At 41.1% G+C, this 72,089-nt stretch overlaps 4 protein-coding genes and 1 pseudogene across 4 annotated transcripts in view; 2 read left to right on the plus strand and 3 right to left on the minus strand.

Moving 5' to 3' along the window:
• The first annotated feature begins 8,371 nt into the window (after positions 1 to 8,371).
• Positions 8,372 to 19,168, plus strand: LOC134039979 (glutamate receptor ionotropic, kainate 4-like; annotated as a pseudogene).
• On the minus strand, positions 19,054 to 21,788 carry cenatac (centrosomal AT-AC splicing factor). The gene is made up of 11 exons (XM_062485642.1): positions 21,464 to 21,788; positions 21,220 to 21,386; positions 21,024 to 21,122; positions 20,876 to 20,942; positions 20,742 to 20,804; positions 20,493 to 20,560; positions 20,180 to 20,285; positions 20,065 to 20,095; positions 19,882 to 19,980; positions 19,476 to 19,608; positions 19,054 to 19,296 (listed from the first exon to the last, which is right to left on the minus strand). The coding sequence occupies exons 1-11, from the start codon at positions 21,578 to 21,580 to the stop codon at positions 19,191 to 19,193; spliced, it is 1,056 nt and encodes a 351-aa protein (XP_062341626.1). The 5' UTR covers positions 21,581 to 21,788; the 3' UTR covers positions 19,054 to 19,190.
• A 24-nt stretch (positions 21,789 to 21,812) lies between these two features.
• On the minus strand, positions 21,813 to 24,019 carry foxr1 (forkhead box R1). The gene is made up of 6 exons (XM_062485643.1): positions 23,755 to 24,019; positions 23,576 to 23,671; positions 23,226 to 23,467; positions 22,647 to 22,918; positions 22,300 to 22,532; positions 21,813 to 22,179 (listed from the first exon to the last, which is right to left on the minus strand). Exons 1-6 carry the CDS (start codon positions 23,873 to 23,875, stop codon positions 22,151 to 22,153), a joined length of 993 nt encoding a protein of 330 aa, XP_062341627.1. The 5' UTR covers positions 23,876 to 24,019; the 3' UTR covers positions 21,813 to 22,150.
• A 20,290-nt stretch (positions 24,020 to 44,309) lies between these two features.
• ncf1 (neutrophil cytosolic factor 1) lies at positions 44,310 to 48,807 on the minus strand. Its single transcript, XM_062486145.1, has 11 exons — positions 48,557 to 48,807; positions 48,381 to 48,461; positions 48,141 to 48,216; positions 47,295 to 47,460; positions 47,107 to 47,165; positions 46,835 to 46,957; positions 46,581 to 46,688; positions 46,255 to 46,372; positions 45,932 to 46,042; positions 45,655 to 45,821; positions 44,310 to 45,290 (listed from the first exon to the last, which is right to left on the minus strand). Exons 1-11 carry the CDS (start codon positions 48,623 to 48,625, stop codon positions 45,130 to 45,132), a joined length of 1,239 nt encoding a protein of 412 aa, XP_062342129.1. The 5' UTR covers positions 48,626 to 48,807; the 3' UTR covers positions 44,310 to 45,129.
• A 23,266-nt stretch (positions 48,808 to 72,073) lies between these two features.
• LOC134039980 (uncharacterized) overlaps positions 72,074 to 72,089 on the plus strand; it is a 12,720-nt gene continuing 12,704 nt past the window's right edge. Inside the window, 1 exon segment of the mRNA XM_062486202.1 lies at positions 72,074 to 72,089. This exon segment is cut by the window's right edge and continues 16 nt beyond it. The gene's annotated coding sequence lies outside the window, so the exon portion shown is untranslated.

The raw sequence follows: 72,089 nt of genomic DNA on the forward strand, positions 1-72,089 counted from the left end.
TTACAATTAAACAATTTAACAACATGAACCTCAAAAGTGCAAGGGTGTACCTGTGGGAAAAAAGCAAGCAACAAAAATATATTGCACTTCAAGTACAATAGATTTTAGTCAGTTACAACTAACCAACAAGAGCAACAAGACTCTCAATAAGAGTCATTGTGATCCTGAAACATCAGGTCCAGCCAATCATTCCTAAGTGCCGTTGTACTCCCGGAACAAGTGCGACTTGAGCCTATTTTTTAAGGTGGGGAGACAGTCAGTGTCCCTGATGGAGGTGGGGAGTTGATTCCACCATTGGGGGGCCAGACAGGAGAAGTGTTTGTGTTGGGACTGGGCGCTCTTGAGCGGTGGGACAACCAGACGGTTGTCAGAAGAAGAACGTAGGTGGCGGGTGGGGGTGTAAGGCTGGAGGAGAGACTTGATGTAGTCGGGTGCAGTCCCGTTTAATCTGAATTATTAAAATTGGTTTGAATGAATGATTCAATTACTCACTCAAATACTTCACTTGTTTCATGGATGAATCTAGCCTGGTCCTAACCAGACTCTCGTACATTGCATTTGTACAGAGAGTCTGGCCTCGCTCCGTTGACAAGCGTTGACTTCCTTGTAGGCGGGTACTCTGTTGAAGTTTAAAACTATTGGATCTGCCCAGAGCCACTCTGATCTGCCATAACCAATCGCTAGCGTTCGCCTTAGCCAATTCCTTCACCACTACTGTAACAGAGCTAGCTGCCGTAGCTGGAAAATCAAACTCTTCCCGAACCCTGTGGGGAGGAGGGCCACAACATCATGGCCACCAACAAAACTCAGCAAAACTTGTTCTTGCTCCGGCTTTAGCTGTTGGATATTCGGCAGCGTTGCCACAACGGACCGTATGGCTTTGCTTGCATATTTCTCCGCCACCATTACGGAACTACAACACAAACTAGCGCACAACATCAACGTCATCGTTCTCAGCCACTCCCTCTGTTCACTGATTCGCCGGTAGAAAATCAACCTGAAAAATCTGACTTACGTACCTCATGGCCAGACTTAGTACAGAAGCAAAATGAAAATTTAGCGGAAGTACGTAGGAGGGCAGAGCCAGGCTAGGATGAATCAGCATTTTTGAACGAATCTCCTGAATGAACGATTCAATGACAAATACTTTTTTAATAGTCATTATAATACAGGAAGTGCCCTCAGTTCGAAGAAGATATCAAAATAAGTCATTGAACAAAGTGCAAGATAAAGAGTGTGTGTGTGTGTGTGGTACGTACAACCCCAATTCCGGAAAAGTTGGGAGGTTTTTTAAATTACAATAAAATGAAAACTAAAAGACTTTCAAATCACATGAGCCAGTATTGTATTCACAATAGAACATAGATAACATAACCAATGTTTAAACAGAGAATGTTTACACTTTCATCCACTAAATGAGCTCATTTCAAATTTGATGCTTGCTACAGGTCTCAAAAAAGTTGGGACAGGGGCAACAAATGGCTGAAAAAGCAACACATTTGGAAAATATTCAGCTGGGAGAACATCTAGCAACTATTGAGTTAATTGATATCAGGTATGTAACATGATAAGCTATAAAAGGGATGTCTTAGAGAGGCAGAGTCTCTCAGAAGTAAAGATGGGCAGAGGCCTTCCAATCTGTGAAAGAGTGTGAAAGAGTAAAAAGATTGTGGAAACAATCTTAGTCAACGTCAAATTGCAAAGGCTTTGCAAATCTCATCATCCACAGTGCACAACATCAAAGGTACAAGGCCGAAGACCTTTATTGGATGCCCGTGGTCTTCGGGCCCTGAGACGACACTGCATCACTCATTGGCATGATTGTGTCAATGACATAACTAAATGGTCCCAGGAATACTTCCAGAAACCACTGTCGGTAAACACAATCCACCGTCAGATGCCAACTAAAGCTCTATCATGCAAAAAGGAAGCCATATGTGAACATGGTCCAGAAGTGCCGTTGTGTCCTGTGGACCAAGGCTCATTTAATATGGACTATTTCAAAGTGGAACAGAGTTATATGGTCCAACGAGTCCAAATTTGACATTCTTGTTGGAAATCACGGACGCCGTGTCCTCCGGGCAAAAGAGGAGGGAGACCTTCCATTGTGTTATCAGCATTCAGTTCAAAAGCCAGCATCTCTGATGGTAAGGGGGTGCATACGGTATGGGCAGCTTGCATGTTTTGGAAGGCATTATGAATGCTTAAAGGTATATAAAATGTTTTAGAGCAACATATGCTCTCCTCCGGACAACGTCTATTTCAGGGAAGGCCTTGTGTATTTCAGCAGGCCAATGCAAAACCACATACTGCAGCTATTACAACAGCATGGCTTTGTCGTAGAAGAGTCCGGGTGCTGAATTGGCCTGCCTGCAGTCCAGATCTTTCACCTATAGAGAACATTTGGCGCATCATTAAACAAAAAATATGTCAAAGACGACCACAAACACTTCAGCAGCTGGAAACCTATATAAGGCAAGAATGGGACCAAATTCCAACACCAAAACTCCAGATACTCATAACCTCCATGCCCAGACATTTTACATTACATTTACATTAAGTCATTTAGCAGACGCTCTTATCCAGAGCGACTTACAGTAAGTACAGGGACATTCCCCCCGAGGCAAGTAGGGTGAAGTGCCTTGCCCAAGGACACAACGTCATTTTGCACGGCCGGGAATCGAGCCAACAACCTTCTGATTACTAGCCTGACTCCCTAAACGCTCAGCCATCTGACTCCCTAGACGTCTTCAAACTGTTTTGAAAAGAACAGGAGATGTTACACCATGGTAAACATGCCCCCGTCACAACTATTTTGAGATCTGTAGTAGTCATTTTGTGCATACAATTGTAGAATTTCTCAGTTTAAACATTTGTTATGTTATCTATGTTCTATTGTGAATACAATATTGGCTCATGTGATTTGTAGTCTTTTAATTTTCATTTTATTCACATTTTAAAAACGTCCCAACTTTTCCGGAATTGGGGTTGTAAGTGAGTAGGTGGTTGTAGTGACCTTTGAAAAAAACTATGCACACAAATTAGTAATGTACAGTAAATAAAATCAAATAGTACACTATCATAGCTTAAAAAAGCATGACATGATACAACAACAGAATCCAGAGGCTGATCATTTAAAACAACAACAGGCTAGAGAGAAAAGTAATCAGGTTATGACTTCATGTATGTCATCTCATTTTAAGATATTAACATAGTATTCTTTAGAAGTGGCATCTTCTGGATTTCTTTTCAGCAAAGTCTTTGATCAAATCAGTAAAATCCACTTTACGTAGAAGGTCACTTTCAATTGACATTAGAGTGAGATGATTTAAATTCCGCTGTACACTTGTGGATCTTTGTCCATTTTTTTTACCAGTTTCAGTTTGGAGAAACTGCGCTCCCCACTTGCTTTTGTGACTGGTAATGTCAGGTGAAGTCTGAGAGCAACATCCACGTTTGGGAAGATGGTCTGTATTTTTCTTTTTTTAATGCACAAAAGAAGTTCCCTTGCAGATGATGGCTCAACATGGCAGATGAAGTCTTTGAACTGGATAATTTCTTCACAAAATTCCTTTTCCAGGTCAGTGTGGTATCTCGTCTGTAGATCTGCTGCATTTTTACACAGATGTTCTGCAGAGAGGGTAGATATGTTGTTCAGGAAACCAAAAGTGCTGTTGAGGTCATTATAGGACTGAAAACGGCGATCAAGTTCAGCCAGCAGCCTATCCATCACAACTAGAAACAATCTAGATGAGAAACGTTCTCTTCCTGACAAGTGAACCTCAGGTGTTGCAGACTTACCTACATCTTGCGTTTTATTTGTCTTTGTGTGTCTTGTTTGTATGTTGCTGAAACGGTGGGAGACATCGCTTTTGCTTGTGCTTCAAACACATCAAATTCATCTCTCAAACCAACAATATATTCCCGCAGTGACCTCACCAATCAACAGCATTGCACAGGTCCAGATCCACAACTTGAAGTGCAATACGTCCCATGAAAGCGTTGGAGAACATGATTCCACATAGTGCAAAGAAAAGCAGTCTCAAGCTTGTTAATTTTTTTATGCAGTGACCATGCATCATTTTGTGTTGTCGGGTTCTGTTTGCTGTCTTCTGTCATTTTCATCAGTGACTTGAATATTGGCATAATTTCTGCACAGTGGTGGCCTGTGTATGTGCAGCCCACCTGGTGTTAGAGAGAGATTTTAGTGTCTCAATGCGGTGGTTTTCATTAGACTGCAACCCTGCTAAAAATAAATGAAGAACATTACATGTTTTGGCAGTATAACAGGATCTAATTAGACCATTGCATGTTTATGATGTCCCTGTGTGTTTGTTTATACTTTTGACTGGGAACAACAACGCAATCTTGTCAGCCGACTATAAAATGTTGTTATGTCGGACTACTAGACAACAAACGCTCTAACAACACATTTACATTTATTCATTTAGCAGACGCTTTTATCCAAAGCGACTTCCAAGAGAGAGCTTTACAAAGTGCATAGGTCACTGATCATAACAACAAGATAGCCACAAAAACATTGCGAGTAGCCAAAACATGAAGCACACATTGTGAACAACCAAAGTAAGTGCCAAAGGGAAGAACCATAAGAGCATGTAGTTAAACAAGTTACAATTAAACAACATGAACCGCTATAAGTGCAAGTGTACTTGTGGAAAAAAACAAACAAGCAACAATAATAAAAACAATATATCACAGCGAGTACAAATTTTTTAAATCAGTTACCACTAACCACAAGAGCAACAAGTCTCTAAGCAAGAGTCATTGTGATCCTTGAGGAAACTAACATCGGGTCAAGCGAACCATTCCTAAGTACCGTTGTACTCCCGGAACAAGTGCGTCTTGAGCCTTTTCTTGAAAGTGGAGAGACAGTCAGTGTCTCTGATGGAGGTGGGGAGTTGATTTCACCACTGGGGGGCCAGACAGGAGAAGAGCTTGTGTTGGGACCGGGCGGTCTTGAGCGGTGGGACCACCAGGCGGTTGTCTGAAGAAGACCGTAGGTGACGGGTGGGGGTGTAAGGCTGCAGGAGAGACTTGATGTAGACGGGTGCAGTCCCGTTCACTGCTCGGAAGGTCAGTACCAGGGTCTTGAATCTGACACGGAAATAAATGACAGATTTATGAAAGCACGTTCATTTTAAGACCATGCCGTTGCTCCGTGCAACAAGCACCATCTAGCGATCATATGTCAGTAACAACGTCCCTGTCTGTAGACTCATGGGTCAATTTGACCCCTAACGGCGCTATAAGTAGCTTCTAGTGTTAACAAATAAAAACTGCAGATATCTGCTAAACAAACAGAGCAACACCGCATATACAGTTAGGTCCATAAGTATTTGGACATTGACACAATTTTTATCATTTTGGCTCTGTATACCACCACAATGGATTTGAAATGAAACAATCAAAATGTGCTTTAAGTGCAGACTTTCAGCTTTAATTTCAGGGTATTTACATCCAAATCAGGTGAACGGTGTAGGAATTACAACACATTTTATATGTGGCCCCCCCCTTTTTAAGGGACCAAAAATAATTGGACAAACTAACATAATCATAAATCTAATTTTCACTTTTAATACTTGGTTGCAAATCCTTTGCAGTCAATGACAGCCTGAAGTCTGGAACCCATAGACATCACCAGACGCTGGGTTTCGTCCCTGGTGATGCTCTGCCAGGCCTCTACTGCAACTGTCTTCAGTTCCTGCTTGTTCTTGGGGCATTTTCCCTTCAGTTTTGTCTTTAGCAAGTGAAATGCATGCTCAATTGGATTTAGGTCAGGTGATTGACTTGGCCATTGCAGAACATTCCACTTCTTTGCCTTAAAAAACTCTTTGGTTGCTTTCGCAGTATGCTTCGGGTCATTGTCCATCTGCACTGTGAAGCGCCGTCCTATGAGTTCTGAAGCATTTGGCTGAATCTGAGCAGATAATATTGCCCGAAACACTTCAGAATTCATCCTACTGCTTTTGTCAGCAGTCACATCATCGATAAATACAAGGGAACCAGTTCCATTGGCAGCCATACATGCCCACGCCATAACACTACCTCCACCATGCTTCACTGATGAGGTGGCATGCTTTGGATCATGAGCAGTTCTTTCCCTTCTCCATACTCTTCTCTTCCCATCATTCAGGTACAAGTTGATCTTGGTCTCATCTGTCCATAGGATGTTGTTCCAGAACTGTACAGGGTCTTTTAGATGTTTTTTGGCAAACTCTAATCTGGTCTTCCTGTTTTTGAGACTCACCAATGGTTTACATCTTGTGGTGAACCCTCTGTATTTACTCTGGTGAAGTCTTCTCTTAATTTTTGACTTTGACACAGATACGCCTACCTCCTGGAGAGTGTTCTTGATCTGGCCAACTGTTGTGAAGGGGTTTTTCTTCACCAGGGAAATAATTCTTCTGTCATCCACCACAGTTGTTTTCCGTGGTCTTCCGGGTCTTTTGGTGTTGCTGAGCTCACCAGTGCGTTCTTTCTTTTTAAGAATGTACCAAACAGTTGATTTGGCCACACCTAATGTTTTTGCTATCTCTCTGATAGGTTTGTTTTGATTTTTCAGCCTAACGATGGCTTGCTTCACTGATGGTGACAGCTCTTTGGACTTCATATTGAGAGTTGACAGCAACAGATTCCAAACACAAATACCATACTTGAAATGAACTCTAGACCTTTTATCTGCTCCTTGTCAATGAAATAACAAACTCCCATGAGGGAATAACATACACCTGGCCATGGAACAGCTGAGCAGCCAATTGTCCAATTACTTTTGGTCCCTTAAAAAGGGGGGGGCCACATATAAAATGTGTTGTAATTCCTACACCGTTCACCTGATTTGGATGTAAATACCCTGAAATTAAAGCTGAAAGTCTGCACTTAAAGCACATTTTGATTGTTTCATTTCAAATCCATTGTGGTGGTATACAGAGCCAAAATGATGAAAATTGTGTCAATGTCCAAATATTTATGGACCTAACTGTATATATATTTTTTTAGGGGGGGGGGGGGGGGTGACACCACAGATGTAGCCAGCAAACAGGGCAATATCGCATATGTAGCCAGTTGTGTTTTCTTCGATAACACCACCCTGGGCCAGGGCCGTAGTGGGGCCACCTTTCAGCCCGGGAGTTTCAGGCCCAAGACCGGCCCTTTTTTTTTGTATACCAAACAGTGCCGGATGCATGCTGCTTTGACTGGGGGCCAGTGAACATTTCTGGGGGGTATCATGATTACAGAAAGGGATCGTATTATTTTTTATATTGATACCATTTTTGAGACTGCTTAACGATCCAAGTGTTAATCAGGCACGGAGCCAGACGTTGTAAACATTAGGAGCTTTGCCCCAACCTAGGGCGTATGGGTTTGATGTGATGCAAGATAAGGACTTTTTTTGGGATGCCCGGCGCCAACGGCTCCTGGACAGGCATGGTGGGCGAGCTCATCACCAGGGTGAGTACTTCGTGAGTGTTGCACAGCCACATTGGAGGATAAGGTTGAAATTACTCTGGCAACTTTGCACAGTATAGCTGTGTGGGATAAGCTATTGGTCCACTTTGCAACAGAACTCATTTTATTGTCCATGTATGGAACTCATTCAAGGTATAAATACACATATATTCTCAAAGGATATAAATATACACATGGAAAGGGTGGAGATGAGCGTGTCTGGGGAGTGTAGCGTGATGTCGGTGATGCATGGGTGAGCAGAGGGGTCAAAGGTGGAGGAGGTGGAAGTGAAATCTGAGCACCTTAGGAGGCCAAAGAAGGCCAAGAGGAACATGGCTTCTAGGGTGGAATCGGTGGAAGGGGAGGAGTAGCCAGTGCGAAGTGTGTGGATACAGGCGGCTAGCAGGTCAGCAGTGAGGGGGAGCCTTGCGGAAGGAGAGCAGGGATCTAAGCGCTTAAGGCCTTTCATAAGGAGGGAGGTCTGACTGTGGGAGATGGCTGTGCAGGGGGAACCAGAGAACAACTTGCGAGAGAAGTTGATACTGCTGAGGTACACGTGGATAGTGGAAGTGTGGATGGAGAGGTGCGTGTGGGCGTAGGAAATGAAGCTGGTGATGGAAAGGAGGTCGAATGAGGGGAAGGTGAGGTGGTGAGCAGTGTGGAAGGACTTGAAGCATGTCCAGTCTGTCCAGTAGGTGGAGAGTGTACGGGGGTCCTTGGAGGATGGCATCTTGGGTGTGGAGGTGAATGTTGCAGAGCCAAGCCTGATGCGGAGTGGGGGCCTTCTGCCAGTGGAGATGAAGGGGGGCCGATAGTGAGGAAGTCTTCCAGGAGATGAACGAGGAAGGGGACTTTGGACTCATTGAGGAGGATCCAGCGGAGTGCTTCAAGGAGACAGTCGAAAATGCACGGGCTGCAAGCAGTACGAGTCCTGCCAGTAAACCCCAAAGAAAACCCAGAAGGCAGGGCAGATGGGAAGGGCCTTGAAGGCGGTCACGAGGCCTGCCGGTCAGTGGAGTTGAGGGAGCAGGATGAGTGAGAGTGGGTCCCGCCGCAGAAGGAGCACACGTGGAGGCTCCGGCAGGAAGACACGGAGCAACCTCCATCATTGAAATCGTTGCAGATCATCCTCTACTTCCGCAGCAAGATGGGGCAGGGACAGACCAGAGCAAGCAGGGGCAGGGCAGGGGGGTGTAGGTAAGAGGAAGATCGTAAGGCCGGAGACGTGTTTGCCCCCGGCTTGGGAAACTCACTCAAGTCTGGTTAGATGTTCAGGGAGATAATTGACTCGTTAATATCTGACTCCAATTTTTTAAATGTGCACAAGTGCGTTACCTGTAACCTTGAGCGCTAAACAGTTAATTACATGAAACTCTGGCGTAGGTAAAAATCGTCTGCTTGATCAGAGCATCGACCCTAAAGTATGCGTGTTCACTAGTGATGTGTCGTTCGTGAACGATTCGTTCATTTTGAACGAATGCTTACAATGACTCGGGAGTAACGAGTCCTCTCGTTGATTCGTTCATTTTCTCGTGGCCGCACATTGGGACTGTTGCATAGGCTCGTCCAAGTAAACAGAAATGATTCGTTCATTTCCCGACTCGGTCTTCGGGTACGAGTCTTTGGATCATTTTTCACGTGACCTGCATTGGCTCTGTACTGGTAGCTAGACGAAACAAACGATTCGTTCATTTACCGACTTGGTCTTTCTACGAGTCTTTGGATAACTTTTCACGTGACCTGCATAGGCTCTGTACTGGTAGCTAGAGGAAACAAACGATTTGTTCATTTCCGACTCGGTCGTTCTACGCGTCTTTGGATCATTTTTCACGTGACCTGCATAGGCTCTGTACTGGTAGCTAGAGGAAACAAACGATTCGTTCATTTCCCGACTCGGTCTTTCTACGAGTCTTTGGATCCTTTTTTCACGTGACCCGCATTGTATTTTTTAGTAGAGGAAACATTTTCCTCATTCCCTTTCGCGTGGCCGCTGTTTTAGTAAGACGTGAATGATATTCGCTCAAGTCATCATACTGACTGGTTTTGTTATTTTCACTTTACATTTACACTTACAGTTTAGTGCAGTGTAATTGTTTGCCGTGATAATTAAATGCTAGTGTGATAATAAATGACCAAATCATACAAACTGTCATGATACATTATTTTAATGCAGGAATTTCTTAAAAAATAGTATCTGCTGGTGCACATGTCATGCACTAACCGACATGAGAATATGATACGTGTTTGCAGTGGATAGCTCCAGATCTTCCAGATGTTGGAAAGGGTGAATCTACACGACCGGGAGTTAGACCGTTTCTCACCCGTTTTCAGCTCAGGTTTTGCATAGGCGGGGAAAAACCCAACGTATCTACACCACAGCCACCTATCTACGTCAGATCACAGACGGTTGCATTCTGTCACTCAGCTGGTACGATGCAAAGACAAAGTAATTAACACATAAAACACTCAAGAGACTGCAGGTTGGTCTGTTCTGATATCTGCAATTTATTTAGCTAGTTGTTGCTTTTGTTGCTAAATTCAATCATTTCGAGGAGACAGAGCTTCAGCTCCTTCAGGCGACACGCCCCCCCCAGTATCAAGCAGAGAACACTGCTGATTTTCTCACGATTTCAAAGCCTAATTTAACATACTTGTCTGTGTTCTTTTTCATTCGAATTTGGATGGGTAGTTAACACATTCTTCTGTGGTGTGATGAACTTAAACTCATTTTCAGTTCTGCTTTACAGACACTTTAAATCAGTTATAGAAAGTTATATCCCCCTTCTGATCTATGCATGTGAATACCCATCTGTGTAGCAAAGAGACAAGAACAGACCATGAATGCAGACAGTGTTTAACTTTGCCTTAAAACTGGGGATGCTCAATTGAAAATAATATTAAATTAAATTCAGTCCCTCCACCTTTGCTATGTCACTGCTCATTTTGGCTTGGGCATACAGCATATGCCTGTGGATCACATAGACTACACCACTGAGTGAAAGGTCATACAAATAATCTCCATGTCTTGTTGAAGAATGAACACATTTTCACCCCTATACAGTCTTGGTACTCAAGAATTACAATTGACACATATGAAACTATCCTCCCTTTTTTTTGGAACTACTCAATATTATCCGACTGCATTAGCAGCTTTGAAAAACATGCTTTCACGTGTCCAGTTTCTCCAGTTCAGAGATAACCTAGGAGTTATTTTTTAGACTATTCCAACTAGGCCTTTTTTGTGGTTTTCAGGCTCGACGACCAGGGTACTTCTCCTTCCTGGACCCATTCTCTCCTGGTGTGTGGCTCTTTATGCTGCTGGCATACTTAATTGTCAGCTGTGTGCTGTTCTTAGTAACCAGGTGAGTGCATGGCCCTATACTGACACCTGTTTGTAATATCTGGAAACTACTGTGGCTATTTTTATGACAATGTATTTCAGCGGGAGTCTGTTGGCTGAGCGGTGAGGGAATCGGGCTAGTAATCCGAAGGTTGCCAGTTCGATTCCCGGTCATGCCAACTGACGTTGTGTCCTTGGGCAAGGCACTTCACCCTACTTGCCTCGGGGGAATGTCCCTGTACTTACTGTAAGTCGCTCTGGATAAGAGCGTCTGCTAAATAACTAAGTGTAAAGCTGTGATGCTAGGGACATGGGTATTGTAGTTTTCCTACACTACTGCTAACCGATATGTATTTGGTCATTATTGGTATGGTAATCCTAGTTCTAATTCTACCCTTTTCATTATGATCCTTCCTCCTAGATTGACTCTGTATGAGTGGTGCAATACTGAGGCTTGCCTGCGGGGGCGCTGTAAGTTGGTGTTGAACCAGTACACCTTGGGGAACAGCCTGTGGTTTCCTGTGGGGGGCTTCATGCAACAAGGCTCAGCCATTGCCCCCCATGCCCTGTCCACACGGTGTCTCAGCACTGTCTGGTGAGCACACATACATGCATCCATCATCACATATAAAGCATTGTTACTTTGTCCACAGTCATTAAGTTGATGTGAAACAATTATACAGGCCATAGACTCTATATAAATATGGACGGTATGACATCTAGCCAAAAGTGAAGCCAAAACATATTGATTGCCCCTGGTGGCTGGCTGCAGTATGGGTCATAAGTCCCACCCCCTTCTAACCAAACATGGTTTCTGTCAATTTAGGTAGTTCTTATCAGGCGGATGTCTGTTCAAGTGCTCATTTTTCTGATCAGTTTGTTTTTATTTAGTTATTTGACGATATAAAATGTGGGTGAGATGTCATGCTTGACAGCTGTGATTGACAGCTGCTCTGAGTGAAGTAGTCTCGGAGGTACCTGCAGACCAGTGGCGATTTCTTTAAGACTGCAAGGGAAGCTCAGCTTCCCCTAACATTTAAAAAAATTCATGGTCAAATATGTACTATTGTGTTAACATTTTAAATGCGTTAGAACATGTTCATATCGAAGACGAGTTCGTTCAGAATCAGCTACATATATTAGCAGGTCGACTGACTGATTTCCATCTCATACATTCCCGTAGCGCCACAGTGCATTTCCCTGTTGAAGCTCAGCTTCCATGGACTTCAATGGGGCTGCGTTGAACAGTTTTTTTCAGTGCTTCGAAACTATACGGTCATTGGATAAATGCTGCGATTATGTCCCGCCCTGGACGCTCAGCGTCTCTGGGGGTGAATGGAGGAGTGGGCTGGCCTGGACTGGGCTTCCGCGTGATGATTGGAGGGTCTGTCGAAAGACTGCATCTCCTTTTGATTGACAGCGATTTTGTACTATAAAAAGTCGCCGAAGCTATTCAAGCTCAGTCCCATCACGGATTTTGCAACTGTAGTTGAAAGATAAACTGCTGCAACCTATTTCTTGGTATTTGCTTGGCAAAATTGCTAGCCAATTTTCATCATACATTTAATACAATTATACATCACATTCCTTGTTTCAGTTTAACCTAATTCCCATTTTTCCTTCGGGTTTAAATATTTTTTGGTTAGATCGTTCGTTCATTCATTCATACAGTAGGCTAGGCTAGTGTCGTAGGGGTGAACTAGCCAGTGAACTGAAAATGTATATGATGTAGGCCGAAAATGAGCTTCCCCTGTTTGAAAGACCAGCAGCCGCCACTGCTGCAGACTGTGTGTTGCATTGCAAACTACCAGTTGCTAACATATTCAATGCATGTGCTAACCATAAACTGTGGCCATAGAGTTAATATTACTAGAGGAAGCAACTTTTGTCTTCCAAGATGGCATCCCCATTCATTTCTATGAAAAGTGCTCAGTGGCGCAGTGAGGCAAGCGAGAGCGCAAAACCGGACCGCGCCATCTTTCCACTTCCGACTCTTCCAGTCTAGCGGTAAACAGTGGCTCACTTTTTTCGTAGCTCCGAGACTCGTTCATGCTTGCAACTAGCTGTACACGTCATACTTTGCGACAACCAGTCGCGAGCATAGACTTATATGGTCGCCAGCGTGTGAGCTAAGGCAGTGCAGTGGTTGCCTGGCTCTGCCCTCCTACGTACTTCCGCTCAATTTTGATTTTGCTTCTGTACTAGGTCTGGCCATTGGGTACGTAAGTCAGATTTTTCAGGTTGATTTTCAACCGGCCAATCAGCGAACAGAGGGAGTGGCTGAGAACGATGATGTTGATGTTGTGCGCTAGTTTGTGTTGTAGTTCCGTAATGGCGGCGGAGAAAGATGCGAGCGAAGCCATTCGGTCCGTTGTGGCAACGCTGCCGAATATCCAACAGCTAAAGCCGGAGCAAGAACAAGTTTTGCTGAGTTTTGTTGGTGGCCATGATGTTGTGGCCCTCCTCCCCACGGGGTTCGGGAACAGTTTGATTTTCCAGCTACGGCAGCTAGCTCTGTTGCAGTAGTGGTGAAGGAATTGGCTAAGGCGAACGCTAGCGATTGGTTATGGCAGATCAGAGTGGCTCTGGGCAGATCCAATAGTTTTAAACTTCAACAGAGTACCCGCCTACAAGGAAGTCAACGCTTGTCAACGGAGCGAGGCCAGACTCTCTGTACAAATGAAATGTACGAGAGTCTGAGGACCAGGCTAGTGCAGTGGCAGAATTGGGTACAAGTCCGATAAGAATCAGAGACATGATGCAAACTTTACGGAAATGTATGCTGTCACTGTATAGTATTCCTTTCACTTGGTTTTTAGAAATAGGCTATAGGGCTAAATATAGGGCTATTCTAGATGGAACTCATCACATATGTTGCTTTTTTTCTTGTGATTTGAGTATGATTTCCAACGCATTGTATCGGATTAAATAAACTGTTAACATGAACACCTAGCTCCGTCGTTGTTCTCGCCAGGCAAAGAAAGCTTAATAGTTATTTTGGTAACAGAAATCTTCCATAATGCAGACTTACCATAGTTTACTGTCAACTGTATATTCAAACGAAATGCCACAAAATTCACACTGCCTTCAATTTACATATCAGTGTAGAAATGTGGTCTGTGTTTTATATGTTCAACCTACAAAACCAAACGCCTATTAATGGATATAACGTGATCTAATAAGACTTGGAAATAATGTAATAAATAAAAAGCTTGAGAAGTGTGTCTAAAATATACTTTTATTTAACAATTGCCTTTGAAAGGGGCATATTAACAGAACTAGGCCTATATACAAGACGTTTCCATCAGATATAAGTGGGGGTGAAACATAGTCACTGAGGACCTTCATTGTCCCACAAAAGCAGTCTGGCTTGATGACACGATTAAAAAAAAAAGAATAATGGGTGTGTTTAACAAAAGCTTCTGAAGGCAAGACTAATCATATTTATATAATTGGTGGCCAAGCCGCAAAGCCACTTATTATTGTGGCCAACCCGCGAACCGGCGAAGCCACTTAAGTGTTTCTACCTTTTCTTATTATTATTATTAATCATCTTCCTCTCCCATTGGAGTCTATGGCAGCCCCTAGAACCGTATTGTCACTTTTTGTGAAATTTGGCACACTCATTAAGGACAGGCCCCTCTTTATTCTCACCAAGTTTCATGTCTCCCATTCGAACACTCTAGCGCCACCAACGGGTCAAAGTTAGACTTGTGTTTACACACGTAACTTTTGAACCGTATGACCGATTTTCAAAAATGAGGTACCGTTGGATTCCCTGGATCAGGACGAGTTCAACACACCCTATGACGTCAATTTCCGGTTACATAGATTTTCTGCCATTTTGAATTTCAAGGAAAAACGTTTTTTCGCTTCTCCTCCTTAAATTGTTGTCAAATCTTGCCCAGAATTGGCACACATCATCGTCACAGCAACCCTCACTAAAAATTTCGAAAGGATTTTTGATTTTCAAAACCGTTTGTCCGGTACAGCCAATCAAAATCGGCAGCAAAGACACCAAACAGGAAGTTGGGTCATATCTCAGCCAATCCTTGAGAAATCAACACCAAACTTGGTATGATGACTCGGAACCCTCATCTGAGGATGTCCAAACAATGTGTCCAAAATGTGTTTTGGCCAATAACTGTTGATTTGTTTGCCTTTATTAAATAATTCCATTGTCTCATGATATCTTGGGACATCCCATGTGTGACACATGATAATTTGTGATGACATTTTGAATTACTGAAAAAACAAGTTTTCTCTACTCCTCCTACAAATGTTTTCCAATCTTCTCCAAATTTGGCAGAGATTATCTTCAGACCAAGCCTCACAACGCCCATCACATGTTTTTTTTTCCTGTTACAGCCAATCCAAATGTGAAGCTAAGCCCTCAAACAGGAAGTTGGGTCGTATCTCAGCAAATCTTTGATGGATTCACACCAAACTTGGTATATGGACTCGGAACCCTGTTCTAAGGATGTCTAAAATGTTTTCTCAGTCATATGACTGCTTGGCCACCTCATTGCTGCTTGCAGCTATATTTTCTTATTGTGGTTATCAGTTAAAGTATTAATCTTCGTCTTTGCTCCAGATAGACATGTCAACAATCTGCTCACGCTTAACATAATATCATATTTTCCATCATGTCATGAACGTAAAAACGTTCTTGACAGAAAAATCAAATCTGTTTTAAAATAACGGGAATAAACTATATTAACAACATTTCATGTATGTGTGACAACCATTTGCTAAACTTGCTACAACGGGGCAGGCAACTCCCTGTGCTCATTCAATATGGCTCATTCAGCTCCAGGTAAATCGGCTATCGGCCAATGTGAACTTTTGTGCTCGTGCCCTTTTAGTATCCGCGAGCACATTTGCAGGCAACTTTTATTGACGTAAGCAAATAAATGGGGTGCTAGTTTACCCATTTCGGATTGGTTTCAAACTTAGCAAAAATCAGGAAAAATTCTTCTATGAAAAAGCTAGTAGTATGAGCCAGGTTTGAGAATCGAACAAAAATTATTGGGGGAGATAGTTTTGTAAATGTTGACTGGAGTTAATAGAATTAAAACGACCGGAAGAGCCGGAAGTCTAACAAGAAATGCAACACCACCTACATCCACCGGGGCCGTTGCTTCAAGCCGAGGGGCGAGGGGTGGGGGCTTGACTGTGGCACTAACCTAGCTAAAGCATAGTCTGAAAAATAAATAAATGTTTAGCTCTTTAGTATATTGTTTAGCTCTTTAGGACATGTTTAGCTCTTTAGTATTAGTTTTTTTTTTTATTCTGTGTTTGTGTTAATGTACATTTTACACAATAAAGACCAATTCTGAATTCTGATTCTATGAGGTAAGATAGATGATTTGTCTGTCCACCAAGTAGTGATAGTTATGTTTAATTTCAATTATAATGAAAATTACATTACGTATATATATTTTTAATATAGTATGTTAAGATGTATGACCTTTGAAATATACGCGGTAAGTTGTTGTATTTACCTTATTTTAACAAGCCTTTGGTCCCAGTACAACCAGCGGGAAAGACCGTTAGGTCTAACATTTGAGCATGCTCGCAATTGGGTTGGGCGGGTGTATGGGTGGTATCTTGATTCCGGTGCTCCACCACCCGATCACTACTGCGCAGACTCTGGCTCCAAATGACATCACCAGCACAAAAAGGCAGCAGCCGTTTCCTGGATATTTTGGCTTCATTTTTGTACAGTGGGAGGAAGTGGAGACTCACGTCCATCTTTATATACAACAAAAAAATATCTGTTGACGCTTATATGGCCCACCACACTAAAACCTCAATCATTCGACCTATCAGCCGGCTTCACCATGTACTGTGGTAGTGTTAAGCTTTTCCTGCCTCTGTCCCTTCTCGGTCCAGGTGGTTCTTCACTCTGATCATTGTGTCGTCCTACACGGCCAACCCAGCGGCCTTCCTCACAGTCCAGAGGATGGAGGCCCCCATAGAGTCAGTTGACGACCTGGCGGATCACACCACCATAGAATATGGCACTATGCAGGGAGGTTCAACAATGACCTTCTTTCAGGTGCGTGTGGGGGGCAGGGGGGAGTGAGAGGATCATCCCTCTTCAATAACTGCTCCAGGATTTACAGTGCTATAGCACACAATACTTTACTGTGGAACTTTAAATTGTCCTGTTCTTTCTCGTCTACAAAAAAATTCACCCTACCAGTCCTATCAGCGCATGTGGAATTTCATGCACTCCAAGCAGCCCAGCGTGTTTGTGAAGAGCACGGAGGAAGGCATAGACCGTGCTTTAAACTCCAACTATGCCTATCTCCTGGAGAGCACCATGAACGAGTACCACCACAGGAACTGCAACCTGACGCAAATCGGAGGCCTGCTGGACTCAAAGGGCTACGGCATTGGCATGCCACTAGGTGAGTGAGACCAGCCATTGTACCTAGGTTTGGGAACTGAGATTTGTAATTTAGGCATTTCTGGTTATTGGTTAAACAGATGGGTGCAGACTTTACTACACCCATAAGCAATCTACTGTTTTGCTTTCAGGATTATATATCAATGTATTTTCCTCAAATCATCTACAAATGAATGTTTATTAGCAGGGTTAATTACAAAATGTTCTTTTGCTGGCAATCCTCATTTGTTTTTCTTTAAAGTTGGTGCAATCTAGAAGCAAGTCTGTTCTCAATTTGATTATTGCTGTGTCATTTTTTCATCTTCTTTCCAGGCTCAGTTTACCGTGATGAGATCGACCTGGCCATCCTCAAACTGTAGGAGGACAACAGACTGGAGATTCTCAAAAGGAAATGGTGGCAAAAAGACAAATGTTTCAAAGAGGAAGACCATTGAGCCCAGGGTACTGTACAGCCTTGAACAACATGTTAGGACCTGCATACATATATTTTTTTTATCATGAAAGCAAGAATATCTGAAATTGTAGCCTACAACCTATAGCAGTTGGTGGCAATTGCCAATTTTCACCTTTAAAACTAACCCCTGGTTTGTATATCACTTTTATACAAATGCATTTAAAGTATTTGTGTCTGTGTGCTAGGGCTGGGCATGGAGAACATAGGAGGCATATCTGTGGTACTGCTGTGTGGTATGCTTCTGGGGGTTTTCATGGCTGTGTTGGAGTTTGCCTGGGTGCAGCATCACACACGAGGACCAGATGTGAGCAAAGCCCATTTGGAACTAATAGTGGGAGGAGAGGATAAAGTTGTTGACCCTCATGTTGTGGCATGATGGAAATGATTGGTCTATAGATCCTTCTTGCTGAAGTGTGTTCCAATGCACACCACCCATGTTGTTTTTATTGCTTGCTGGAGGGAGTGATTTCCTTTTCAATATGGTTAGAAGTAAACAAGTGCCCTCATTCCTCATAAGGAATGATAGAAAGATGTGTCAAAATGTGATTGTTATAACAGTAATTTCCGTCTCCTAGGTGTCGATGTGTGTGGAGATGCTAAGAGCTTTACACGGCATTCTTCTGTGCGAGAAGAACATGAAAGCGCATAATTTGCGAGACCCTGAGGCTTTTCTGCAGACAAGCAATCCGCTGCCTGAGGAGCTCGGAGGGTCTAGGACAAGGTTGCTAAATCTTGGCAATGGCCTCCTGTGCAACAGACAATCACAGCAGCACAATGGAGCCTTGGTCTCACAGGCTGGTGAAGGAGGCCATTTTGACTGCACCTGGCTGTGCTCAAATGCAGATCTGCCATGAGTGTAAAGGATTTAAAGGACTGCGTGTGCAACCACCACCACCCAGAGAACACTCACCTGAGATTAGAGAGGAAGGGGTTCAATGGCTTTGGTAAAAACTACAGTACCCATGTCCTCTTGTCTACATGAGACTGGGCAATGATCACAATGCATGCTTTAATTTTGGACTAAAGTATTCAAGGAGCAGTCAGGAAGACTGCATCATCAAGGAAATAAGTAGCATCAGTCTGTTGATTTTATAACATGGCAGGTTGGATACTGTTGAATACAAAACCCATGGAGTAGTGCTATATGAGGACATCAAGGGTTATTACCTGTGATGAACTTCAAAGATCCTGCTTCAACTGACTTTAGATCATCAGCTCACATTACATTGGGTTTGTGAGAGAAACAAGTGTGACTGGTCTAAGTAAGGTGTCACTCATTTTAAAATGTTAAGTTAAAGTGCCAAACATCCACTGAATCGTTGTAGGCCTACAATGCTGTCACAAATCTATAAGAACATGTGAGAAATGTGCAACATATTTTCTTAATAAAAAGAATACTTTAATTCAAAACAATCAAACTGCACAAGTGGACACTTGAATATCAGTGTTATACAAGCTATTTACATAAATGCCTACAATCGGCACCAAAGAAAAGCAATACCCATCCCCCATAGTTATTCGGTCTTAAGTATTAAGCAGTCTTTTTCTTTGTCCCCTTTGTTATGGTCCTTCGTTCTCCTTCGCTTGTTAGTCTGTCCTTCCTCTTCTCTGAACTGGTGCCTGTGGTATTAAAAACAAACCAAAACACGAAAATACATACAGGACACTCCTGAGTCCTTTCCTTGATACACAATATATCCCTTCATGTTTTATCATTATGCTATTCTAATTAGGCATTTGACATAATATGCTAAAGCATTGTTACAGCCCATTGTTATGAAAATAGATTAAAATGCAACCTCGACTGCCAGCGCCGGCCGCTGTTCCACACCCGACCAAAAGAGGGCAGCCAGTTGGCATCGGTCTGAGAGCTGTGGTCAAAGTCGGCCCCAACTCTGTTAGGAGGCAACTTCCTCAGTCTATCCTGCTCTTCTGTCAGAAACAACAACAACAACAACAACAACAACAACAACAACATGAGCAAAACTATAAGGATGAGGGTCAACTGAACTGGATTGTGAAGATGACAAAGAAGTTAAATTCATACAAGACATTTGTTGCAAAAGGGATCCTCTATTGACATTGTTTTTTAGTTTTAGGAATACTGAAATGTATAGGTTTCCAGATACAACTTAATCTGTGGCATGAACACAGGACAGTGCATCACAAAACATTTGAAACGCAAAGAGTATGAGGGGACCCTACTCTGCTTGAGGAAGTCCTGCAGTGATGGTCCAATCTCTTGCCCTGCTGATCCAGAGCTACCGTCCAAGGGGTCCTTCTGCAACCATGGAGGGACAGCTCCTAGAAGATGAATGCCAATGACTGCAGACACACATCTTAAGTAACAGTGTATATGGTCAGATAAGTCTTCAAGCGTGCCATTACCTGTGTTAACATTTCCACTATTGGAGGCATCCTGTCAAGAGAGAAAAGGGACACAATGTATTATGTGAGTTTTAAGAGATCCTTCAGTGTTCTGTTTGGACTGGCATTGCCTTACCTGGTACCCAATGAAAGTCAGACCTTGTCCTGGTCCTGCCCCCTTCCCATCCACAACTGGGTCTAACCAGCTTGGCCCATCCTGCTCATCCAATACCAGATGAGAGCTACTCTCGAAAGAACATCCACATCACAAGAAATGTATTGTAAAGGACTCTTGACAAGTGTGTTTAAATGATTCAAGTATTCATAATTACATTTCAATACATTATTTACCATATGCAAGTTTCACAAAAAATGCAAATAATTTTTGTTCATGCAGTTTTAAGCTTAATGTACACCTATAGACATAGTTGCAAAGCCTTTCATCTTACCTTAAAGTCCCCACAGTTAAGTCACCTGGGCCCTGTACAATATTAGATTGCTCCAGCTCTGGTTCAGGCTGACGTTGATTCAGGAAAAGGCAATATTCATGTCACAGTATTCATGATAAACACACAAAAGATTAAATGTATTCGACACACTTTTGAAACTAATACAAAGTGAGGTTATATAGCTTTAGCATCGGATGAGGTTAAATAGCTTTGATGTGGATACTGCTGTTGAATCCTTGGAAAACAAACCTCTATGAGCGCCTGCAGGACTTCTTGTCGATGTTGCTCCTGGGCGCGAATATGAGCTGCTTGCTGAAGACAGATTAAAATTAGCAAACTGGAAGTGATAATGTTCATAAACCTGATTGAATAGTTTGTTTTACTTGTTTTACGAGCTCATTTTCCTTCTCCGCAAATGACTCCAGTGCTTTTGCCACTTCTGTTTTGAATCTGTAAATTGACCGACGTTAAAAATGTATTGTCCCAAGGAATGATATGGATGTGGTATTATAGGCATTCATCACATAATACCTTTCAATCTCTTCTTCGGTGACAATGAACTTGTCTCTTAGTTTGGGATCAGCTTTGTTTTCCCACCAGAACCTGTGCGTTCTCTTTCCATGTTCTGGACTGCATTAACCATGAAAACAAGCAAATAAACATGCAAAAAGATTATTACACTGACTGTGATAATCACAGTAAAGTAAAAATAAAAATAAAGTCTTACGTGGCCATGTGTTCTAATAGTCCTCCAAACAACACAGTGATGCTGGCATCAGTGACATGTCTATTAACCTCGACCTCGCAGCAGTAACACCAAAATTTGCACTCGTTCAGAGTGCAATCAAACTTCTCCACCTGGGGATTTTTGATTGTTCTTCGAGCTTGTTTCACCTGTGGCAAACGTTCACCATAAATAAATGGTGATACATGCTAGATAAATCTGTCATGCGTTTTAGACAACAAATTACCTTCTCGATAAATTTTACGAGGACCACTTTGAGTTTGCTTTGATGACTTTTACCGAAGATGTGTCCCTTTCCAGAGAAAAATGTCTGCCTACATATTGCACAGTAAAATGCACCCATTGAGATTATGCCGGCTCCCCAATTTGCTCTCGAGAAACTGTGCCAAATCAGTCTGGCTTCTTAGCAAACTAGCTAGCTGCTATGATGAGTTATTATAAATGTGCCGGTGATGCCTTTAACTTTAACTGAGTAGCTTGCCGTGTCGCTGTCTGCATTAGAAAACCTGGTGAATTTACGTCCATGGAAACATCGATTGACATGGGTGAAAAACTGACCAAATTAATGAGAAGAGGACATATTTCCGTGCTGTACAGTCGAGTTACCGACAACTGCTTTTCACAATAAAGGTCAGCTAGGAAAATGTATTTGCGGTTGCTGCCCTCTCGTGGAAAGGATGATGCTGTGAATCAATTTACATTTAGTCATTTTAGTCAATTTCTGTCAACATTGTGTTTTGATCAAATGAAATAAATCTATAAATGATAATATCCAGTCCAAGAATTTTACAAAACAATATCCACTATTCCCAAGAAAAACTAAAGATAACACCATCAACAAGCTCCGCATTTTGTTTTCATGGCAACTAATATTATTCAATAGAGGATCCAGGTTATCCCATCAACAGGAGGATCAAAGCTCAAACAACGTTCGAATCATGTCTGTGAAAGAGAAGAAGTGCAATTGTCATTCCTGTTTATGACTCAATTTAACCATATTACTAGGTCCATATTTGATATTTCCATTTTAGAAGATTATATGAATCAGCACTGTCTTCTCACCTGGGTTGTTCATGCTCCTTTTCAGCACTCTGAAGGAATCCCCAGTGAGTGTGTGGATCTCGTCCCTCAGTCTCCTGTGCCCATCCAGGGTGAGGTGCCACAGGCAAGACTTCCTCTTGCCCTCACTGCAAACCTGCTGGGGGGTCTTCCTGAAGCTGCTGCTGAAACACAAGTTGTGTCGAATGGTGTTTTTCCAGCCATCTGGGGCAGTCTGGAAGAATGGGAAGTGCTCTCTGGAATAAAAACAAATAGTGTGAGGGTGAATCTGGCAACTCTGTTATGATGCCGCAGCGGGAGGATAGATTAAATTAAATTCTCTCCATCTATTCAACTGGAAATCACTTCACCTTGTGAAGTTGTAGATCTGCTGGACATTGAGGCTTCCTGCATGACTGCTACTCAGGGCCATGGCGATGAGGATACAATAATTGACAGGTGGTCGTGGCCAGGCTCCTGATTTGAGGTTATTGCTATCCTGCAGAACTCTCTGGAGACGCTTGTTCTGGGCCAGACTGAGTTTTCGCATACCAGCTTTGGTGGGTGCTTTCCCCTTTCTGGTGCTTTTGGCTTTCCGATAAATGGGGACATCCACTGAAGAGGCGTCATCCTCATCTGTCAGCTTACATTTAACAAAAAATACTTTCACAATCTAAAATGTAATTCATTACAAACAAAAGTAAAGTTAGCATCAGCCCATAGGTGTCATCAATCCCCAGCATGTTATCACTCATTTGAGTATCATAGCATTTGAGAGCACTGAGTCCTTACTGCTAACTACATAAATACTTTGCTTCAATACTTGTTCTCTTTTCCAATAGTGCTGCATAATGCCAACCCTAACCTTTTTGATAGCATTTTCAACCATCCAGGAACATTTTAAAACAATTTTGTATAACTGGTGTAAGGGTTTTATGAGTTGAGCCTACCATGTATTCACTGGATGATGCAACCTCCTGGTGAGAAACCTCCAGACAAGCATTGTCAATGGGTGAGATTTCCTGTTGTATGAGTCTTGGTTGGACAGGAGTGCCCATAGACTGAAGGATGGGTCTAGTTTCCTGTGCGTGCATCTTAGGTGGGGAAGGAGGCTTTGAAACTTTAGGGTACTCGATTGAGCAGGCAAGGTTGGGATTGACCATCAACCACAAATTTGGCTGTACTTGAGTTTCTGCATTAGATGAAAAACATTTTGGTGATCAAAGATAAAAATCATTAGGGAATCACAAATGTTCTTACCTAATCACTCATGAACTTAATCATGTTATTATAAACCTACCTGATTTATGAGTATTTTGACACATGAGGTCCTCCTTTCGTCTTGATATTCTCGCATAGTGCCACTGAACAATATACTGATCATTCCATTTATTGTCTGTCAATGATGGAAAAAGTTGTATTATGTTGCTTGAAAGCATATCAGCTCCCATGTAACACCAGCTTCTCTCTCTCCCTTACCTTGATAAAACTGATCAGTTGTTGTGGTGAGCTTGATCTCCTCATTCATATCCCAGTCATTGAGACCGGTTGAAAGATGTAATTCAAGAAACCTGCTTCTGGCTTGGAACTGTAGAGACATTATCCTACAGATGCATATACCTACATTATTTTAGAAAGATATGCTACATCAACTCGAGCGATTTCACGAAAGAACTCAAGCGTCCCTGTCACTAAAGTTAGCGCTGTTGGTAGAGCGTCCATATAACCATGGTGGGCGCCAGGTGTGATGAATTAGCCTACCTATAGGGCTTTAATTAGGCAGTGATTTCCAGTAAATTGTTTCGCATTGACTGAGTTGGTGAGATCGCATTGAATGTAATATAGTCCACGTTATCATACACGCATAAAATATAGGGTATTTGCGCATCCTTTTTTAAATTGGGCGTTATTCCACTATCACACGAGAAAGACATTAATGACCACAAAACTATACAACGATGTACTGAAATGCGTGGTTGACAAGGAATAACTAAAACTAGAGAGGGTACAATTTCTGGGGAAATTGTAGGCTGTGCTTGCTTGCGTCGGTTGCACAGGGGTCCGTTTTTGAATGACATTTTTAAAACTGATATTTCTGTATATTTTATATAAAAATGCATACTTATTATTTATAAAGATTACATAGATTTAAAAGCATTTTTTTGCTGCTCATTTACAACTGAAAATACGAGTGAAGTGTAGAATGAAATAGATCTTCTCATTTCCCCTGCAAAAGGCATCCTCATCGTTGAATCAAAACGAATACATTTGGCAGACCGGTGAAAAAATTGACCTAATCTCTATGACGTAAACGTCCTTTTAAGTTTTTCCCTTCTCGTGATATTTTCATGCATTTAGCCTACTCATTGCATTCATTCATGAATAAAGAACCCCCTTTGAAGATTATTCTAAGACGTTACCGGCAGTAGAAGATTGAATCGCGATTCAAACAGTACCATCTTCTAACTGAAAATATGCCCCCAAAAACGTAAATAAGCTTGACATTTATTTAGTGGAAAATCGCTTTCATGAAAAGCTCACTGGTAGCGATCATTAAGTAACAACAGTAACAACGCAAAGTGCGCTATCCCTGTGTGGAGAAGCTGCCCCGGTAAATTGTACTACTACTAGTGATGGGTCGTTCGCGAACGATCCGGCTCTAAGAGCCGGCTCTTGAAGGTGAACGTCGGGAGCTGGCTCGCATATCTGAAGAGCCGACTCTATTTTTAATAGATTAATACAGCCTAACAACTAAATGATTATGAAATAATGAATTTTAATTGTATTTAAAATAATTGACTAATTCAAAGAACAACGAAAAAATACTTGTAGGCTTAAAGGCGCACACGATCATCGTCTGTTCCTGTCAATCCTGCATGAGAGAGGGCCGAGCCAACTCACACAGTCAGAGAGTAGTCAAAACTCGGAGGAGAGCCATGACAAATCAATTCATTTTTAAAGATATGTGGTTACGGTGGAGTATGATTTCATTTCATAATTTAATCAAATTTTTTTCACACCTATCATAGTCAAATTCATAGTTAAAACATGTATTTTTTAAAGAGCCGTTAGGGAGCCAAAAGAGCCGGCTCTTTTTAGTGAGCTGAGCCATACGAGCCGGCTCACGAAAAAGAGCCGGAATGCCCATCACTAACTACTACAGTACAGTAGACTACTGCTGTGTTCGTCTTGGTAGCGATTGCGTTGGTTGAATTGTATTTAACGTTCCGTTGTACGGTTTAGGCTGAAATTAATTATTTTCATGAACAGATTGACAAAGTTTAGGCTGTGGCAATGAAGTTAAGGTTAGCAGTTAGATAGATTTGATTTAAGTAAGGGGAGTGCCGAACATGTTCTGTCGCCGTTTGACTTCCTACAGCTGTGTAGATGTTTTTGTAGTGTCTCGCGTAGGCTACAGCGTTGCAGTGAGCAACACTGGTTTGAAACCACAGGTAATGATAATTTCACCCACAAATCGTTTACTTGTAATGTAATGTCATAATAAATCCTACAACGAAAATGTATTTGTGAGGAATGTTTATTTTAAAGATTGAAAACAGATGCATCATAGACCACTGTAGTATGTGTTGCCCGGGCAACAGAGGCTAATGTCATGATGCTAATGCTTCAGTGAAATAGTAGACTACCGTTTCCAAAAGTAGATGTGGGCCTACTTCCTTAATAATATCAGCTAATATTGTACATTACATTTCATAATTGTTTCACATCACAAAGTAAAATGAGTAAATAGTTATCACCCTGGCCTCTTTGCTTGTGGCGTTCCTGCAGCTGCCTTGCAGTAAAGCTATACTGACGTTAGTAACGTCAGTGACTGTGGCTAGCAAATTAGCCACCGTTAGCTTCACTTTTCACCACAAAAACGCTATTTCTACTTAAACCATGCAACGGAACGTAAATAAAAATACAACCAACGCAATCGCTACCAAGACGAACCTTTTGACACCGCCGTTGTGTATGTAGTCCAAATATTGACTGATCCTTAGGGGGGCGAAAATAAACAATAAATAATATATATGTGAGAGAACAAAGGTTGTGCCCTTGCCGAAGGCAAAGCACACCCAAACTAGAGAGGGTACAATTTCTGGGGAAATTGTAGGGTGTGCTTGCTTGCTTGCGTCAGTTGCACAGGGGTCCGTTTTTTAATGACATTTTTACAACTGATATTTGGTATATTTTATATAAAAATGCATAGGGCCTACTTATAATTTATAGGCTAAAGATTACATAGATTTAAAAGCATCTTTTTTTGATGCTCAGAACTGCTCTTTTTCAGAGCTCCTATCAAATTGGGAGCCTATCAATTCGACGTGTGAGCGTATTCTTTTGTTTTCTGATTGATTATTTACAACTCAAAATACAAGTGAAGTGTAGAATGAAATATGATGTCTTCTCATTTCCCCTGCAAGAGGCAGCCTCATAGCTGAATCAACGAATACATTTGGCAGACCAGTGTAAAAATTGACCTAATCTCTATGACTTAAACGTCCTTTTAAGTTTTCCCTTCTCGTGATATTGCAGGCATGTACTCATATTGCATTCATTCATGAATAAAGAACCCCCTTTGAAGATTATTCTACGACGTTACCGGCAGTAGAAGATGGAATCGCGATTCAAACAGTACCATCTGCTAACTGAAAATATGCCCCCAAAAACGTAAATAAGCTTGACATTTATTTAGTGGAAAATCGCTGATTCATAAAAAAGCTCACTGGTAGCGATCATTGTCAGTAACAACGCTAAATGCGATATAGCCCTGTGTGGAGAAGCTGCCCCGGTAAATTCTACTACAGTACAGTACTAGACTACTGCTGTGTTCGTCTTGGTAGCGATTGCGTTGGTTGAATTCGATTTAACGTTCCGTTGTACGGTTTAGGCTGAAATTAATTATTAATTTTTATTAATTATTTTCTTGAACAGATTGACAAAGTTTAGGCTGTGGCAATGAAGTTCAGGTTAGTAGGCAGATTGTTTCACCTATTGAAAGACTTGATTTAAGTAAGGGGAGTGCCGAACATGTTCTGTCGCCGTTTGACTTCCTAAACAGCTGTGTATGTTTTGTAGTGTGTCTCACGTAGGCTACAGCATTGCAGTGAGCAACACTGGTTTGAAACCACAGGTAATGATAATGTCACCAACAAATCGTTTACTTGTAATGTAATGTCATAATAAATCCTACAACGAAAATGTATTTGTGAGGAATGTTTATTTTAACGATTGAAAACAGATGCATCATAGACCACTGTAGTATGTGTTGCCCGGGCAACAGAGGCTAATGTCATGATGCTAATGCTTCAGTGAAATAGTAGACTACCGTTTCCGAAAGTAGATGTGGGCCTACTTCCTTAATAATATCAGCTAATATTGTACATTACATTTCATAATTGTGTTTCACATCACAAAGTAAAATGAGTAAATAGTTATCACCCTGGCCTCTTTACCTGGGGCGTTTCTGCAGCTGCCTTGCAGTAAAGCTATAGTTAGCCTAGCTATCCCCCAAGTTAACAGATGCGAAACGAATGTTCTGCTACAGGTAGTCACGCGTGTTTTCGTGACGTTAGTGACGTAGTGACGTTAGTAACGTCAGTGACTGTGGCTAGCAAATTAGCCACCGTTAGCTTCACTTTTCGCCACAAAAACTTAACTTGAGCCTAAACCATGCAACGGAACGTAAATCCCAATAGAAGCAACTCAATCGCTACCAAGACGAAACTTTTGACACCTAGATTGTCTATGTAGGCCAAATATTGACTGAGTTTTAGGGGGGCGAAAATAAACAATAATAAATATATATGTGAGAGAACAAAGGTTGTGCTCTCGCCGAAGGCTTGAGCACACCCAATGAATGGCTTAAAAGTGGTGTAACAATTAGGCCTACTTACCAAATGTAGCCAATAAACTCGCTAGTGTAAGCTATCCGCCGGCACACGTGTGGCGAGCGTGCATTTGCCCCAACACTTTCGACTCAGCGGAGTAGTGAGCGCATTTAATCTATTAAATGCGGATTTCAAATTTTAACCCGTTTACTCTGTTGACTATAACGCACTACTTCAAAGATGACTGCAACAAGTGCTGCACCTGTGAGTCACAGTGATCTCCTAGCTACAGCCAACCCGGCCCCAGAGGCAGCATCGACCACCCCCATTGCTGCTAACTCTATCGAGCATAGACTGTATTAAAAAACGAGTCAATGCAGATGGTTACCGAAAACGTTGATTGTATTGGAAAGAAACAAGGTAACTATGTCAAACTCCTCAACGTGTCCCTATCACAAAATCACAATAAAATTATCAGAGTAGTAGCATTTTTAGCTACTAGCGTGTTAATTAGAAAGCTAGCTGACATGACATTATTAGCTAGCAAGCTAGCGCATATGTCTCATTTTGCCCCACCACTTTTGGACCTGTGGTGCCACCTCTGCTATGAATTTTGATGCCCATGCAGACAATTGGCCAGATGTAATAAGTATCTCAATATAACTTATGGCTTAAGGCAGTGTTAATGTTTTTTGTTGTTGTTGTTTGCCAAGTTGAATATATATATTAAAAAACGTTTGCTTACTTAATACCCAAGGAAAAGACAAAAGTAACAATAAGAGCGACAACCCAGCTAACACATGACGTTGCGGCAACGTTGCCAGTAAGTGCTCAGTTGGTAACCCGTGACGTTACCTTCTGGCAACGTTGTGGCAACGTCGTAGCAACGTTATAAAGGGAATGTTGCCAGTTGATCCCATGGACAACGTTGCCACGACGTCGTACCTTGGTCGGCTGGTTACGTTATTTTTAGACCTGTGGACAACGTTGCCGCGACGTCGTACCTTGGTCGGCTGGTTACGTTATTTTTTGGTCCCCTGGACAACGTTGCCGCGACGTCGTACCTTGGTCGGCTGGTTACGTTATTTTTAGACCCGTGGGCAACGTTGCCGCGACGTCGTACCTTGGTTGGCTGGTTACGTTATTTTTTGGTCCCCTGGACAACGTTGCCGCGACGTTGTACCTTGGTCGGCTGGTTACGTTATTTTTAGACCCCTGGACAACGTTGCCGCGACGTCGTACCTTGGTCGGCTGGTTACGTTATTTTTTGGTCCCATGGACAACATTGCCGCAACGTCGTACCTTGGTCGGCTGGTTACGTTATTTTTAGACCCGTGGGCAACGTTGCCGCGACGTCGTACCTTGGTCGGCTGGTTACGTTATTTTTTGGTCCCGTGGACAACGTTGCCGTGACGTTGTACCTTGGTCGGCTGGATACATTAATTTTGGTACCATGGGTTAAGTTGCGGTTAAGTCGCTCTTTGGTCGCAGGACAACGGATCTCGAGTGCAATATAGTGGTTTATCCAGAGATGGAGAGATCACACTGGACTGCTCTCAGTTCTGACACCTTTGCAATGTATAGTCTACATGAATTTCAATCACACACAATATTAAATGTTGCACCCAGCATGTATAAATGTAGACAATGCATGTAATTCATGTGCAGCTCAGCCCCAGCATGTCATTGGTCATCAATTTTCTCATATGCAGAAACATAGCTTTAATAAATAAAAGACTGAATTTGGAATATAATTTATTATTTGTATAGCACACCAAAGCTGTATGACACACAATGCAAATTTGTGCTCCAATAATTTTTGTGATACAAAATTGTTAAATGTGACCAAAAGGTAAGCGACTCTTAAGAGTTTCATTTCCAAAGACAAGTCATCACAGAATATTACAATTCTTCCTTAGCAAACCTGCCCCTCAGTCTGCCCCTGAGCAACAACTTTGCGCATGCCCATTTCAACGCATCGCTGAAACTGGGGTTTCAGAAGAGATTTTGCAGGGGTTCAACACCGTCTTGTACGCATTGGATTTCAACTGGAAATTAGCTACTTCAAAGGTGAGTTTCTTTACAGAAATAGTTTAAATATATAAACATATTTTCAGAAATTGGATGGGGCATGCTAATACGTACAGTGAGGAAAATAAGTATTTGAACACCCTGCTATTTTGCAAGTTCTTCCACTTAGAAATCATGGAGGGGTCTGAAATTGTCATCGTAGGTGCACGTCCACTGTGAGAGACATAATCTAAAAAAAAAATCCAGAAATCACAATGTATGATTTTTTCACTATTTATTTTATGATACAGCTGCAAATAAGTATTTGAACACCTGTCTATCAGCTAGAATTCTGACCCTCAAAGACCTGTTAGTCTGCCTTTAAAATGTCCACCTCCACTACATTTATTATCCTAAATTAGATGCACCTGTTTGAGGTCTTTAGCTGCATAAAGCCACCTGTCCACCCCATACAATCAGTAAGAATCCAACTACTAACATGGCCAAGACCAAAGAGCTGTCCAAAGACACTAGAGACAAAATTGTACACCTCCACAAGGCTGGAAAGGGCTACGGGGAAATTGCCAAGCAGCTTGGTGAGAAAAGGTCCACTGTTGGAGCAATCATTAGAAAATGGAAGAAACTAAACATGACTGTCAATCTCCCTCGGACTGGGGATCCATGCAAGATCTCACCTCGTGGGGTTTCAATGATCCTAAGGAAGGTGAGAAATCAGCCCAGAACTACACGGGAGGAGCTGGTCAATGACCTGAAAAGAGCTGGGACCACAGTTTCCAAGGTTACTGTTGGTAATACACTGAGACGTCATGGTTTGAAATCATGCATGGCACGGAAGGTTCCCCTGCTTAAACCAGCACATGTCCAGGCACGTCTTAAGTTTGCCAATGACCATTTGGATGATCCAGAGGAGTCATGGGAGAAAGTCATGTGGTCAGATGAGACCAAAATAGAACTTTGGGGTCATAATTCCACTAAACGTGTTTGGAGGAAGAAGAATGATGAGTACCATCCTAAGAGCACCATCCCTACTGTGAAGCATGGGGGTGGTAGCATCATGCTTTGGGGGTGTTTTTCTGCACATGGGACAGGGCAACTGCACTGTATTAAGGAGAGGATGACCGGGGCCATGTATTGCGAGATTTTGGGGAACAACCTCCTTCCCTCAGTTAGAGCATTAAAGATGGGTCGAGGCTGTGTCTTCCAACATGACAATGACCCGAAGCACACAGCCAGGATAACCAAGGAGTGGCTCCGTAAGAAGCATATCAAGGTTCTGGCGTGGCCTAGCCAGTCTCCAGACCTAAACCCAATAGAGAATCTTTGGAGGGAGCTCAAACTCTGTGTTTCTCAGCGACAGGCCGGAAACCTGACTGATCTAGAGAAGATCTGTGTGGAGGAGTGGGCCAAAATCCCTCCTGCAGTGTGTGCAAACCTGGTAAAAAACTACAGGAAACGTTTGACCTCTGTAATTGCAAACAAAGGCTACTGTACCAAATATTAACATTGACTTTCTCAGGTGTTCAAATACTTATTTGCAGCTGTATCATACAAATAAATAGTTTAAAAAATCATACATTGTGATTTCTGGATTTTTTTTTTAGATTATGTCTCTCACAGTGGACATGCACCTACGATGACAATTTCAGACCCCTCCATGATTTCTAAGTGGGAGAACTTGCAAAATAGCAGGGTGTTCAAATACTTATTTTCCTCACTCTATATGTTTGAAATTTAGGCCATTTAGCCTGTTTATGTGCTATCAGATTCACATTGTTTACGTTAGGATTTCGCTAGCTACAGTACAGTACTGTAGAGGTTAAACCCTCCAGGAAGTTATGTTGAAATACTGAAAATGCATAGGCCTACATGTTATCAAAGTTTAGCGTCTCACAAATCACCCACAAAAGAATCAGTGAAAATAAACGTTCAGAACTGTTAAAAAACCTTGTCCCAAAATAGTTTATTTAGCCCGGAATTTTCAAAGACTGTGGAGCTAGCGTGGCTGATCACGTTTTAATCAGTCGGCCATGGCATGCACAGCAATGGCGTCTATAAAAGTATCATGTCACAAATTTTTCCAATTTGTACATGCCATCTGTTTTTGGATAAGTTTATTCGTTTTAATCTTTAGATGCGTGAGTTCTAAATATTTCCGACGCTTCCACCAGTTATTTTTCCAAAACGGCAGCTAGGTAGCTTTAATTAGCTTCCGTTACCTAGCAACCTAGCATAATACTCGTAGCAATGCTACCACCTGCTAGTGTTACTTGTTAGCCTACTAATTGTACATTTTGAAGCCTTACTATAGCGTTTGTCATATAGTTTTTGTCTATCGGAAAACAGTCGGTTGGAATGTTCAGAATCACACATGTGCAACGCTACGATGTGGGGCCCTGCTTTCAAACGATCACATATGTGCAATGCTACTCCTTTATTATCAATATGCTATAACTATGTACATAAACTACATTCCATTTTCATTTCTGTACAGATTATCCTACCACTGTCACACGGCCTAGCACTGTGTCCCTGGGAAATGATGGTAAAGTAATGAATGACCGTTTAAAACAGTGACAATAATTGTATGAGCCATGGCAACCTAAAGGCTATGTTTTGAAGCAAAAGCATGACTTAAAACTTTTGCATCACCAGATTCCATACCCCTAGATGTCAACTCTGGTCTGGTGGAGGTGAACCAATTGGGGGCCCAGGAAAACAGCTGGCAGCCAGGAAAGTGCAAATATAAGACACTCAAAAAAATATATGCTTTGTATACAACCATTCAAGGTAACATTTGTTATTTACATCAATGTTACAGCTAATCTAGAAGAACCACAGTGTATGCCAATCATGCTAACTCTTGTAAACTTGTTTTACTTGTCTTTAATGACAGACACATTACAGGTTATGCTCCGGAAGATGGAGACATTGGAGGAGAACCAGCGAGAGGCTCTCCTATTCAGGCGACTACAGGGCAGACACACTGAAGAGGTGCCAGTGATGGACCTACAGGTGGCCCAAACACAGGCTGAACTCCAAGACCTTGAGGAGTGCCTTAAGGTGCTGGAGTTGCGAAAGAGAGTGGTAAGTGTTTGGAGATGCCATGAACTATGGCTTACACGCAACGTTCACATTGGTGCTGACAATAAGTTCATGACTTCTAATTCCAGACGCTGTGATGAAGTGGAAGACGGGACTGGGAGAGAAAGCTGTGGAGCTCCTCATAGAGGAGACACTCAAACACACCCCGGCAGCCCATTCAAAACAAGCCAGGTGAATGAATCATGATTGCAGCTTCCATATCCAACCTTTCACATGGCTATGTGACAAAAATCTAGAATCACATATTTTTTTGATGATGTATATTATTTTAGATGTGATTTTTTTATGACTTGTATAGCGCCTTTTTACACGTGCAATTATGTTGATAGAACACTAACTTATTTTGTGCTTCATTGTCAGGGCCAACAGAGCTGTAGCGGGGACTGGCAGAAGATTTTAATTCACTGTTTGGCACTTTGTTTGAAATAAAATGATAATGTTACATGGAAATGCAGCCTTGTTTATGATTAGCTGGAGTTAGGCTACACATCACACAAACATAGTCCTCCTAAAGTTGGCTACCATGTAGCCTATTATACAAGAACAAGTAGCATTTTGGGCAAATGAGGTCTGCATATGAACCGCCCCAATATAAGCAGTAGAATTGAGAAATATAGGTTACTTAGTTAACGTTGCAGTTACGGACTGGCAACGTCACAAAATTACGTTGCTAGGAGGTCGCGGTTACGGACTGGCAACGTCGGAAAATGACGTTGCTATGAGGTCGCGGTTACAGACTGGCAACGTCGGAAAATAATGTTGCCACAACGTCGCGGTTACGGACTGGCAACGTCACAAGATTACGTTGCGGTTACGTTCTGGCGTCCCACAGATGCACGGTCCCGCAACGTCGCCAAAGACGTTGCGGCAACGTATGTTTGGTCATCGAGTGACGTTGCGGCAACGTAAGGGCAACGTAACTGTGTTAGCTGGGTTATCAATTCCTGCTTATCGATTCGATTCCTTATCGATTCTCTTATCGATTCTTATTGGGCAAGGGGGGGAAAAAAGAGCCAGATGGGTTTATTTACATTAATTTTCTATAATGCTGCACACCATATACAGTATGTATACATACACATTTACATTTTTCCGTTGCTCTTCTACACGTCTATTAGCTACGCTAGCTTAGCTATAGAATCTTCGATTTTCAGCCAAGGTCAAATCATATAATATGACAGTGTCAAACATCGGCCATTCTGTTCAACAATTAAAATGCGAAGTTTAATAATGGGTTAAAAATCGATATGCTCAGTTTAATAATGGGTTAACACGACAATGCAAACGTTTGCTGATAACACACGCCCTCCGATAATTAACGTGAAGTGATCAATAACGGGAGACGAATGCCGGAGCTAAAATGTATGCTTCAAACGACGGGACAGAAGATAACTTGATCGACTATACAAAATAAAGGCAAATTGCTTCACACAGTGACAAGTGGTTGTGATCACTTTTGAGGAGTTTAGCTCTACCTTGGATAGTTAGAGATGAAGCGCGAACGTTAGCTGCGCTGCTGCATGCATCGAACACATGACATTCCAGTAACTTCATTCCATGCTGTGTGTTCAAATGCTTCTTCATATTTGTTGTATTTCCTCCCTTCGACAAAATAGACTATTTTACACGCGTTACAAGTGGCGTTGTCATTTTGTTGTGTGAAATACAACCAAACTTTAGAACGCTTCTGCCTAGTTGCCATGTTTGCTGCAGTCTGAATAAACTATAAAGTTTGCGCATGTGCAACGCCACAGAGAACCGTGAGCACAATCTTTAAAGAATTAGACTGACAATTCCAAGGAATCAGTTCACTGGGAGAACCGGTTCTCGATACCCATCCCTAAAGACGGCACTGCACGTCTCACTTTATTTAACTCACTCCACCAGACCGTCATAACAATGACTCCCCTTGTCACAATACCTTACATAACTAACTAACTAACTAACGTTACTAATGTAAATTGTTATCCACGTTATTCTGGACAGCTAGCATTAGATATAGCTAATGCTAGCATCTAATGCTAGCTGTCCACAATAACGCTATACATGCTCAAATTTTTAATTCTGTTCTGTAGGAGTCCAGTGATCCCTCTTGATAGCAGCAATCCATTTCTCACGACGCTCAGGCTTTTTTGGGACATTGTAAAAGGTACATTTATGTATTTGAGATTTGCTGTTATCACAGCCCACAGCACAGCAGATAGACGGAAACTTGCAATTAGGTCCCCAAGATGGCGCCGTGACCACTGTGTGACGTCACATGAAACCCATGAATAGCTAACATACTGACTGTGAGCACTGTCGATAACTTACAAGAGATAACAAGCAAATAATTCGCAAAACTGGAGAGGCTCAAGAAAACGGTGAAAAGGCCGTACTGCGATAAACTCACCAAAAATGCTAGGGACCGTTATTTTGAGAAATTGTCATCCATTCAAGACAGATCCATACAAGCTGACTGCAGTAAGTTGGAGTGCTGACCCCGCATTGCTACCTCAATTCTCATACTTGCATATAGTAAACTATTTTGTTTATGGTATAAGTGCTTATACAAGTGAACAATTAAAAAACTGTAAATCCCTTGAAGCCCACGGACATTTCAGCAATGGCTGGGTACAGGATTTACATACATTCCGACCAAAGGTCTTTAATGTCAGTACATGCACAAATATATAAATTGCACTGACATTTACTTAACCAATTTAATACATTTTCTGTTCCGATAGATCACTGATTTGCAGTTTGCACTTTTGTAATTGTCAAAATATCACTTTTTTAATACACGTCCCCAGAGGAACATTTTATTGATCAAAGGTTGCTATTCTACAGCTCGGGAGACAAAACTGTGACTCAGTTCAGCCTCGTTTTAATTTCAATTTTGTCTGAACCATTTCTCAAGTGTTGCTTCTAAAATTCACTAGGAGCAAGAGGTGAGACAGAGCAACATTAGCAGGAATCATATTTGAGACTTGATGGAGATAACTTGCTCAGTCTCATTAATGGCTCATTTTGTTCTCATTAGGAAAGAAAATGAGCAGTACCAGAGCTAATATTGAGCAATATATGGGTCATATATATTTATATATCTATAAATGAAAAAAAACAAAGGAAACTTTCAACAAATGCTTAAACAAAGGGACCCTTTATTTAATGTTATACAAAAATGGGTAACCCTTCCTTTTACAGTCCCTTAAGTACTAGGTATTTACATAGAAAGTAAAGGGTATGTTATGTGTTTTATTGGGTATTACCGATTGGTACCAAGGGGGTAAATACCTATATATTTCCAAGTATTTACCCATTAACTAAATACTAACGTGCTGGTCATTACTGGGTATGTTTTCTATATTATTGGGTATTACCGATTGGTACCAAGGTGGTAAATACCTAGATAATTCGAAGTATTTACCCATTAACTAAATACTAACGTGCTGGTTATTACTGGGTAATTTTTGCTGGTCCTAATTAGGTAAAGACAGAAGACAAAACTTAGTATTTACCTGGAATATTAAATATGAATATTTAAATACCGCTGGTAGTAAGTTGGTAACTACGGGAGATATATATGGTAAATTATAATGTGTTATTGGGTAAATACCACTGCTACTAAGTAGGTAAAGACGGCCAAGCTCCAGCAGCAAAAGAGAGAGAGCATATGAGAAGTTTGGACCAACATCGAAGTAAAGAGGCAACATAAAAATGTTATTTTCATTTTTACATGCAGCCCTCCTCTTTTACAGTTTTTCAAAAGAGCAACTTTGATTTTGGTCCCATTTCCATTTTGGGAAAAGATCTGTTTCCCGACTACCATTTAGAAATAGGAAAACAAAAAACTGAAAACTACCCATTTTCCGTTTTTTGTTTCGATAATAGAAAACGGAAAACGAAAAAACAACCCGTTATCTGATTTTCTTTGATGTGCTTAAACATGGAAATCGGGAATTAAAATAGTTTGTGGAAGTCTCCTTTCTCCATTTTGCATAGATTTTAGTGTTGTGACCCGGAAGTTGCTCCCACGAGCTTGAGTCACATATTCAGGATGTCAGCAGAGGGCACGCTGCCATTTGTATGGAAGCAAATCAGTGACATAATGTTTTGAATTTTAAAAGGCATTGAATACTTTGAATAATTTAAACAACACCGAATTCACATTTTTCAATGAAGAAGAAAAAAATCGGACCCAAAAATTCAAGACTCGGAAATTCAGGTTGCTCAAATTCGAGCCCCCCCAAAAATTCGAGCTTAAAAATTTTGAGCCTATCAACTTCGAGCCTAAAAATTTCTATCTTAACAAATTTGAGCCTTATGGAACAATAGGGTCATTGTAATCAATAGGAAATCATTGTTTAAATATGATTGTTATGAAAAGGGCATTGTGTTTGTGAATGATGTTATAGATGTCTGGTAACCTTTTGTAATATATAGCATTCTTCGACAAATATTATTTAAACTGTACTTATAGAGAATACAACAAGATCTGTAAAGCAATACCAATACCATTATTACAGTTAGTTCAAAGCACATTGTTATATGTAAGAATAAGACCCTTACCAACTTTACCAAATGTTTTTATTAATGATTGTACTTTATTTGTAAAATAAACTTGTAAATGTAATAATACATATATTAGTGATGCTTTGAAATCTAAATATTTTTTTGATAACAGAGGATTGTGTGTACAGGTTCCGAATATGGTTGCATTGTCCATAAAAAAAACTAACATTTAAAATTCATTAAATGGCCCATTTCCCCAAAAGTCAAAGAGACTCACTTTAAAATAATTTATAAAATATATCCGGTCGCTGACTTTCTTAGAAAAATATTCAAATTTGGTGTAGAACCTTCTTTATTTTGTGAGGTGGCTGATGAGACTCTGGAACCATGCTTCAGTCCGATGTAATCCAATTTTGCATTGAGGCTCGATTGCTCTGCGAGCAATTTTATCGTTCATCTGCTCTGCTATGCGCCCTCTGCTGACATCCTGAATATGTGAATGTCAAGCTTGTGGGAGCAACTTCGGGGTCACAACACAAAAATCTACGCAAAATTGAGAAATAAGTTTTCAACACACTATTTTAATTCCCGATTTCCATGTTTAAGCACATCAAAGAAAATCAAATCAAATCAAATTTATTTGTATAGCCCTTTTTACACGCAAGCATGTCACAGAGGGCTTCACATATGCCCATAGAACTGCCCCTCAACCAACCTAAACCCTCAGGGAAGACAAGGAAAAACTCCCCAAAAACTCTCAACAGGAGAAAAAAAATGGAAGAAACCTTGGGAGGAGCAATTCAGAGAGGGATCCCCTCCTCCAGAGACGGTTGGTGGGAGAGAGGAGCAGAACACAGGCTAAACATAGTCATACAGTGTCGATGGGTAAATCAGATAACGGGTCGTTTTTTTGTTTTCCGTTTTCTATTATCAAAATGGAAAATGGGTCGTTTTCCTTTTTTTGTTTTCCTATTTCTAAATGGTAGTCGGGAAACAGATCTTTTCCCGATTTTGGTTTTCTAATTTCAAAACGAAAATCCATTGGCCGCAAAGTACACGGACCATATATTTGCAGCGTTTTTGGTTTGCGTGCTTTCGTTTTTGCAATGCGTTTATGTATTTGCAGCGTTTTTGGTTTGCGTGCTTTCATTTTTGCAACGCGTTCATGTATTTGGTTGTGTTTATTTGCAGCGCGTTTGCTGAATGCTGCGCATGTGTTGTCAAATTCATGAAATTGTTTTCTTAATTTGCTTGTGTTTTGTCTATTTGCATGTGTTTTCTTAATTTGCAGCGCGTTTGCACGTCGGCCACCGTAGGTATTCGCTTACAAAGGGTATGGTAAGAGCCTGGTAACACCATGGAAACAAACACGGCTTCCTTTTACAGTCCAGTTTGAGATTACTTACTGAGTAAATAGCCATGTTTTACCTGGTATCGCCTTGGAACGTATAGTACAAGTTCATACTAAGGGTAACGTTGACAAAGTGGTATTCGCTTACAAAGGGTATGGTAAGAGCCTGGTAACACCATGGAAACAAACACGGCTTCCTTTTACAGTCCAGTTTCAGATTACTTACATAGTAAATAGCCATGGTTTACCTGGTATTGCCTTGGAACGTATAGTACAAGTTCATACTAAGGGTAACGTTGACAAAGTGGTATTCGCTTACAAAGGGTATGGTAAGAGCCTGGTAACACCATGGAAACAAACACGGCTTCCTTTTACAGTCCAGTTTCAGATTACTTACATAGTAAATAGCCATGGTTTACCTGGTATCGCCTTGGAACGTATAGTACAAGTTCATACTAAGGGTAACGTTGACAAAGTGGTATTCGCTTACAAAGGGTATGGTAAGAGCCTGGTAACACCATGGAAACAAACACGGCTTCCTTTTACAGTCCAGTTTCAGATTACTTACTAAGTAAATAGTCCAAACATGCGCAAGAACATACCCAGTATCCAAGAAGATTTACCATGACAGTAGAGGAAAACTCTTCCCGCGGAGGTAGGTATACCAGCCAAGTAAATGAGGCCATCATCGATAAATGTATCTGAAAAGGTATTTTATTGTAAAGTACTATCTTATGTTCTCATTAGACGTGGACTGTTACCGACATAAACCTTAGGTAACTGCAGGGTAATAGTAGAGTATTTTGTTCGTAATTCTGCTGGAGCTTGGCCGTCTTTACCTACTTAGTAGCAGTGGTATTTACCCAATAACACATTATAATTTACCATATATATCTCCCGTAGTTACCAACTTACTAGCAGCGGTATTTAAATATTAATATTTATAAGTTTCCAGGTAAATACTAAGTTTTGTCTTCTGTCTTTACCTAATTAGGACCAGTGAAAATTACCCAGTAATAACCAGCATGTTAGTATTTAGTTAATGGGTAAATACTTCGAATTATCTAGGTATTTACCACCTTGGTACCAATCGGTAATACCCAATAAAACACATAACATACCCTTTACTTTCTATGTAAATACCTAGTACTTAAGGGACTGTAAAAGGAAGGGTTACCCAAAAATGATCACTTTGACAGAAAGGTCCATATCTGTAGGGATCCTTATATAGATATATACAGTATATCTGAGCAAAAACAAAACTTTTAGTGGACGCTGAACATTAACAGAAGAAAAATCAGAACTTAACATATAAAGAATGTATATCTATTAGGGGTGGAACGGTACACTGAAGTCACGGTTCAGTTCATACCGCGGTTCAGACATCACGGTTCGGTATGAGTTCGGTACAATGGAGGGAAAAGCAAAACAAACCAGGTTCCTCCGAGTGAATACGGACGCATTGAAGATTACGTAAATTCCGATTGCGTCAGTGCTTTTTTTGGCCTTATTTGTATGTGTATCTCAGTGACGTGCGGTGAAGTTCGTGGCTGGGGAGGCACTGACTCTTTCAAAGTCAGATATACAAATATATGAATTCAACAGAGCAGCATCAATTCACCATTCAACTGGCTGCTTGCACATTGACAAATGGTTATTTTCATATCCCATATCAGCATTCTTTACACACACATATTTGGCCAAAGAAATGCCTTAAATTTATAGAGGCTCAGAGAGAGCGCATTTGCTCCGCATCCTCCGTGTTCTTAATTTGCCATCACAATTCCACAATTCATACTCATTCAATAGAAATGAAAGTATATACAGTCCATAACAAAAAGACAAATGTTGTTTTATTCCTTAAAATAACTTTTCTTATCTGGTTTTATATAATTATCTTTTTCCCGTCGTTTGAAGCAAATCTTTTAGCTCCGGACATCGATCTTCCATGATTTATCACTTCCAGTTTTGATTTAAAGTCCAGTTTTGAGAAATGTTAAGCTTATATATATGCACGATTATAATATTATATATAGTATATATATATCAGTCAGGGCAAAGAAAATACAAATAAACGATAGGGTGCACTTTTTCTAATTGACGTTTTTAGCTAGCAACAACCATACCAGAGAATGTCTAATATAAACAGCCTCTGCTAATGTCCTGCTAGAGATAGTCATGCGAGTTTTCGTGACGTTAGTGACGTTAGTAGCGTCAGTGACTGTGGCTAGCAAGTTAGCCACCGTTGGCTTCACTTTTCGCCACAAAAACTTAATTTATACTTAAACCGTGCAACGGAACGTAAATACAAGCAACTCAATCGCTACCAAGACGGAACTTTTGACACCTAGGTTGTCTATGTAGTCCAAATATTGACTGAGTTTTAGGGGGGCAAAAAGAATAATAATAATATATATGTGAGAGAACAAAGGTTGTGCCCTTGCCGAAGGCAAATAACACCCAATAAATAAAAAAAACCCTGTTTGTACTGGATGCTGGACAGTTGGAAACAGTGAGTAGTTTACCTCAGCCTGCATGTAAATTACAGACAATATTAAAATAATCCAGTTTGGTACGTTCATTTAGATTGAGTTATGGCCGTTAAATTACATCTATAGATACTTTATTATTCCCATCATGAAGGGCAATTTATTTGAGAAGCTTGCACACACACTCACACACCAAAACATTTATTGGATCTAATGTATGTAATCAAGTGGTGATGATACAGAACTGCAGGTAATTTGGGTCAATGTTCTGTAGTGTTAGTGTCATTTATTGGTATTTGGCATATTTTTATATATACTGTATATATGTATATATCACATGCATTGTGTACATCCAACAGAGCCATGGTCCTCTCAGGTAGAGCTAGAAGGAGGAAGCAGTGTGGAAGCACAGAAAGGGAAAGAAAGTTACAGTGATGATGAGGATGAGAGATGCATGGTGGAAGAAGACAGAAGTCATAAAAAGGATGTTGACCCAGGTTTGTGGCCAGCAGATTTGACTGACAGGGACAGGGAGGCTTTTGTGAGGGCACTGGCCAGCAGAGATGATAATGATGATACACATGCAGACTTGCATGTACAAATCACCAGCAGTAAATATTGTGCTAGTACTCGTATTGAACTACAAGAAGCAAGACAGTTGCAAGCATTTAATTAGAGTTATGTAAAGCTTTTGATGGGACAGTTAGGTCCCAGAGGGGGCCCAATAGGATTGTTTTGTCATGGGGCCCAAAATTCCTGGCGACGCCCCTGTCTGTGCACACATAAGTTACATTCTGTTTGTGTCACTGCCACCTCCTGTGTGTTGTGGGTCTCTTCCTCTGTGAGTTGCTCACCATCTCCAGCCTCTTGTGTCTCATCCTCAGTGTGTTGCTCACCGCCTCCTTCAGTATTCGCGGTGTCATTATGCTCTACAGTGGCATCTGGTGGTCAAAGTAGCTTTATTGTCAATTTCTTCACGTCAAGACATACAAAGGAATCGATAGGACGTTTCCCACTCTCCCACGGTGAAACATATAAAAGTGCACAGGCACAACAGATAAGACAAGACATTTCCTAATACTAAGTAAACATAAAGATTCACGTACAGTGGTTATAAATACTATATATATAAATACTATATATATATAAATACGTAATACAAGTGATTAAAGTGCAGAGTCCTGAATGATTTTTTTTTTGGGGTGGCGGGGGGATTTTCAGCTTCCTGTCAGACTGGAGGATATGGCTGGGGGGAGTGAGGGGAGAGAGTTTAGCTTCCTGACAGATTGGTGTATGAAGCCATTTCTGAGTCTGGTGGTGCGGCAACGGAGGCTCCTATACCTTCTTCCAGAGGGTAGGAGGCTGAACAGACTGTGTGCAGGGTGGCTGGTGTCATTCACAATCGAGGTAGCTTTCCGGGTGAGGCGGGTGGTGTATATGTCTTGCAAGGAAGGGAGTGGGGCACCAATGATCTCCCCCCCCCCCTCCCCCTTTATCTAAACAAAATGTAACAAAAACTAGAGAGGGTACAATTTCTTGGGAAATTGTAGGGTGTGCTTGCTTGCGTCGGTTGCAGATGGGTCCATTTAATATGAAACAAGCTGAACCCCCTTTGAGACAAACTATTCTAACAACGTTGTCACCGGCAGTATTTTTCAGATGGAATCGCGATTCAAACATGACCATCTGCTAACTAAAGATATGCCCCCAAACGCGACTTTTTGGTCTCAGTCTAGAGCCCTATGTGGAGAAGCTGAATTGTGCTACGAGCAAGCTAGCCTGCTGTTGTTGCTAGCCAACAACAGCAGGCTAGCCTAACCCTAAAAATGTCATTAAAAAACGGACCCCTGTGCAACGGACGCAAGCAAGCACACCCTACAATTTCCCCAGAAATTGTACCCTCTCTAGTTAGTTATGCGATTACTCAATAAGCGCGTCTACATGATTCTTCTTATTAATCGTTGTATGCTCCACGGACAAAACTTGCACCATCATCCTTCAGCAACAAAGTGTCGCCGTGTCTTCTTGTATCGGTCCTACTGCTGTATGTTTCATTCAATCAACACATTGAATCCTACTAAGCCGAGTAAACGCACTCAATGCACACATCTGCTACTGCTATTACTATCCCAACTATAATTTCAGCTGTTAAGACTATAATATTCTTATTATGACTAGCTAGCCTAGGCCTACTTCTTCTGTTTAACAGTTCAGCTTTCAGCTTCTCCCGCATTGTATTTCAGCTCATAGCGTTGTTAGATGATGCAGTTCAGTTTCCACACTGCCTCTTTTGTGTGACTCACGCATTTTTGACATTCATTTCAGCTTGCGGGTATTTTCTTATTTCTGTATTTTCTGCAATTTAAGAAAAATAATTTCATCTTTCAGCATTCCAACGCATTTTCAGCAGGAAATGCCTTTCTAGTTCAGTATTAGTATTCAGATTTTGATTGCATTTAACCTTATGAAAATGTAGTGCCCATTTGGTATCTTATGGGCTAGATTACTTTGATTAAGTAAAGGTTTTTGAAGGCCACTAGCTACATTGATGTAACTGGATTGCAGTGTTGCCAAGGGTGCAGTAAGGGGCTCTTCTCTGCATACACAATGTTTTGTCTGGTTTGAGTTCAGCATCTAGCTTTTCTTTTTTTACACCACTAAATCTTCTCTTTTTGATGGTTCACGGTCTTTATGCATTGTACTTTGTTCCCTTATTAAAATAAGCAGTGCTCATAATGTTCACCATTTTTATTAGGATAGTTTAAGAATAGCACAGTAGGAAAAGCTGTGGTGAATTACTTAATGCAGAATATAGTTTGAGACCTTAAATGCAGAATATTGTTTGACACCTTAAATATGATTTAGGTGTTCATTTATCAAGCATTCATACATATGTAATGTGTTACAACATACAACAGTGTATGTTGTAATACATTACATACAGAAGGAAATGGCAAGAAAATCGGTATGCCCCCTTTATTGAGATGTAATAAGTGACCTTAAGGGAGATTCACCAAGTCCAGAGAGGGACTTTCCACTTTTGTTTAACGTATTTCATTTATTATGTTGTCTATTGCAGTGTTCTAGGCTAATTCCTCCTTGACAGACGGGGGTTACCACATTTATTAAGGAAATTGATTGTGAGTGTTTGAGGGGAAAGAGTATGTTCCTATTTATATTGTGATGTGGAGGTCATAAGTGTCAATAGAAGAACACTTGGAGTGACACTGCATATCATTTTTTATATTAGGCTTTTACAAGAAGTAACTTGCAGATAATCATTGTTGGAACTATTCAATTCTTTGTCATATCGCAAAATTATTGGTCACATTCAGAAAATGTAAGGGGTAAAATGACACATGTATACACTTTCAACAGTGAAATAATAATTTAAAAAAATATTCACTGTACATTCGCAGTGTACAAAAAGAAAATCACTGTTCACAAAATGTTAAGACTCTCAACAAAAGCATGGCCTAAGGAAATAATTTTTCTTTCAACATATATTAAGATAGCTTAATTCTACATGAAGTACTGTGCAGCTAAGCTCAGTTCATTTTGACTCTGTGCTGGACTTGCGGACACTGACTTTCATGCGGGTGTTCTCAGTACAGCGCTCCATGATAAGTTCAGGACTGGGCCGAGGGGGAACTCTGGGAGATGTATTCTTCCCCATGTCCACATTGCTGGAGTTCGGTGACTTAGGGATGTTGTCTGGAACATGTCAAACTTAGCATTAGGAAGGATTTATTTTGCAAATATATTCAAAGAAAAATGGCCCTGGTGAGAAAGGTTACGATCTTGCACAAGATTTTCCAATTCCAAATTGTAAGCTTAACCACAGTGCATAAGACTAAAATCTAGGAGAGTTTTACTCTTGATTTTAGAGATACTGTAGCTGTAGGCTTGGTACATGAAACAAAAGGTCATACATACAATCTTATTAACAAAGGCCTAAACATATCTTACATCTCAATACATTACAGAAGTCTTACGGTAGTGTTTTTAGCACTGAACGCAAGACGGAGAACACGTGCTGTATAAATACAGTTATCAAAATAAGGCCCTTGCTCCCTACCATCATTCTTTTTTTCTTGAAGAGGGGATCCAGTGAAAGACATGGGGGACTTCCTGGGTTGGCTTCCTCTCTGCTGGAGGAAGCGTCTGCTGTTTTTGCGGTATGTGTCCTGACTGATACGCCTAGTACTCTTGCCATGAATACTCTTTGCGTTGTAAATGGAAGACCTGGAAGCAGAGAAGACATAGTCTGACTATGGTAGGTACAAAACCAAAATAGCTCTTTCTATTTAAAAATAAAAAAAATTGGGTGGTTTAATGTGGTTTAATATACTTACCGTCGAGGAGGAGGAGTCTGTCTCTGGGTTTTGTTCATGTCAGAAACGTCCCTCTTCTCTCCAGTGGGGTGGAGGAACATGGAAGGAAAGTGCCCTGTCTTGTCTTCCTTCCTGCCCAAGACATTAAAAAAATACTTTGTTAGGAGTGTTGAATCACTGGTACTTCAATTACACAGTACAGTACATAAAATCACTGAATCAAAGACGAGAGACCCCTAAAATTAAATTATAATAAAATAATGTATTAATTTAGTAGACACTTTTATCCAAAGCAGCATACAGAGGGTGAATTTAACCTGTAAAAAAACTGTCAGCTTTCATACCTGACCACCCACCAACCATCTAGCAGTTTGTGAATAACCTCTACAGTCTCCCCTGCCTCTAAAGTCAGCTCATCATCCTCCACAGCCGTGTAGGCTTTTGTAGTGATGTGTATTTCTCCTATGGGGATGTAATTTTGATGGTAAATTGTTAGACCTATAAAAAAATCGCTGTGATTTCTAAATTATTACAATAATTGTATGACATTTGTTTTCATGTTTACACAAAACATCTTTATTTAAAACCAGAATTAAATTATTTCAAAAGAAACTGAAGCAATAGCTTTGCAGAGGCTGTGAAAGTTCTCGGTTTAACAGTGGGGACTTGCCAGCATAATTGGGCTCTGGCTCCTCAGACTCCTCTGGTGTGTCCAGTGGTTCCAGGTAGGTAGCAGGAACCCAGCCCCGCTTGAACTCACACTGACAGAACCACCAACCTGTGCTCAAAGAGAAAAAGGTCAAAATATGAAGCAACACCATTGCTCAAAAGTGTAATCCTTTTTCTCTTAAATCTGAGCATAATATTATAGTTCACCCCTCTACACTTTCACAACAACCTTGACACCTGTTATTTGTGTCTTACCATTGGGGCTCTTCTCGACAATCTCCACCATGTCGCCACACTTCAGATTTATCTCATGTTTGGACGTCTTGTTGAAGTCAGCGATAACCCTGTATGTGTCCAATATTATGGGGCCTGATATTTCTACATTAAAATTCAGAAAAATAAATAATAACATATTTGGAAACGTACAGTGTGACAAAGTGCTACTTCAGCAAAATACAAAAAAACACAGTACACATTGTTTAGAATATATCCGTAAGTAAATGAAAAGTGTAGACAATTGATCTTACCAGATGCATTGCCTGTAGACTTGTCCTTTGATGCCACAAAGGTTTCATTTCTTTTTACTCTTTTGACAATATAAACACAGAGTGGATTTACTTTACTTTACTTTATTTACTTTACTTTATTTAGTGCAATTACTCTTTTGAGACCCTGTCAAAAGAGTTATTGCAGTAGAGTCATAAACTGAACTGACGGGTGTGTAACGGGTGGGTTTTCATCCTCTGGACGGACTTTGAAGAAACTGCGGACCAGCTCGCAGCGGGAGATTTTGGGGGGCAAGTTGACAAGGGATTGGCAGTATTCTGCCAGAGTGCTTTGTCTGGTCTCCGTGGACCTCTGGCTGTCCAGCCATTTTGGAGCTAAGGAAAAGGTCAAAAGCAAGAGTAACCCATTGGGTGAATCAATAATATCATGCAGATTTATGTAGAAACCTAACTGTATAGTATACAAACTACAACGTATTATGTACAGAAATCATCCAGTCTAATTATAAGACTGCATGCAATACAGATACAGTGCATGCAATACAGTGTTGTAGCTAAGACACTAACAAAATGTCCGCTGTTGCACAGAATGTTCATGGTTTTTAAGCAACTTCCCCATGTTTCATCAATGCTTTGGGTAAACCTATTTTGTGCAGAACAAGGAAAGTCCTTTTCTAAGACAAAAACAGTGAAAGTAGGAAAAAATGAAAAATCCACTATTGGGTGGGCAATCTGACAGTGCTATGTAGAGCACTGCTGGTGTCTTTTTATTCTGCAGAACACACGGTCATACACTACAGTTGGATAACAAGCTTTTTGCTAATTATGTCAGCATTTCTAATTTACTAAACTGGTGTTTAATGTTGTTTAAGTTTCAAGTAACATGAAACAAGAAGTGCATTAACCCATCTGGCTTGAAACAACAGGTGTTTCCTTGTCGCAGATCAAGGACAAAAATATCAAAACCTTTTGTTTGTTCAGTCAACTCTGAGATGGTACAGAGGATTTTTTATATAGTATACTCTTGTATACAACTGGTGCAGGATAACCCATACCCGGCAGTTCAGGGATGATCCTGTCTTTCTTATCGATATCACCCGACTCAATGGGAAACATCTCCTTCAGGGATTTCTGCAACCCACACATACAAAACATTTACTCCTATACTTTGAACAGGCTTCAGACAAACACAACCATTATCTTTATTTCACACAATTGTGACATGTAAATCTTCATGGGACGATCTAAACAGATTCTTATTTTTTTCTAATTTGAAGTGTAGAAAACAAACTCACGTGAAATGTGTGGATCTCAGGGTATCTTCTATAAATAAGTTTCTCTGTGAGGTCGCTCCATTTCACCATCAACATGTAAACCTTTGAGTCAGAAATGAATGTTTTCAAAATAAATTATCATTGTCTTGCTGTGTAAGAAGAACACCAAATAAGTAATAAGAATTTTCCAATCTTACATAGTGCTGGCTGGGATAGAATCGTTTCTCAAAGCCCAGGAGCTCCACATGCCTGATGTACAACTCCATGTCTGAGATTAAGTCCTTAAATTGAATTTGTGAAAAGGGAACAGGCTTTTATATAGCTCGAGTAGACTTTGCAGTCAGTACGTTACTTGGGGGAGGTACTTCAATAGCATCAAGTATCAGTTCCTGAGAAAGTTGGATTTATTGGGCTGTGGATTATTTTTTGTCCTAATGGTTAGGATTCTGTATTGTAGTACTAATATATTTTTTTAAACACCTGTCATCCTACACATTATGGTATTTTAAAGGCAATGTATTTTTATTTTAAATTTAATTACATAATTTTTCAAGAAAGCACATACTATGTCTTTATACATATATACATACACAACATTTATTTATTCCTTGTAGATTTCTTAGTTGTAGGTTTCAATGTCTCAACAATGGTCAAATCAGACTTAATAAATGTTATTCTGGGCTGAAGGAATTAAAAAGGCAAATGGCATCGTTGCTCAAAGCAACCACAACTTCCTCATGTGGGGTTTTCAGAGGGACATTTGCAAAAGACAGGTTTATGATTTCAGTTAAGTTTTGCAATCGGAAAAAGGAACAAAACTGTAAAAAAAGGTTTATGCAAACAGCCTATCTTCCTCTTCCAAACCCCTCTAAGACTTTCTTATCAATTAGATTTTATGTAGGACACTTTATACTACTTGTATTTGAAGATATTATTTGTATAAACAATTCTGTCTTTTCATAATTGCTTTCAATTGCTAAGAGTTAGTCATTAATGTCATAGTTGTGTGAGTACACTCCGAGCCAGTAGGTGGTCTATCTCGCTTGACATTCAACAGTGAAAGCAAAAATATGTGAAGACTGTTTCAAAGCTGGGTGAGCATTTCTTTTGTCATGTCATTACATTGCGTATTGTGACAAAGTAATTGGTTGGGCGGAGCGTGAATGTTTTTTTTAATGCAAACAAAACTAAAGTCAACTTAAAGTAGGCAGACTGGGTCCAGTAGCCAAGTAAACAGTAGGGAAACAAAGTCGGCAAAACAAAACCAAAAAGACGGAACCCTGGTCCGCGGTTCGTCTGCCCTCGTTTTAGCGAGGGAGGGGGGTCGGCACGCTTTCGTCGGCCGAGTCTGGGGAAGAAAGAGACAGCGCTGTTACTGTATGTTAACCAGTCCTTCGTCTTTGCACCGTGTGCTCACAAGACCCGCCCTGGATTGGTCTCGCTTCTCCCTTTTTGGCACGGCTGACGAGGTCTAATCCGGTGCAGGTGTGTTTTCTCATTATCCCTCGCCAGCCATGCGTAATGAGAGATCCAAGCTCGGGAGGAGCTGTCCAGGGTGCCGATAGTCCTTTGTGGGCGGTGGCTGGACCCACGCTGATAACAGCCTTTACGTGGCTGCAACATCACAGTATCTACACATTTATTTAGGGTCCCTCCGGTAGGAGGAAACCTATTGTTTTTGTTAGTATTCTTATTAGGGTTCCTTCGGTAGGAGGAAACCTATTGTTTTTGTTAGTATTCTTATTATTATATTTCGCCGCTAAATGGCCCAATAGCTCAAAAAGTCCTTGACCCGATTTTTTCAAATTTGGCCCAATGATACACCAGGTCACTCACTACTCCCAGACCGCTAATGGCCCATGTACGCCCATAGGTGGCGCTATAAGCCACGTCCAAAGTCTACGTGATTTCCCCAGTGCCCCATTATTCCAAAATGCCTGAAAATTGGTATACATGCCTTATTTCTCATGGGAAACAAAAAAGCCTCAAAAACCCATAAGGTCCGCCATGATAGATTTTGCTGTACTGTCCAAATTTGGTACAACCTTCAAAACCCTTCTCCTCATGAACCATAAATCCAATCAACTTGAAAAGTGTTACAGACTTGTAGAACACATGTCTTTCTATAGGGTCAAATTGAAAAAGGAATGCAATGCAAAATGGCTGAAAGAAGTGTATTTATGTAAATGTCCACATTGCCACAATATCTTTGTGTTAATAAATCAAATATAATTTTGACTGATGGTTTTTCAAACCTTTGTGCCTTCAAGATGACATCTGTCTGAAGTACCATATCACCTTGATATGTCAATATATGATTGAATTCAATTGAATTGCTCCATAGCGCACGTGCTCCAAATTCTCAGACTCATCCTGCCCCTTGACACTAGGGTGACCACCTGTCGCGCTTTGCGTTGTGTCGCACAGCATTATCACCCCTTGCCCCGCACGTCGCATATTGAAAATGCTGTGAGATACAGCACAAAGAGGGACAGGTGGTCACCCTACTTGACACACGCGCGAGCATGGCGATACACACACACATGCTTTCTGAAAATTGTGTGCTGACCAAGTCCCCACCCTCGGTTTTTAGCTCCTGTTTCATTTTGCTTCCAATCGCAGCTTGCCATTACGAATATAATTTTTTTTTTGGCGGCCATTGTTGTTTTCAACTGGAGTCGCCTGATAGCCGTGTTGGAGGCAGCCACGTTCGCTAAGTCCTATTTTTACACATTTTAAGATAGAATCAATGATTGGGTTTGTGAAAGTACACTACTCTTGAATTATGGTGAAGGTTTGAGCACTTTTAGACCTTTAGATCGTGAGTTTGAAGTGACAGAAAACCAAACTCTACAAGTAGCTAGCTTTTCCCCTTTGTGTTTATAATTAGTGAATCATTTTGCATCTCGGCAAATTCTTCATCCAAATGGTTCAGGAGGGCAGCCTTTCGGAGAAAAAGCGATTCCCCACAGACCTGTAGGCTTAGAATTTAATCTTTTAAGATTTTTAAAATGTGAGTGACCACAAACATGAGGACAAGAAAATCCTAAATGTAACCTTTTTGATCCTATAGTGTGTGGTGTTTGTCCTCGGGGTTCCCTTCACACATCATGATTTCGGAGCGGCTCCGACGTTTTTCCGAGCAAATTCGGCTACTCTTAACACACCTCACATCAAGGGAAAATCTGATAAAATAATCTGTAAATAATCGGGACATTACCTAGGATTGTTGGAAGGAGGAAATCGGCCCAAAATCAGCCCGATTATCTGGTGGTGTGTACCCAGCATTAGTCAGAGCATGTTTGAACGGAGTTGTAAATTATTGGAGCAAGGAACAGAGTGCCATTAATTAAACCTGAGCAAGGAGCGCACATTATTAATGGCCCAGTTTCCCAGACATGGATTAAACCTGTAGTCCTAGTCCAAAAGTAAGATAAAAATGCCTAGGCTTAATCCATGTCTGGGAAACTGGGCCATATCGGCTGTAAGAACAAATACAGTATGTAACTAATGTGATCAGATTTAATCTCCATGCCGCTATGTTGCATTGCCTGACCAGCTCATCTCCTTGCATGCTCTGCGCTTGGAGTCATAGGCTATGGTTGCATTCATCCCTGTTCCCCAGTCGAGGTGCATCATTTTAGTAAAATTAATGACACTGAATAGTTGGTGGCCAAGCCGCGAAGCGGCGAAGCCACTTAAGTGTTTCTACCTTTTCTTATTGGTGGCCAAGCCGCGAAGCGGCGAAGCCACTTAAGTGTTTCTACCTTTTCTTATTGGTGGCCAAGCCGCGAAGCGGCGAAGCCACTTAAGTGTTTCTACCTTTTCTTATTGGTGGCCAAGCCGCGAAGCGGCGAAGCCACTTAAGTGTTTCTACCTTTTCTTATTATTATTACACTTCTTCTGCCATTGGAGTCTATGGCAGCCCCTAGAACCGTATGGTAAAAAGTTGTGAAATTTGGCACACTCATTAAGCACAGTCCCCTCTTTATATTCACCAAGTTTCATGTCTCCCATTGGAGCACTCTAGCGCCACCAACGGGTCAAAGTTGGACTTGTGTTTACACACGTAACTTTTGAACCGTATGACCGATTTTCAAAAATGAGGTACCATTCACCAAATTTGTCACCAAATTTGGGTTCCATCGTTCCCATGAGGAGCAGAGGAGGCCTGCGGTGTTATACCAGAAAAATACCTTTGAACTCTCAGTACTCTTGAACGCAAACATATATTTCAACCAAACTTGGTGTGTTGCATGAGTGCAACAGGTTGTTGTGACTTAATTGTTGCACAAGTGCTATGGAGGCCATGTCCTGCTCTGGACTGCTTGGCCCCTCCATTGCTGCTTGCAGCTATATTTGGTGGCCAAGCCGCGAAGCGGCGAAGCCACTTAAGTGTTTCTACCTTTTCTTATTATTATTACACTTCTTCTGCCATTGGAGTCTATGGCAGCCCCTAGAACCGTATGGTAAAAAGTTGTGAAATTTGGCACACTCATTAAGCAAAGTCCCCTCTTTATATTCACCAAGTTTCATGTCTCCCATTGGAGCACTCTAGCGCCACCAACGGGTCAAAGTTGGACTTGTGTTTACACACGTAACTTTTGAACCGTATGACCGATTTTCAAAAATGAGGTACCATTGGATTCCCTGGGTCAAGACGAGTTCAACACACCCTATGACGTCAATTTCCGGTTATATAGATTTTCCGCCATTTCCGGTTTTATCGAAAACTTTTGAAAGCCTACTCCTCCTACAATTCTTCTTTAATCTTCCCCAGAATTGGCACACATCATCGTCAGAGCAACCCTCACAGAAGTTATCCAAAGATCTTTGATTTTCAAAACCGTTTGTCCGGTACAGCCAATCAAAATCGGCAGCAAAGACACCAAACAGGAAGTTGGGTCATATCTCAACCAATCCTTGAGAAATCAACACCAAACTTGGTATGATGACTCGGAACCCTCATCTGAGGATGTCCAAACAATTTGGTGTCATGTGATCACTGGGCGTGGCCGCAGGATGCAAAAATGTGTTTTGGCCAATAACTGTTGATTCGTTTGCCTTTATTAAGTGATTCCTTTGTCTCATGATATCTTGGGACATCCCGTGTGTGACACATGATAACTTGTGATAACAGCCGAATTGATGCGGCCGCCATTTTGAATTACTGAAAAAACGTTTTTTCTGTACTCCTCCTACAAATGTTTTCCAATCTTCACCAAATTTGGCAGAGATCATCTTCAGACCAAGCCTCACAAAAGCCATCATATGTTTTTTGGATTTTCAAAACCGTTTGCCCGGTACGGCCAATCAAAATGTGCCGTTAAGCCAGCAAACAGGAAGTTGGGTCGTATCTCAGCAAATCTTTGATGGATTCGCACCAAACTTGTTGCGTGTACTCGTAAACCTCTTCTGAGGATCTACAACATGTTTTATGGGTCATTGGATTGCTTGGCCACCTCATTGCTGCTTGCAGCTATATTTATTATTACACTTCTTCTGCCATTGGAGTCTATGGCAGCCCCTAGAACCGTATGGTAAAAAGTTGTGAAATTTGGCACACTCATTAAGCACAGTCCCCTCTTTATATTCACAAAGTTTCATGTCTCCCATTGGAGCACTCTAGCGCCACCAATGGGTCAAAGTTGGACTTGTGTTTACACACGTAACTTTTGAACCGTATGACCGATTTTCAAAAATGAGGTACCATTGGATTCCCTGGGTCAAGACGAGTTCAACACAACCTATGACGTCAATTTCCGGTTATATAGATTTTCCGCCATTTCCGGTTTTATCGAGAACATTTGAAAGCCTACTCCTCCTACAATTCTTCTTTAATCTTCCCCAGAATTGGCACACATCATCGTCAGAGCAACCCTCACAGAAGTTATCCAAATATTTTTGATTTTCAAAACCGTTTGTCCGGTAGAGCCAATCAAAATCGGCAGCAAAGACACCAAACAGGAAGTTGGGTCATATCTCAGCCAATCCTTGAGAAATCAACACCAACCTTGGTATGATGACTCGGAACCCTCATCTGAGGATGTCCAAACAATTTGGTGTCATGTGATCACTGGGCGTGGCCGCAGGATGCAAAAATGTGTTTTGGCCAATAACTGTTGATTCGTTTGCCTTTATTAAGTGATTCCTTTGTCTCATGATATCTTGGGACATCCCGTGTGTGACACATGATAACTTGTGATAACAGCCGAATTGATGCGGCCGCCATTTTGAATTACTGAAAAAACGTTTTTTCTGTACTCCTCCTACAAATGTTTTCCAATCTTCACCAAATTTGGCAGAGATCATCTTCAGACCAAGCCTCACAAAAGCCATCATATGTTTTTTGGATTTTCAAAACCGTTTGCCCGGTACGGCCAATCAAAATGTGCCGTTAAGCTAGCAAACAGGAAGTTGGGTCGTATCTCAGCAAATCTTTGATGGATTCGCACCAAAATTGTTGTGTGTACTCGTAACCCTCTTCTGAGGATGTACAACATGTTTTATGGGTCATTCGACTGCTTGGCCACCTCATTGCTGCTTGCAGCTATATTTGGTGGCCAAGCCGCGAAGCGGCGAAGCCACTTAAGTGTTTCTACCTTTTCTTATTATTATTACACTTCTTCTGCCATTGGAGTCTATGGCAGCCCCTAGAACCATATGGTAAAAAGTTGTGAATTTTGGCACACTCATTAAGCACAGTCCCCTCTTTATATTCACCAAGTTTCATGTCTCTCATTGGAGCACTCTAGCGCCACCAACTGGTCAAAGTTGGACTTGTGTTTACACACGTAACTTTTGAACCGTATGACCGATTTTCAAAAATGAGGTACCGTTGGATTCCCTGGATCGAGACGAGTTCAACACACCCTATGACGTCAATTTCCGGTTATATAGATTTCCCGCCATTTCCGGTTTTAGCAAAAACCTTTGAAAGCCTACTCCTCCTACAATTTTTCTTCAATCTTCCCCAGAATTGGAACACATCATCGTCAGAGCAACCCTCACAGAAGTTATCCAAAGATTTTTGATTTTCAAAACCGTTTGTCCGGTACAGCCAATCAAAATCGGCCGCAAAGACACCAAACAGGAAGTTGGGTCATATCTCAGCCAATCCTTGAGAAATCAACACCAAACTTGGTATGATGACTCGGAACCCTCATCTGAGGATGTCCAAACAATTTGGTGTCATGTGATCACTGGGCGTGGCCGCAGGATGCAAAAATGTGTTTTGGCCAATAACTGTTGATTCGTTTGCCTTTATTAAGTGATTCCTTTGTCTCATGATATCTTGGGACATCCCGTGTGTGACACATGATAACTTGTGATAACAGCCGAATTGATGCGGCCGCCATTTTGAATTACTGAAAAAACGTTTTTTCTGTACTCCTCCTACAAATGTTTTCCAATCTTCACCAAATTTGGCAGAGATCATCTTCAGACCAAGCCTCACAAAAGCCATCATATGTTTTTTGGATTTTCAAAACCGTTTGCCCGGTACGGCCAATCAAAATGTGCCGTTAAGCCAGCAAACAGGAAGTTGGGTCGTATCTCAGCAAATCTTTGATGGATTCACACCAAACTTGTTGCGTGTACTCGTAACCCTCTTCTGAGGATGTACAACATGTTTTATGGGTCATTCGACTGCTTGGCCACCTCATTGCTGCTTGCAGCTATATTTGGTGGCCAAGCCGCGAAGCGGCGAAGCCACTTAAGTGTTTCTACCTTTTCTTATTATTATTACACTTCTTCTGCCATTGGAGTCTATGGCAGCCCCTAGAACCATATGGTAAAAAGTTGTGAATTTTGGCACACTCATTAAGCACAGTCCCCTCTTTATATTCACCAAGTTTCATGTCTCTCATTGGAGCACTCTAGCGCCACCAACTGGTCAAAGTTGGACTTGTGTTTACACACGTAACTTTGGAACCGTATGACCGATTTAAAAAAATGAGGTACCATTGGATTCCCTGGGTCAAGACGAGTTCAACACACCCTATGGCGTCAATTTCCGGTTATATAGATTTTCCACTATTTCCGGTTTTATCAAAAACCTTTGAAAGCCTACTCCTCCTACAATCTTTGTCAAATCTTCTTCAAAATTACCAGATATGCTCTTCAGACCAAGCCGCACAAAAGTTATGGTAGAGCATTTTGATACCCACAAACGTTTGTCCGTGACAGCTGTTGCGTGTACTCGTAACCCTCTTCTGAGGATGTACAACATGTTTTATGGGTCATTCAACTGCTTGGCCACCTCATTGCTGCTTGCAGCTATATTTATTAGGATTCCTCCGTAAGGAGGAAACCTATTGTTATTGTTAGTTTTATTAGGGGCCAAGCAGCGAAGCTGCGAGGCACCTATTGTTATTGTTAGTATTATTATTATTATTATTATTATTATTATACTTCTTAAGACTGGGTGTCTATGGCAGGCCCTATAAGCGCTTGGTCGAAAGTTGTGAAATTTGGCACACTCATTAGGGACAGTCCCCTGGTCCAATTCACAAAGTTTCATGTCCCATACTTGGGCACTCTAGCGCCACCAATGGGTCAAAGTTGGACTTGTGTTTACACACGCAACTTTTGAACCGTATGACCCATTTTCAAAAATGAGGTACCATTGGATTCCCTGGACCAAGACGAGTTCAACGCACCCTATGGGGTCAATTTCCGGTTATATAGATTTTCCGCTATTTCCGGTTTTATCAAAAACCTTTGAAAGCCTACTCCTCCTACAATCTTTGTCAAATCTTCTTCAAAATTACCAGATATGCTCTTCAGACCAAGCCGCACAAAAGTTATGGTAGAGCATTTTGATACCCACAAACGTTTGTCCGTGACAGCCAATCAAAATCAGCAGAAAAGCCACCAAACAGGAAGTGAAGTCATATCTCAGCAGTTGTTTGAGGCAGTGAAACTAAATTTGGTACGCCGCCTCGGAACCTTATTCTGAGGATGTCCTCCAAAGATTGTGTCATGTGACTAAAAGGGGGCGTGGCCGGAAGCATAAACGTGTTTACGCTAATAACTGTTGAAGTGTTTACCTTAATAAAGTAATTTCTTTGTCTGTTGATGTCTTGTGAGATATCAAGCCTGACTATTAATAACTTTTCATAAAATTCGAACGGACGTGGCCGCCATTTTGGATTTCATGGAAAAGTATAAAAACCTTTTGCACGCCACAATTCTTGTCCAATGTTTACCAAATTTGGCAAAGATGATCTTTAGACCCAGTTTCACAAAAGCAATCAGATGAATTTTCAATTTTCAAAAACGTTTGTTCGGTAGAGACGATCAAAAGCGGTGGCGAAGCCGCCAAACGAGGCGCAAGAGCATATCTCAGCAACCATTTGCGCAATTGTCACCAAACTTGGGTTTCATCGTTCCCATGAGGAGCAGAGGAGGCCTGCAGTGTTATACCAGAAAAATAACTTTGAACTCTCAGTACTCTTGAACACAAACATATATTTCAACCAAACTTGGTGTGTTGCATGAGTGCAACAGGTTGTTGTGACTTAATTGTTGCACAAGTGCTATGGAGGCCATGTCCTGCTTTGGACTGCTTGGCCCCTCCATTGCTGCTTGCAGCTATATTTATTATTATTATTATTATTATTATTATACTTCTTAAGACTGGGTGTCTATGGCAGGCCCTAGAAGCGCTTGGTCGAAAGTTGTGAAATTTGGCACACTCATTGGGGACAGTCCCCTGGTCCAATTCACAAAGTTTCATGTCCCATACTCGGGCACTCTAGCGCCACCAATGGGTCAAAGTTGGAGTTGTGTTTACACACGCAACTTTTAAACCGTATGACCCATTTTCAAAAATGAGGTACCATTGGATTCCCTGGATCAAGCCGAATTCAATGCACACCATGGCGTCAATTTCCGGTTTATAGATTTTCCGCTATTTCCGGTTTTATCAAAAACCTTTGAAAGCCTACTCCTCCTACAATCTTTGTCAAATCTTCTTCAAAATTACCAGATATGCTCTTCAGACCAAGCCGCACAAAAGTTATGGTAGAGCATTTTGATACCCACAACCGTTTGTCCGTGACATTCAATCAAAATCAGCAGAAAAGCCACCAAACAGGAAGTGAAGTCATATCTCAGCAGTTGTTTGAGGCAGTGAAACTAAATTTGGTAGGCCGCCTCGGAAACTTATTCTGAGGATGTCCTCCAAAGATTGTGTCATGTGACTAAAAGGGGGCGTGGCCGGAAGCATAAACGTGTTTTGGCTAATAACGGTTGAAGTGTTTACCTTAATAAAGTAATTTCTTTGTCTGTTGATGTCTTGTGAGATATCAAGCCTGACTATTAATAACTTTTCATAAAATTCGAATGGACGTGGCCGCCATTTTGGATTTCATGGAAAAGTATAAAAACCTTTTGCATGCCCCAATTTTTGTCCAATGTTTACCAAATTTGGCAAAGATGATCTTTAGACCCAGTTTCACAAAAGCAATCAGAAGAATTTTCAATTTTCAAAAACGTTTGTTCGGTAGAGACGATCAAAAGCGGTGGCGAAGCCGCCAAACGAGGCCCAAGAGCATATCTCAGCAACCATTTGCGCGATTGTCACCAAACTTGGGTTCCATCGTTCCCATGAGGAGCAGAGGAGGCCTGCAGTGTTATACCAGAAAAATAACTTTGAACTATCAGTACTCTTGAACGCAAACATATATTTCAACCAAACTTGGTGTGTTGCATGAGTGCAACAGGTTGTTGTGACTTAATTGTTGCACAAGTGCTATGGAGGCCATGTCCTGCTCTGGACTGCTTGGCCCCTCCATTGCTGCTTGCAGCTATATTTATTAGGGTTCCTCCGGTAGGAGAACCCTATTGTTATTGGTGGTATTATTATTATGTTTTACCCATGGGAGTCAATGGCAGCCCCTAGACCAGTACCGTAAAAAGTTGTGAAATTTGGCATGTTGAAACTGCAGACCATTAGTAACTACCATACCAAACATGGGCCATGTGAGACAATAGGTGGCGCTACAGGCCACGCCCCAATATGTCAATTTTCAAATTGATGCCATTTGCAGGCCATAAGTCCCAAAATTCTGAAATTCATTACATATGCCTTATTTCTCATGAGGAATAAAAAAGCCTCAAGAAGCTATAACGGCCACCATATTGGATTTGTCTGTACAATAAAGATTAAGGAAACGCGTTTTTTCCCTACTCCTCCTACATTTTTGATCGAATTTTCTTCAAAATTGCCATAGATGATATCCAGACTGAGCCTCACAAAAGTTATCGTAGGGATTTCTGATTTTCAAAACCGTTTGTCCGGTAGAGCCAATCAAAATCTGCAACAAAGCAACCAAACAGGACGTTTGGTCAAATCTCAGCAAATCTTTGAGATATCAACACCAAACTTGGTATGTCACGTGGAAGACACTACAACATGTTACCATGTGCAAAGGCAACTTCATACCTCTAAAAATGATTGATATAAAGCAAATTGAATTTATTGCTAATGCTAAAATAATGCTTTACACATCCGCCGGCCAAAAACTGATACTCTGATTCAATCACTAGTTCATATGAAGACTCTTGAGAATGTTGAGTACACAAATCTGAGAAAAAGTTGACTGTAACATGAAAACTCGATTTTTAGTGAATATTTGAAACATGCATGCTTGGCTAATTTCTAGGGCTGTTTCCCCAAATCCTCTCTCCCTTTGCTCCTGTGCGCGCGTGCTCCACATTCTCACACACACGCATGCTTTCTTGAAAATGTGTGCTGACCACGCCCCCACCCTCGTTTTTTAGCCCCTGTTTCATTTCGCTTCCAATCGCAGCTCGCTGTTACGAATATAAATTATTTTTCGGCGGCCATTGTTGTTTCCTGTGTCCCGTGAAAGTCGTGTCCCGTGAAAGCCGTGTTGAAGGCAGCCACTTTCGGTAAGTCCTGGTTTTACACATTTTAAGCTAGAATTAATGATTGGGCTTGTGAAAGTACACTACTCTTGAATTATGGTGAAGGTTTACCACTTTTAGACCTTTTAGATCGTGATTCTGAAGTGACGGAAAACCGAACTCGAAAAGTAGCTACTGTAGCTCTAGCTTTTTTCCTCTGTGTTTTTAATTAGTGAGTCATTTTGCATCTCGGCGAATTGTTCATCAAAAAGGTCGAGGAGAGCAGCCTTTAGGAGAAAAAGCAATTCCCCACAGACCTGTCGGCTCATAATGGTGATTTTTGGCGTGAAAGTCTTTGTAATAAGCCTATGCGGCAGGGAGACTTTTTCAAGGCGAGCCTGTTTCATTCGTCATATGCCCTGAGAAAGCGACCTACGTTAGCCAGGCTAGTTTTGCCAATTTCGGTAAGTCAGGCTATTTAAAGGTCTCTTACAGTCAGAATCACTGTTTACAAGCAAAGGTCGAGCTGGTCTTTTGTCAGATGTGTATATATTGACCAGTTTAGAGGTAAATACTCTTGCCAGAGCCTGGAATCGAACCCGTGTTTCGAGTGACTGCATGGGTCTCCATGAGGTCAACACATTTGGATTCAAGTTCAAGTAATGACACTGCATTTCACAGTCAAAACTGAAGTCTGTATCAACACATTTGGATTCAAGTTCAAGTAATGACACAGCATTTCACAGTCAAAACTGAAGTCTGTATCAAGTGTAGATGGGAAAAGCTTCATTTTTCACAACTGACATGGACCCTTTCTTCACTTTGACAGGTCTGGAGGGTCATGCAGAGGCCTGCTCAACAGAGTTCAACAGAGGATGCAACAGACTCAAGGATGGTGAGATCCACACAGACCCCTTGCTGGACTACCCCTCTCTAGCTGGACAGCTTCTCTTCAGCCCTGACCCCAGAACAGCTTGATCCAGCTGGCCTGCCTGCCTGCAGGCCCTGCTTGCCCCTGCCTGCCAGCCCTCCAGAGACAGTCACCCCACAGACACAGTAGCTCTGCAGCCTGCTTTTTTGAGGACATTGATGAAAAAGGACAAGCCAGCATTACTTTGATGAAAGTCTAAATGTTTAATCCTTTCCATGTGCCAGTATGCCAAGCTGCTGACTTTGTGTCTTAAGTGATGAAACTAGTTCAAGTGATAGACTTTTGACCTGAATCCAATGATTATTCATCTGAATAAAAACCACTCAAGAGAAGTACTGCTTCTTGGAGCATTTGTGCTCCACATCAGTACATCTCACACATTTGCCTTTGTTTCCATGGGATTCATGGAATTGTTAGTTTCTGCTCCACCATTTCCACCCTAGTGTACTAATAAGTATAATTTAGGACAGCAATTACATTTTTGTGTTATCCTTCCGCATTACACACATTTAGTCAATGTTCTTAAACTCAACCGATTATTGTCATTTTACCATACTGTTCATATTGAACAGACATCAGTGTTTACTTGGAAAGATGACTGTATATTTCCACTTTTGATTTGTATTTCCATCGTAAGTTTGGTCTTTAATTTCATTTGGAAGTGGTATTAAAAGGTCTTACATTTAACTTGTTTATACCTGTAGACACCCTGTGAAGCCCCCACTGCAGAGACAGTTGGTGACAGAGAGGTGCAGACATTAAGTTAAACATGCCTTAAGAATAGAGTAACAAATAGAGACTAAATGTGTAAATGGCTGTTGAAACTGAGTTGGTGCATGTCAGTTTAGGCAAAGGTAACCTTTTAAACCTCTAGGTTTAAAACAAATTCAGATTTGATTGGAACTCTCTTTTATACATTTATAGTTGGATTTGACATTTAATTCATTTAGCAAGTTGTTTAACTCAAACAACCATAACACGGTACATATGGTATACAATGCTGCAGTCAGATTTGGCGAAATTGTTAGCTTGGATGTTATCTTTACATATAGATGGGGTCTTGTTGATGCGCACGCAGCTTCAAGGCAGAAAGACGCGTTCCATTTCACTTTTACTGTACCTACACCTTTAATGTTCCCGCCATCCCCCCATTTCTGAATAAAGTTCGACTGATCTGATTTGTTGATTTCTGTTGCTATGAAAACCAGTTTAGCCAAGCTAACTAACATTGTTTTTAGCTAGCTTGCATTACCATTCAATTGCTAACAAAACATTAGTAAAAATAGCTTGCTAATCGGGCAGAACTTGAACTCGGGCAGGAGACTGAGACCTCAGCGCACCACTAGCATCTCGTCATATCACGCAGTCGGAGCACAGCTAGATAATCAGCGTCAGCGCTCTTGGGTACCCAGCATGCAGTGCGGCATGTTAAAAAAACAACAGCTACGCAAGGGATTTCAGTTGTTGTGTTCGTTCAGTTAGATGTTTGTAATGTTATTGGCCGGGTTTCCCAGATTCGTTAAGAAGCTCTTAACGCTAAGAGCTTCTTAGGAGCGTTCTAAGAGCGTTCTAGAGCGTTCTTAGAACGCTCTTAAGAAGCTCTTAGCGTTAAGAGCTTCTTAACGAATCTGGGAAACCCGGCCATTGTTTGTTAGTTAATATAATCTTGTTGGTCACCTTGAGTGTGCATGCTGTGTAGTTTAATGGGAACAGAGAGTCGGCCATTTTACTATCACAGGCTATACTTGCAAGGAGCTGAACGTGGGCTGTGCCCTAGACCAGACCAATTGCCTATGAGGCTAATCTTGATTCTGGATTGACTGAGATTCTGGAAAGAGATCTACTCAAGAAGAGAGTCAATATCTGTGGTTTTCAAGCCATCTTTGAGAAAGTTTGAAAACAATGTTGCGGTTAATATGTTTTGATTGTGGGAGGCAACTTTTGGACTACACCTAAACCTCATGCGGCCACCGCACCACCCGCACTGGCAAAGAGGGAAACAGCATGGATGGGGAAAGTGTGTGGGCAGAGCAAGCAGTAGTAGTACATAAACTACACACGTCCTTTACTAAAGTGTATCCTGACTTTCATAAAGTTATTGTTGTAATCAAAGCTTTTAAAGAATGGATCTCTGCATGATGGGCCTGACCAGAGCACAGGTGGCCTGACAGAACACGCTTCAAAGTTGTCACTTTCAAAAGGGTGGCATTTTAACCCTGTCAGTCCAAAATGTCTAAAAGTTGGTACGCATGCCTTATTGCCAATGGGGAACAAAGAAGTCTCAAGAACCCATAATGTCGGCAGCATGGATATTTCTCTACAGTGACAATTTGTGAAGAATTTCAAAAAATGACTTCAAATCAGCCATTGATCCAATTGTATTGAAATGTTGTGTACATGTATGAAATACATGTCTGTGTCATGTCAATTTTGTAATGGTTTGCAATGCTGAGGAGGAACCCGCCATTGCTGCCTGCAGCTATATTTAGGGTTCCTCCGGTAGGAGAACCCTATTGTTATTGGTGGTATTATTATTTTTTACCCATGGGAGTCAATGGCAGCCCCTAGACCAGTACCGTAAAAAGTTGTGAAATTTGGCATGTTGAAACTGCAGACCATTAGTAACTACCATACCAAACATGGGCCGTGTGAGACAATAGGTGGCGCTACAGGCCACGCCCCAATATGTCAATTTTCAAATTGATGCCATTTGCAGGCCATAAGTCCCAAAATTCTGAAATTCATTACATATGCCTTATTTCTCATGAGGAATAAAAAAGCCTCAAGAAGCTATAACGGCCGCCATATTGGATTTTTCTGTACAATAAAGATTAAGGAAACGCGTTTTTTCCCTACTCCTCCTACATTTTTGGTCGAATTTTCTTCAAAATTGCCATAGATGATATCCAGACTGAGCCTCACAAAAGTTATCGTAGGGATTTCTGATTTTCAAAACCGTTTGTCCGGTAGAGCCAATCAAAATCTGCAACAAAGCAACCAAACAGGACGTTTGGTCAAATCTCAGCAAATCTTTGAGATATCAACACCAAACTTGGTATGTCACGTGGAAGACACTACAACATGTTACCATGTGCAAAGGCAACTTCATACCTCAAAAAATGATTGATATAAAGCAAATTGAATTTATTGCTAATGCTAAAATAATGCTTTACACATCCGCCGGCCAAAAACTGATACTCTGATTCAATCACTAGTTCATATGAAGACTCTTGAGAATGTTGAGTACACAAATCTGAGAAAAAGTTGACTGTAACATGAAAACTCGATTTTTAGTGAATATTTGAAACATGCATGCTTGGCTAATTTCTAGGGCTGTTTCCCCAAATCCTCTCTCCCTTTGCTCCTGTGCGCGCGTGCTCCACATTCTCACACACACAAGGGGCCAGAGCCCCTTGACACACGCGCGAGCTTGGTACAACGCACAAGAAGAAGACCATTTTATAGTTGGAGAAGACTTGAAGACAACGACTGACGAGACTCCTGCAGCCCTCAGAGATTTTCATTGTTACATTTGACAGTGAGTAATAAGAGCCTACAACGGCAGTACAAAACATGTATTTTAGCGTTTGTATTCGTATGATAACTTGAAGACTTTTATACTGTTGTAAACAGGATAGCAGCTAATCTATCTAGGCTAGCTGAGCTAAGGATTTCTCTTTGTACAGGCAGTATTACAGGCTAGCAAGCCGTACAATCTTTAACATTATACTTGCTTCTGTGAGACGCGTTTGAAATTTGTATACTGTGCGTAACTATGCGGTTGGGTTGTTCTATTTCTACGGTCTTCACATCGTAAGTTATTCTTTTCCAAACTGTAGCTAGGTAGCCTAGTTTGCTGCACAGATAGAGCTACCTAGCATTAAACAAGTAGCAATGGTACCATGGTTGTTTTGCTTGCTAGCTTTGTTTGGGTTCATGGTTTGATCGTTTAGGAGTTCCATTGAAAGCCTATAGAGCTACAATACGTTTGTAATCGGCATGTTGTACTATGCTGCACAATTTCCCATCTCTTGATAACATTTTATATTTGTATCAATTTTATACACTAAATTGCCAAAGTATTCGCTCGGTTGCCTTTACACGCTCATGAACGTGAGTGACATCTCATTCTTAAACCATAGGATATGATGTCGGACCACCCTTTGTAGCTATAATAGTTTCAACTCGTCTAGGAAGGCTTTCCACAAGGTTTAAGAGGTTTATGGAAATGTTTTACCATTCTTCCAGAAGTGCATTTGTGAGGTCCAACATTGATGTGGAACAAGAAGGTTTGGCTCGCAGTCCCTGCTCTAATTCATCCCAAAGGTGTTGTATTGGGTTGAGGTCAGGACTGTGTGCAGGCCACTCAAGTTCGTCCACACCAATCTCGCTCATCCATGTGTTTATGGGCCTTGCTTTGTGCACTGTTGCACAGTAATGTTAGAACAGGAAGGGGCCATCTCCAAACTGTTCCCACAAAGTTTGGAGCATGAAATTGTCAAAATGTTGGTGAATTATTGCATTTCAGGAAATTAACTTATGGGTAGGAAATATTTAATGGATTGGGCTCGGCGGGGTATTTTGTCATCCATCCATTCCTACTCCATGCTCTTGATTATGTAATTGACCTACAGGTACATCTTCTAGGCTATATTTATTTGTTTTAATTTTCTAATGTGAGTCAGTGGCTTGGCAGTATTTTAACAGTAAGGTTTGGTTATTTGTGTTAAACTGTGATGATTCTTTTGGTGAAACATGAATTTAAAGTAAAAACCATTTGCAAGATAAATTGTTCTCAATTGGTCTTAATTTGTATTTATAGTCGAGTCCGTTTCTCTATGATTACATTTTACAGACTTAAATTTGAATGTAGACAGTGTAAATTGAATAAAGGTAAATAATGGATGTCTAAATATTTTTTTTAAGTACAGAGATTGGTGTTTTGAGAATCCTAACCCTTTCTATATTTTCTTAAAGGTCTGTATACTAGAACTGTTGAGTATGAAGTTATGATAATGTAAGACTATGAAATTGTTAAGCAGTAGTGTGGTATGTTACATTTCATAGTTTTTGATGGTTTTTCTATGTGTTTTTTAGATGCCATGTTCCAGCAAGAGATCCAGGGACCAAGGATCCACTGTTGAGGTTAGACTTCCTTGTGGGAAAAAATGCTAAACCAGTGTGTTTAAGTGATAAGATTAATTGAGAAAAATGAATGTGAATGAGCATTTTTAACAACGTCTTTGTTACGGACCCATGTTTAAAATGTCCTAATTCAGTCTGTATAGTTGTGGTTGTGTGTTTTTTCTTTTCTACCCTCTTTCTTTCTATTCGCTGCATGCAGGTATGGTCTAGTCAGCGTTTGTTGGCGGTTGGCTATCAGTCTCCCTATCTCGTGATTGGCAATCAGCCGCGCACTTCCAATCAGCGGTTTAGTTGTCAACATAAAATTACCACACTGGTCAGCTGTTTCAGAGATTGCTTTGGAAAGTTGCTTGTTTAGAGAGTTGTCAAGTCAGAGAGACTTCTTGTTGAAATCATTGTAAATGTTTTTATTATTTTGTTAGAATGGTTTGCTTCATAGTGAACCCTTTTAATAGAGCAGTTAGTGGTGCAGCGTTTATTCGAGGGTGGCGTTCATTCAAGGGCAACGTTTAATTGGTAAGAGAGATTCAGTGAATTGTAGCTGCAGTGCAGCCATAGACAAACACAGAATAGACAAGGAAGTCAAACAAAAGCCCAGTGTAAAATGTATGCCGCGCGTGTCTCTACTTTGTGTACAAATCTGACGCAGCATGCCGTAACATTCTTACACTTTAGCTTTCAAACAGAAACCTGTGCAGAAAGCACTCACCACCAGTAACAGATCTATAGCACGCAAACTTGGTGTTGATGAAAAGCACATTCAGGAATGGTTAAGTCAGCTACCTCGCCATATTGTATACAATATGTGTAACTATCTATAGGCCTGAATGCAATTGTCGCAATTGCATTATAATAATGTATAATTTTTTTTCAAGCAATGTCTTAATTTAGAATTATATAATTGTATTCAGAATTATTACGTGACTTTATTTTGAAGGCCTTTTGGGACGCTCATGAGTGAGAGAGTCGACAACCTAACAGCAAGCGAAGCACAGACAATTTAAAGCTCTGATAAGTTTCAAGTTCAAGTTTATTATCATATACTCATAAACAGCATTTATAAGTAATGAAATTCTTTGTGCTCAATGTCCGTTCAACTTGCAGAATAAAAAAATTCAATACTAAAGAATGGGGAAAAAGGGTAGAAAAAATAAGAAAAATTGTAGTGCAAAAAGATATTTCAAGGACAGTTCAGCATCCTGATGGCATGTGTGAGAAAACTATCCCTGTATCTGCTGGTACAGGACCTTATACTCTTGTATCGCCTTCCAGAAGGCAGGAGGGAGAAAAGACTGTGGCAGGGATGACTAGGGTCAGAAATGATCCACTTGGCCTTTCTCCTGCACCGCTGGCTGTAAAGGTCCTGAATGGATGGTAATGCAGTCCTTGTAATACGCTGTGCAGATTTGACCACTCTTTGTAGTGTCTTCCTGTCCTGGGCAGTGCTGTTGCCAAACCATGTTGTAATGCCACCAGTCAGTATGCTCTCAATGGTGCACCGGTAAAAATTGGTCAGTATAGTGCAGTCCATGCCAAATTTCCACAGTCGCCGCTGAAAAAAGAGCCTCTGTTTCGCTGTCCTTGTAACCACACCAATATGGTGGTCCAGCTCAGATCCTCACTGATGTTGATACCAAAAAATCTGAAACTTTTGACTCTCCACAGCTGTGCCCTCGATGTGAATGGGTGCATGTTCTCCCTGCAGCCGCCTGTAGTCCACTATCAACTCCTTGGTTTTTGCTACATTAAGCAACAGGCTGTTATGCTGACACCAGGATGTCATTGTTGCCACCTCTGCTCTGTAGGCAGACTCATCACCATTCTTGATGCAGCCGATAATGGTGGTGTCATCAGCAAACATAATGATAGTGTTGGAGCTGTTTGTGGCTGCACACCATAGGTGAACAGAGAGTACAACAGTGGGCTTAACACACAACTCTGTGGGGCACAAGTGCTGAGTGTTAGACTGGTGGGGTGATGTTACCTAGCCGTACTGCCTGTGTCCTGTCCAGCTGCACATGGAAGGACTGATGTTCCGGTCCTGTAGTTTTATGATGAGCCTTGATGGTACTATGGTGTTGAAAACGGAGCTGAAGTCGATGAAGAGCATCCGCACGTATATGTTGTTCTGATCCAAGTGAAAGAGAGCAGTGTTCAAGGCCAAAGCTACAACATCATCTGTAGACCTGTTCGGCCTATTTGCAAACTGGAGTGGGTCTAATGCAGGTGACAGGCAGGATGTAATGTGGTCTTTGACTAACGTCTCAAAGCATTTCATCACAACAGGGCAACAGGGCGGTAATCATTGAGACAGTTCACTGATGGTTTCTTAGAGACTGGGATGATGGTGGCCCCCTTGAACCTATTGGGGACGACAGACTGCGACAGGGAGAGGTTAAAGATGTCAGTGAACACCTGCCAGTTCAGGAGCACAGGCCTTGAGAACACAGCCAGGGATGTTGTCAGGTCCTGGAGCTTTATGCACATTCACTCTAAGTGATAAGTTTAAGGTTGTTATAGAGGTTGTTAGCAATCTAAGGAAACCTCTATTCCCTTGTGTAGGCTACAGCATGCAGCCAACAAAGTATGTTGTTTTGTGTCTGTATTTGACTTTGGTGAATGTTATTTACATGCTGCGCATGTCATTGCATGTTCATATTAAGCTAATGTGGTCTTTATTTTCTCATTACAGCGTGAGTTTAGTTTTAACGGTGGATTTGGAGAAAAAGCTTCAAATAAATCTGTAGCAAGAAAGACACTTGCGCCTGCCAGTGTTTCATGGGATAATAGTATGCTACACTTGTAAATTACTTGTGTAATAAATACTGTGTTTTAATTTAACCAATTAAATAACCGTTTTCTGATTTTTTGGGGGAGGCGTTTAATCGAAGGTGCCATTTATTACACAATGTTCATTTTTGGTGCAGCGTTTATTCAAGGTCAACGTTTAATCAAAGAAAAACTGTAGTTTTCTTCCCAGCATGGGAAGGCCAAAGGATGTTTACAATTGTAGTAGGCCATTGATATGTTTTAAAAGTTCAGGGATGTAATTTGTTGGATAAGAAGCCCCCATCCCCCACTCCAGAGACAATTGATGACAGAGAGGTGCTGACATTAAGTTAAACATAGTCATGCGTTAAAGAGTAGAGTAAAAAATAGAGACAAAATGTGTACATGGATGTTGAAACTCAGTGCTCTGAGTTTGAGCATGTCAGTTTAGACAAACGTAGCCTTTTCAACCTCTAGGTTTAATTTAAAGTTGGATTTGACATTTAACAGACATTTAATCATTTAGCAAGTTGTTTGACTCAAAAACCATAACGAAGTACATATGGTGTAAAAAATCTGCAGTCAAATTTGGCGAAATTGCTAGCTTGGATGTTATCTTTACATATAGATGGGTTGGTGGTTACAAACAATGAGGATGCGCACGCAGCTTCAAGGCAGAACAATGCCTACCATTTCACCTCTAGTTTATATGTTCCCACCCCCCCCCCTTCTGAATAAAGTTAGATTGATCTGATTTGTTGATATCTGTTGCTATGAAAACCATTTTAGCCAAGATAACTAACATTGTTTTTAGCTAGCTGACATTACCATTCAATCACTAACAAAACACGAATAGAAATACTTTGCTAACAGTCCTCACGTGTAATCAAAAGCTTGTAGTGAGATCACATGCATGACCCCCCGAGACAAGCTTTCATGTTTGCATCGCTAGCATCTCGTCATATTACACAGCCGGAAGACAGCTAGATAATAAATATTGTAGCGTCAGCGCCCTTGGGTACCCAGCATGCAGTGCACACCAAAAACGCAAATAGCTGTGGAAAATAGTTTGGTTACAACAGCTGTGCAAGGGATTTCAGTTGTTGTGTTCGTTCACTTAAATGTGTTTAATGTTATTGTTTTTTACTTAAGATAATACTGTTGGTCACCCTGATTGTGCATGTTGTGTAGTTTAATGGGATCAGAGAGTCTGACCATGACAAAGTATTGTTAAGCTGCTGTACCATCACAAGGTACACTTGCTAACAGCTGGACATTAGCTATACCTTGGTCCAGTTCCCTACATGACTCTTGACAGTTGTTTGACTGAGACTCTAGAGAGAGCTCAATTCAGGTAGAGTTCTAATAGCCATGGTCTTCTAACCAGTTTCAGTTTTGAAAACAGTGTGACTGTGTATGGTATGTTTTTTGGGCTACTTCTAATACTCATACGGCTGCCGCATTTATGCCTTGGCATGACCTGCGCTGGGATAGAGGGAAACCGCATGGATGGGGAAAGTGTGTGGGCAGAGCAAGCAGTAGTAGTACATAACCTACACACTTCCTTTAGTGAAGTGTATCCTCACTTTCATAAAGTTATTGTTGTAATCAAAGCTTTTAAAGAATGGATCTCTGCATGATGGGCCTGACCAGAGCACAGGTGGCCTGACACAACACGCTTCAAAGTTGTCACTTTCAAAAGGGTGGCATTTTAACCCTGTCAGTCCAACATGTCTAAAAGTTGGTACGCATGCCTTATTGCCAATGGGGAACAAATAAGTCTCAAGAACCCATAATGTCGGCAGCATGGATATTTCTCTACAGTGACAATTTGTGAAGAATTTCAAAAAATGACTTCAAATCAGCCATTGATCCAATTGTCTTGAAATGTTGTGTACATGTATGAAATACATGTCTGTGTCATGTCAATTTTGTAATGGTTTGCAATGCTGAGGAGGAACCCGCCATTGCTGCCTGCAGCTATATTTATTATTAGGGTTCCTCCGGTAGGAGAACCCTATTGTTATTGGTGGTATTATTATTATGTTTTACCCATGGGAGTCAATGGCAGCCCCTAGACCAGTACCGTAAAAAGTTGTGAAATTTGGCATGTTGAAACTGCAGACCATTAGTAACTACCATACCAAACATGGGCCATGTGAGACAATAGGTGGCGCTACAGGCCACGCCCCAATATGTCAATTTTCAAATTGATGCCATTTGCAGGCCATAAGTCCCAAAATTCTGAAATTCATTACATATGCCTTATTTCTCATGAGGAATAAAAAAGCCTCAAGAAGCTATAACGGCCGCCATATTGAATTTGTCTGTACAATAAAGATTAAGGAAACGCGTTTTTTCCCTACTCCTCCTACATTTTTGGTCGAATTTTCTTCAAAATTGCCATAGATGATATCCAGACTGAGCCTCACAAAAGTTATCGTAGGGATTTCTGATTTTCAAAACCGTTTGTCCGGTAGAGCCAATCAAAATCTGCAACAAAGCAACCAAACAGGACGTTTGGTCAAATCTCAGCAAATCTTTGAGATATCAACACCAAACTTGGTATGTCACGTGGAAGACACTACAACATGTTACCATGTGCAAAGGCAACTTCATACCTCAAAAAATGATTGATATAAAGCAAATTGAATTTATTGCTAATGCTAAAATAATGCTTTACACATCCGCCGGCCAAAAAATGATACTCTGATTCAATCACTAGTTCATATGAAGACTCTTGAGAATGTTGAGTACACAAATCTGAGAAAAAGTTGACTGTAACATGAAAACTCGATTTTTAGTGAATATTTGAAACATGCATGCTTGGCTAATTTCTAGGGCTGTTTCCCCAAATCCTCTCTCCCTTTGCTCCTGTGCGCGCGTGCTCCACATTCTCACACACACAAGGGGCCAGAGCCCCTTGACACACGCGCGAGCTTGGTACACGCACAAGAAGACGACCATTTTATTTTATCGTTGGAGAACTCCTGCAGCCCTCAGAGATTTTC

The sequence above is a fragment of the Osmerus eperlanus genome, chromosome 19 (assembly GCF_963692335.1).
Source record: "Osmerus eperlanus chromosome 19, fOsmEpe2.1, whole genome shotgun sequence".
Lineage (NCBI taxonomy): Eukaryota > Metazoa > Chordata > Actinopteri > Osmeriformes > Osmeridae > Osmerus > Osmerus eperlanus.

Coding starts and splice junctions, on each gene's coding strand:
- foxr1 (XM_062485643.1), bottom strand. CDS start 23,875: ATGTCTCTACAGTTCCAAGCCAGAAGCAGGTTTCTTGAATTACATCTT. Junction 23,468..23,575: donor TCAAAATACTCATAAATCAG/GTAGGTTTATAA, acceptor CATCTAATGCAG/AAACTCAAGTACAGCCAAAT. Junction 22,180..22,299: donor AAGGAGCATGAACAACCCAG/GTGAGAAGACAG, acceptor TCTCTTTCACAG/ACATGATTCGAACGTTGTTT.
- cenatac (XM_062485642.1), bottom strand. CDS start 21,580: ATGGGTGCATTTTACTGTGCAATATGTAGGCAGACATTTTTCTCTGGA. Junction 20,561..20,741: donor TCCTGCAGGCGCTCATAGAG/GTTTGTTTTCCA, acceptor AATCAACGTCAG/CCTGAACCAGAGCTGGAGCA. Junction 20,096..20,179: donor TGACTTTCATTGGGTACCAG/GTAAGGCAATGC, acceptor CTCTCTTGACAG/GATGCCTCCAATAGTGGAAA.
- ncf1 (XM_062486145.1), bottom strand. CDS start 48,625: ATGGAGTTGTACATCAGGCATGTGGAGCTCCTGGGCTTTGAGAAACGA. Junction 48,462..48,556: donor TCTATCCCAGCCAGCACTAT/GTAAGATTGGAA, acceptor TCTGACTCAAAG/GTTTACATGTTGATGGTGAA. Junction 47,166..47,294: donor AACCCACCCGTTACACACCC/GTCAGTTCAGTT, acceptor TATTGTCAAAAG/AGTAAAAAGAAATGAAACCT.